This window comes from Peromyscus leucopus, chromosome 10 (assembly GCF_004664715.2).
Source record: "Peromyscus leucopus breed LL Stock chromosome 10, UCI_PerLeu_2.1, whole genome shotgun sequence".
In the NCBI taxonomy this organism is placed as follows: Eukaryota; Metazoa; Chordata; class Mammalia; order Rodentia; family Cricetidae; genus Peromyscus; species Peromyscus leucopus.
The window spans coordinates 28,432,748-28,504,836 of NC_051071.1; positions in this window are offsets into that span (position 1 = coordinate 28,432,748).

Consider the following 72,089-nt stretch of genomic DNA (forward strand, 5'->3'; position numbering starts at 1 on the left):
TATCTGAGTGCTGAGAGAAACAGCAAGAGTTCAAGGAAAGAAAGCAGGGAAGGCAGAAATGCAAGCACAAGGGTTTATTGAAGGAACATGTAAAGAATGTGGAGGATGGATAAGGACCAATAGGGATAGCCTTCAACCGTCAATGATGGCCACACCTATGAAAGCAGAGGAATAGGATGATTAAGCTAGAGTAGCCTCAGACATGGCACAGTGGTCTTGCAAAATATGAAGTACTGTAGATACTCCTGGGCTGCAAATACTATGTGAAACACTGCATACAAGAACAGAACCAGGGTCCTCGTCACACTTGATCAGTGGTTGGGCTCAGATTGAAGACAGTATGGAATGGAAATTCATGGAGCTAACTGGGTACAACTGGAGCTGAGAGGATTGTCATACTACACTCCACCAGCTGGATATTTGAGTAGAGTATCCTCATGTCCCTCACTCCATCTCTGAGTCAGGCAGCCATACTTTCCAGAAAGTTCACAAGTCCCTACCCTCAATAGTGATGTTCTGATCTTGTGCTCAACAGTTCTTGAATTCTCTGGCTGATCTCCTGTCACCACAGACTGGCCTCCCTGAGCAGGCCTGGATCCATCTGTGAAGGACTGAAGAAAGTATCACATTCCACTCCTGCCTCCCTGCTGTAGATTCTTTGCTCCTGTGAATTCTCTCTCTTCTTCAGTTCAGGAAGTCTAGACCTGATTTGAATTCCTAGAGTGGGACAAAGAGGTGAAGCTTTTTTATTTTTATTTAAAAAAAAATTCATCTGTCTGTCTATCTATCTATCTATCTATCTATTTGTCTATATTTATTTATTTTACATTCCTGCCACAATTTCCCCTCCCTCCTCTCCTTCCACTCCCTCCTCACTCATTCCTGCTTTGCTCCCACCCCTCAATCTACTCCTCCTTTATTTCTGTTTAGGAAAGAGCAGGTCTCCTGTGAGTATCAACAAAACATGGCATATCAAGTTGTAGTAAAACTAAGCACCTCCCCATGTATTAAGGCTGGGCAAGGAGACCCAGTATGAGGAGTAGGGTCCCAAACGCCTGTAAAAAAAAGTCTGAGGCAGCACTCGTTTCCATTGTTAGGAGTTCTGCAAGAGGACCAAGCTACACAACTGTAACTAACATATATGCGGAGTGTCTAGGTCAGTCCCATGCAGGCTCCTTCATTGTCGGCTGAGTCTCTGTGAGCCCCTATGAGTCCAGGTTAGTTGATTCTGTGTGTGGTTTTTTTTTTTTTTTTTTTTTTTTTTTTTTTTTTTTTTTTTTTGTGTGTGTGTGTGTGTGTCCGTCCTTGACCCTTCTGGCTCCTATAATCCATCCTTTCTCTCCACTGCAGGATTTCCCAAACTCTGCCTAATGTTTGGCTATGGTTCTGTATCTGATTCCATCAGTTGTTGGATGAAGTCTCTCTGATGACCATTGGGCTAGGCCCCAGTCTGGCCACAGGGGATGCCCAGTTCAGATTACATATCTGCTATTTCTAGGAGTCTAAGCTTGTTGATTCCTGGGAGATTACCTTGTGCCAGGTTTTTTTTCTGACCCGAAAATGTGCCCCCGCTTTCCAGTAGTCTTTTTCAGTACTCTCCCCATCACCCTCAACCTGATCACTCATGTTCCCTTTACCACCCACCCTCAGTCCACTCACAAAATCATTTCTATTTCCCATTCCCAGGAAGATCTGTGTGTGCCCCCAACCCCCATAAACCATTACCCTGTCTCTCTGGGCCTGTGGATTGTAAAAGGGTTATCCTTTATTTTACAGCTAATATCCACTTATGAGTGAGTACATACCATGTTTGACTTTCTGGGTCTGGGTTACCTCACTCAGGATGATTTTTTTTCTGATTCCATCCATTTGTCTTCAGATTTCCTGGTGTCCTTGTTTTAAATAGCTGAGTAATATTCCACTGTGTAAATGTACCAAATTTTCTTTATCCATTCCCTGGCTGATGGATATCTAGGTTGTCTCTGGGTTCTGACTATCACAAATAAAGCTGTTATGAACATAGTTGAACAAGTGTCCTTGGGTATTATTGAGCATCCTTTGGGTATATGCCCAAGAGTGACATAGCAGGGCCTTGTGGTAGGTTGATACCCAGTTTTCTGAGAAAGCTCCACATTGACTTCTAAAGAGGCTTTACAAGTTTGCACTCCCACCAGCAATGGAGGAGTTTCCCCCTTGCTGTGCATACTCTCCAGCATGAGCTGTTGTTTTTGTTTTTGATCTTAGCCATTCTGACAGGTGTAAGATAGAATCTCAGAGTCATTTTGATTTGCATTTTCCTGATGGCTAAGGATGTTGAACATTTCCTTAAGTGTTTCTCAGCCAGTTGAGATTCTTCTGTTGAGAATTTTCTGTTTATATCTGTATCCCATTTTTTAACTGGATTATTTGGTTTGTTAATATCTAGTTTCTTGAGTTCTTTATATATTTTGGAAAACAGCCTTCTGTTGGATGTGGGGTTGGTTAAGATCTTTTCCCATTCCATAGGCTGCCATTTTGTCCTATTGATGGTGTCCCTTGCCCTAGAGAAACTTTTCAGTTTCATAAGGCCCCATTTATTAATTGTCAATCTTAGTGCCTATGCTATTGGTGGTCTGTTCCTGAAGCTGTCTCCTGTGCCAATGCATTCGAGATTATTCCTCAGTTTCTCTTCTATCAGGTTCAGTATATCTGGATTTATGTTGAGGTCTTTGATCCATTTGGACTTGAGTTTTGTACAGGGTGATAGACATGGATCTATGTGCATTCTTCTACATGCCAACATCCAGTTTATACCAGCACCATTTGTTGAAGATGATTCTTTTTTCTAGTGTACAATTTTGGCTTCTTTGTCAAAAATCAGGTCTCCATGGGTGTGTGGATTTAAATCTGGGTCTTGAATTCGATTCCATTTATCCATTTGTCTCTTTTTATGCCAATATTATGTGGATGTTAGTATTCTAGCTCTGTAGTAGAGCTTGAAGTCAGGGATGGTGATGCCGCCAGAAGTTTCTTTATTGTACAGGATTGTTTTAGCTATCCTGGGTTTTTTGTTTTTTCATAAGAAGTTGAATATTGTTCTTTTAATTTCTGTAAAAAATTGTGTTGGTATTTTAATGGGGAGTTCATTGAATCTGTAGATAACTTTTGGTAAGATTGCCATTTTTACTGTGTTAATCCTAGTGATCCATGAGTATGAGGGATCTTTCCATCTTCTGATATCTTCTTCAATTTCTTTCTTCAAAGACTTGAGGTTCTTGTCATAAAGGTCTTTCACTTGCTTGGTTAGAGTTACCCCAATAAATTTAATATTATCTGAGGCTATTGTAAAGGGTGTTGTTTCTCTGATGTCTTTCTCAGCCCACTTATCATTTGTACATAGGAGAACTACTGATTTTTTTTTCTGTTAAGCTTGTATCCAGCCACTAGACTAAAGGTGTTTATCAGCTGTAGGAGTTCTCTGGTGGAGTTTTTGAAGTTGCTTACATATCCTATCATGTTATCTACAAACAATGATACTTTGCCTTCTTCCTTTCCAATTTCTATCCCCTTGATTTCCTAAGTTGTCTTAATTCTAGCAAGAACTTCAAGTACTTTATTGAATAGATATGGAGAGAGTTGACAACCTTCTCATGTTTCTGATTTTAGTGAAATTGCTTTGAGTTTCTCTCCATTTAATTTGATATTGGTTATAGGCTTGCTGTATATTGCTTTATTATGTTTAGGTATGTCCCTTGTATCCCTGGTCTCTCCCAGACTTTTATTATAAAAGGGTGTTGGATTGTGTCAAAGACTTTTTCAGCATCTAATGAGATGATCATGTGAGGTGATGCCTTTTGAATAGGGCAGCCACTCCCCTTTTTCTACCCCTCCATTCTTGATTTTTGATATGTGTGCCTAGATGTACACAGCATCTTAGTTTGGCCACTTATTTAACACTATAAAAATCAGATTCTACTGACTACAGCTGCAGATGAAATCTACTTGGTTTCCACCTTTGTCTTTGACAGTCGTTTCAGAAATCATCTTACCCTCTGTCTGCTAGCACCTGCTATCATTTCCCTCTCATTTCAGTATCTTTTCATTCCCATGGTACTGGCAAGCCCAGCTCTGAGACTGCCCCTGTGCTCTATTCTGTCCCATTCTCAGCCTACAGAGGAGAATTACCACTGGGTGTTGGAGAGAGGCTTCCAGCAGTGCATTCCTGGGGCCTTGGTGGATGCAGTGCCTTCTGGTCCCCACTGTGGAATAAAATACTCTGGAGGGTTGTGCAGCTTCATATACTATATTGAATCAGCATGTTCACTTACCCCTGCCTGATCATTTTCCCTTGTACCATCTGCTAAGACAACTCAGGCATTCTCACAATGTTTAGTTTGGGCCAACTCAATAGTTCTTTATATTATCTCCTTGAACATTTTTTGGCAGGAAGTAAAATTCAAAGTGCAGAGAATTTGCCCTCAATTAAAAAAAGTTACCTCTTTGAGTTTAATCTTGACCCTCTAATGACGTATGCTTTAAATTCATCACTGGCAGTGTGCAATAATCCTTATAGCTTCCAAGCAAGGACTCCCATTCTTTCTTTATCAGACTGAGTACATCTCTATTGAATGATGGTAGAATTCATAACTGAATCAGTCCTGCAGCAGGGCCAGGCTTATAATTAAGGTGACACAACACCATCATACCTAGGAGAATAGGTACCCACAAACTGAGAGGGTTAAGAAGGGTTCTGGACTCTAATCTATGGATATTCCAGCTTTCTTACTTTGAGTGATGGCAGTATTGTCTTTTAACAGACCACTTGTTTCTGCTATGTGAAAGGACATTTCTATTCCCAGGTCTCTATAAGAGGCAAGAAAGATGATCAGCTCCTGAGTGAATGTTTTCTTTTCACAAAGAGCTTTGAACCAATTAGTGCATCTATCTCAAGGTGGTCATTTTTTCATGCCACACAGAAGAGTCTGTGCTGTGGATGATTGATTGATAAGTAAAACGCTGATTGGCCTGTAGCCAGGCAGGAAGCATAGGTGGGACAAAGAGAGAGGAGAAGTCTGGGAAGTGGAAGGCTGAGGCAGAGAGACTGCCAGCCACTGTGATTAGAAGCAACATATTAAAATACCGGTAAGCCACGAACCATGTGGCAACTTATAGATGAATAGAAATGGGTTAATTTAAGATATAAGAACAGCTAGCTAGAAGCCTGAGCCATTAGGCCAACAGTTTAAGTAATATAAGAGTCTGTGTGTTTATTTTATAAGTAGACTGTGGGACTACAGGGGTTTGGCAGGACCCGGAGAGAAACTCCAGCTACAAAGCTATGTGTCTTTATTCTGCATTTTAGGGTTACAAAGTTTTGCAGCCCTAGCCCTGAGCTTAGCTTGACAGACCTGTCTTGATTAAGCATAGCTGTTGATTCTGACCCTCCATTGCTCTCTCTCTCTCTCTCTCTCTCTATATATATATATATATATATATATATATATATATATATCCATTACTTGAAACATCAGATTTACAAGAGTGCTCTTTTTATCAGGACCTGGTTCTAAGTAACCAGAAATGAAATAGCCCACAATAAGCTGCTTCATTGATGCACAGACTTCCTGTATCTCTAGATTACTAAGAATGGCATACTCTTAAGAATGGAAAAAGGTATGTTGAGGATGGGGGAGGCAGGAGAGCACATATAACATGAAGCTGGGAAGGAGGAACTGGGGTAGAAGGATACAGGGTCAGGGGGGTCAGGAGAATAGGGAGAAATAGAGAAAGGAGAATCAACAACATCAAACTGTGTTTCTAAGTACCCAAACTGAATTCTGATACTTTGAATTTAAAAAATTATTAACAAGGCCTGCAGTGGTGGCACATGCCTTTGATCCCAGCACTCAGGAGGCAGAGCCAGGCGGATCTCCGTGAGTTTGAGGCCAGCCTGGGCTACAGAGTGAGTTCCAGGGAAGGCACAAAGCAACACAGAGAAATCCTGTCTCGAAAAACCAAAAAAAAAAAAAAAAAAAAAAAAAAAAAAAAAAAAAAAAAAACCACTAAGAAATAAAGTTTCTTCTGTAAAGAGAGAGCCAGGGGGGTAACATATTCATGTAGGGCCATTGTTTCCTAGATTCATCTCCCAGGATCTCAGAGGTCATGGCTCCAACAGTCTAGAGAACCCTGACTACTGCTTAATCTAGTAAGATGACTTGGCATTTATCCATAGGGAACAGGTTGTGAAAACATGCTGAATGCAGCAGTTACAGAATTATGGAGATTTGTGACTATATTTTTAAAGAAAACTTCAAAAGTCAATCAAAATATAGTCCCCAAGCAGGTAACGTGAACATTTGAGGGGTATAGCCCATCTTACATTGGAGACTCCAAGATGTTGAAGATGCCAGGAGCAGGGCATCTGCCAAAGAAAGTTATGGGTGCTGAGTGGAAATATTCCAACAAAGAGGCCATAGGGATATGACTAGGAAGACAATAGGGGTGGGTCTTCCCAAGCCTGTTGGAGCTCACATGAAGTTGGATGTGGTACTACAGGATTTGGTGTTTGCCCTGCTGGGTTTCCATATTGCTTTGGTCCAATCTTTCTTTTCTAGGATTCCCATCCTCCTTATTGTGAATGGCAATGTTACTCTGTGCCACTGCATGTTGGAAGTATGTAACATGTCTTTTTATTTTACAGAGGCTCCAAGGCTAAAATTTGTCCACAAATATCAGTTCAGTGTCTAAAATTGGGTCTTTGAACAGTTATGGAACTGTCAATGCTATGGGAACTCTGACCATTAGATAAAATATACTTAGTCATGATTCTCTCTAGTCCCTAGGGGCAGTGTAACATGAATCTTAAATGGTCTTATTAATAAAAAAAACCTGGAGGCAGATATTGGGTTGAATCACAGAAGTAGAACAAGCCACAGCCAACCTTTTTTGTTTGTTTGTTTTTGTTTTGTTTGTTTTTGTTTTGTTTGTTTTTGTTTTGTTTGTTTGTTTTTTTGTTTTGTTTTTCTGTGTATCCTGAAACTTGCTCTGTAGTTACCAGGCTGGCCTCAAACTCACAGAGATCCCCTTGCCTTTGCCTCCTGAATGCTGGGATTAAAGGCATGCAATACCACATTGGGCACCAATTGTAAAACAAATTGCTAAATGGTTATATTAATAAAAAACCTCGGAGCCAGATATTGGGGTGAATGCTGAAAGATCAGAGAAGTAGGACAAGTCACAGCCAACCTCACCTCTACAACTCTTCAGCCGGTCCTGTTTCCATGAATCCTTAGACTGAAAACCTCTGAGTCCTCACCCCTGAGGGTCTTAGCTGAACTGCTTAAAAGCCTCTAATTCCTGGTCCTCATACCTTATATACATTTCTGCTTCCTGCTATCACTTCCTGGGATTAAACGCGTATGTCCTTCCCAAGCAAAGACATAAGATCATTAGTTCTAGGATTAAAGATGTGTGCCACCACGTTTGGCTCTGTTCCCAGTGTGTTATTGAACTCACAGAGATCCAAATGGATCTCTGCCTCCCAAGTGATAGGATTAAAGATGTGTGTGCCACCATTTTCTGGCCTCTATGTCTAATCTAGTGGTTGTTCTGTTCTCTGATCCCCCCAGATAAGTTTATTAGGGTACACAATATATCAACTACAGGGCAGAATATTTTAGTTGAATCTGAAATATTTGCTACAATCTTACTTTTGAACACTTGGCTCCCAAATAGTGACACTATTTTCAGAAGTTCTGGAAACTTCTGGAGTTAGGGCCTTGCTGAAGAAAGTGAGTCACTGGGGGGAGTGGGGGCAAGTCTCTGAGAGCATGTCATACCTGCCCACTTTATGTCCCACTCACTGCTTCTTGACCTGCTATGATGTACACAGACTGCTATACACCCCCACTGCCGCTGCCATGATCTGAGCTGTTTTACCATGCTTCCTCCACCTGGGTGGACAGAAACCCCCTGAAAGCAGGAATCAAATCTTACCTCTTTTTATTGTTCTTGTAAGGTATGGTGCTCACAACACTGCAAAAGTAACTCTTCTAATTGCCTATTAGAGGCATTCCACATGTCACATAGCAGCACTAGGATCCACACCAAGCCTGAGCAGCAGTTGTGAGCAGCACTTGAATAGCATACCTCTAGCACAATGTGAAGAAGGAGCCAGGCATTCACCAACTGAGGCTGTCGGTCAGCAGCATCCCACTATTCCTCTAGAAAATGACCTGAACAGCATCTTGGCTGACTGTCTCACCTACTTTTGGTAGCAATCATTCTATCTTAAATAAGCCACTGTCTCCTAAAATGGGCCATGAAGATTTTCCCTCAGGACTGTGTAGGAGGTACCTGAAGATGGTCAAATAGTTAGGTTGATGCTTCTCTTTCCTAGCAAAGCTTCCATCCAATTGATGCTTCTCAGGATGATGCTCATCCTCCACACTCCAGAGCAGCACCTGCCCCTAGTGACCAGACACTCCACAGAGCCTTTAGTTATGCAAGCAGATTGTGTTTGCCTGCTTCATGCATGGAGAGACATGGTAATGGAAGGGAGGAGGGCCGGGCATACATCAAGGTGTGGAATGTATTTATGTGGATGTCAAAGGCAAATTTGGCGAGGGATATTTAGGTTGAAGTGGTGGGAGTCTCTATTAAGATCTGTTAAGTAATAAAGACACTGTGTCCCTGCTCCACTTACAGATGGTGATTAAATTTCCCAGAAGATACAGGGGAGGACAAGGAGTATGTCACTGAAAAGCCACCGTGTGCCAGGGATCAAGTTAGATGGTCTTGTGAGCATGCAATTTTTACCCTCAAACCTCAGTATAGCCTGAAAAAAATGGGTACTCGAATTACCTTTAAAAATAATAGAGAGAAGAAATTGAGACTCCAAAAGCTGACTTGAGCCCTCTGAACTCTCTTAGTACATCATAGTGATGTAGAAAAGATGAAACAGCTTAGCTTTTCTCTGGTATTTACAAATACACATTTTTTAATTATAAATGTAGTTAATCACAATCACGAAGTGCTAGAACTTTAATGAAACATCAGGTACCATACTGTAGGTCAGGAGTTGGAAAATGTTTTGGTAAAAGGCCAGATAGTAAATATTTCGGTTTTTGTGGACCAGAAACCTCTGTGACAATTACCTAATTCTTCTGTCATCAGGTTTAAGCAGTTGAGGACAATATGCAAGTTAACAGACATAGCTAGGTTCAAATAAAAAACAAACAAATGCCCTACATTTGTAAAACCTGGCTGAGGATGTGAAGGCTCACAAGCCAGAGTTTGCTGAACTCTGGTTAAAATTAAAGAAATACCATGAGATGGTATGATGACTTGCTTGGTACAGGGTGGAAGAAGGGGTGACTTGAAAGTTGTCCTCCACCTGTGTGCTTTGGTGTGTGCCTCTCCTTTGCCCCCCCCCACAAATAAATAAATGTAAAACTAAGTAATAAAACCCATCATTGCTTTAGTGAGAGTAAGTGATTTACATGAGGTCATATTGAATGACTGGTGAGGTCAGTGTGAAAAGCATATTTCTTTCCTTCCAGTGTAAGGTAATGTCCTGAACCAATCTTTACAGACCCTTACGTTCTGCGGTAGGAACTCAGGAGAGATACTTGAGAAAGGATAAAGGAACACGATACCTCTGTGACTTGAATACCACAGAAAGTGGTTTCTGGGCAGTGGTACACTTCTGCATGAATTTGGCAGTGATGAATTGAGAATGTTAGATAAAAGACTTAAGAGACCATTGTTTAGAAGTTCTACTGGTCCTGATGGTGACCCTAAGAGTGGAGTTCTGTGATAGGCTTGATGTAGGACACTTGCTGTCACAGAGGAAGAAACCTCAGGCTGCCCACTAAGGGGGTGGGGCTTCACAGGAGGGTAGAAAGCAGCAGGGTAGCACAGTGGAATTAGGAAACTGTTCACAGTTTGTGGTCTCCATGAATGAGGTTGCTGGGCCAGAGAGCAACTGTGTCCTACAATTGCCTTATCATAGAAAGTCTGATTTCCGGGCCTGATAAACTGAGATGGATGGCTGATTCCCAGGGTGAGCCTGAAGCCATACACCTGGCTTGGGAAACATGGATGTGGCATTCGGCAGAAATGGCACATGAGAATGAGACCAGGAGTCAGAGGAAAGCTGGAGGAGAGAGTAGCAGTATGGGAAACCAGTCCAGGGTGGAGAAACCGAGGGGAGCAGTTAGCAGCAGCTCTGTGCTTCTGTCGAGGTGCTTCTTTTCAGTCAGCTGTGTGCACATCTTCAAACAGATTCCCAAGCAGGCACCACTTCTCAGCAAGTGACCTTCTGTTTTTACTCCACGCTACTGAGCTTAGATCTTTCTCCATGTTCCCCCAGTGTCTGAGGGTCTCCTCACCACTACTTGGCTGATCTGTCTGATCTTTTCCGTCTGTCATGAAGCTCTGAATTCCTGGGGTCAGAAGTTGTCCTAGAGGGCAGTTGAGATGGCTCGAAGATAAAGGAACTTGCCAAAGAAGTCTGATAATCTAAAGATCATCCTCATGTCCCATGGTGGAAGGAGACAACCCATTCCAGAAAGCTGTTTTCTGATGCCCTGCCACACATCCACACCGTGGCACTTGTACACACACACACACACACACACACACACACACACACACACACACACACTGATAATAACAATAATAGTAGTAATAATAAAAACAAATCAAAGTTAAAAGAAAGAGGTGGCTGTCTTAGTTAGGGTTTCTATTGGTGCAATGAAACACCATGACCAAATAACAAGTTGGGGAGGAAAGGATTTATTTGGTTTATACTTCCATGTTATTTTTCATTATCAAAGGAAGTCAGGGCAAGAACTCAAACAAGGCAGGAACCTGGAGGCAGGAGTTGATGCAGAGGGCATGGAGGGATGCTGCTAACTAGTTTTCTTTCCCTGGCTTTCTCAGTCAGCTTTCTTATAGAACTGAAGACCACCATCCCAGAGGTGGCACCACCCATAGGCTGGGCCCTTTCCCATCAATCACTAAATAAGAAAATGTCTTACAACTGAATCTTATGGAGACATTTTGTTAATTGAGCTTCCCTCATTTCAGATAACTCTAGCTTGCATCAAGCTGACATAAGATTAGCCAGCACAGTGGTCTAACGTATTCATTGTTCTCTGGCTCCTGGCTGCAGACAAGATATGACCAACTGCCTCACATTTTGATATTTATCCTTCTCTCCCATGCTAGACTATACCTTCAAATGGTGAGCTAAAATAATGTCAGTGAGGAAAGAATTGTGTTCTAGAATCTCTATATAATATATAAAAAGGTACATGTTAGACTAGAAAACAGGGAGTGAACACTGAGGAGAAACACCCATCATCTCTTTTGAGGATGCATGTGGCTGTGATCTCCTCTACTTTTCAGTAGCCTCCCCTCAGTTGGATTTTTATAATCTTGTCAGTTCTGAAAACAGGGGAACTGAGCTCTAGAGCGGTCAGGTCATCTTCTGAATGTAGAGCCAGGATCTCAGCACAGAGATGACATTTGATGTTTTAGCTCAAATGATTCCAAATGGAAGATTCACAGACGTAGATGGGCCAAGTGACCAATGCAAGGGCTTTGTGCTAGTTTCTAGAGGGAGACAAAATGGAAAAAGGAAATCATTGAACACTTGTGAGAGTTCTCAAATGATGTACTCTTGAGGATCAGCAAAAGGAAAGATTGCTTGGAATCACATCTATAGGATCCAGTGCCTTGGAAAAGTTCTTACAAAACATGAGCATCATGCTTCAGAGGGTTGGTCAGTCATCAAGTCCTCAGAAATTGCCCAGATCTCTCTATCAATAGCCATTGGGTAGATTAAACAAATTTCTAGTATCTTTGGCACAGTTTTCCATTAAACATCACTGGCTGGAAGCAAATGAGAGAATACTCACAATTGCCCATCTACTTATCTGTCTGATAGCTAGACAAGCCCTTAATCTTTTCAGAAATAAAGTGGCCTGGCCAGACATGATATATTGACATTTTCCCTCCCAGGAAACTGGAAAGGAATGATCAAAGCACAAACATTGTGAGAGTCACAGTTTTGAACAACATGTAACTTTACTTATCAAGGTTAATGTTAATGTGCTAATGAGTAGAGAAGCTAATCTTGTCTCTGTTGGGAGATCCGTGTAGGCTCCTGGACAGAGTTCCCCATCACCACTCTTTGATGTATCTGCAACCTGCACTTTCATCTGGACACCATTTTCATGATTTTTCCATTCGTTCGTGCTCATGAAGCAGTGTTAACAGCACATCTATGACTCAGCTATCCCGTTGCTCTTGCATCCTGTCTTCTATTCTCAACATACTCTAGGATCCCTGAGAACAGAACAAATTGTCCCAGAGTGCCACATGAGATCAACCTAACACTGTGGGGCTCAGGTGTATCAGGAGAAATTGATAGAGAAGTTTATTCTTCTTGATTTTCCCCCTCAGAACAGCTATTTGTATCCTGGGGTAGTAGATTCAAATGTTCGTCTATTTATGATGATGATTAGCTTATCCTAGTCTAAGACTCTGATCCTCTCCATTATTTATTTATTTATTTATTTATTTATTTGGTTTTTCGAGACAGGGTTTCTCTGTGTAGCTTTGTGCCTTTCCTGGAACTCACTTGGTAGCCCAGGATGGCCTCGAACTCACAGAGATCTGCCTGGCTCTGCCTCCCGAGTGCTGGGATTAAAGGCGTGCGCCACCACCGCCCGGCACCTCTCCATTATTTATTTAGTTTTGTACCAGTTTCCCACCTATAACAGTGTAGGGAGGCACTTGTCTAAAGTCTGGCTGAAGGGAGATGAGTCCCCTGTAAGACTGAAACTCCCAATTGTTCGTGGCCATACCACTTTCCTATGAAAGTCTTAAGAGAACAGAACTATGACACCTGATTTTGTAGCTCTACATATCCAGAATCTAGTACAGGGATTTTCTTATATCAATGGCTCAAAAACGATTAAATAAATGAATGAATGTCTCGTTGATTCCCCACTATACAGAATAAACTGGCTAGGATCGTAGAGGCATGCCAGGAGGTGGTAGGAAGGCTGTGTCTACTCCAGAAGGACTGATTAAGGAGGACTGTTCTTCCAGGGCAACCATGAGAATGATATTGTTTTTTATATCTCTCTAGCAACATTGAGTCTTCACTGATTAAAACTTGTATTCCCTGTGTTGGTGATTTTTGTTGCACTCTGTTCTATCAACAAGCCCATCTTGATACACGGTTATCAATCTAAGTTTGTCTGTTCTGACATACAGATTTTCCCAGCATATTTTTATACTTTGGAGATTTTAAAAAGTTTAGAGACAATGAAGGTAAAAAGGAAATGAAACTCCAGCAAGCCTTACTGTTAGAATGAGGGATGAGTCTGAAACTGAGCTCTGACATTTGCCAATTGATGGCCTTTGCAGCACAAAGGGGGCTTCTTTCTGTGATAGGGACCACACTAATTCCCAGAAAATACATGTATTGTGCCATTATTATAAGATCCAATGCTAAGTAGGTATTCAGTGTGTTTTATAGCCTCCTCTATCTGCACTTTTTCCTTTTACACAAGTTTTACAATATAGGCCATGATGGCGAAGTATACTTAATAGTCATACTTGCCCCCCCAAGGGCTGAGATCATGGTGTGAACACCACACCTGGCTTCTTTCTTTGCTTTCTAAAAGAAAGAGTGATCAGGAATCTACCTACTGAAAGCATGGGACTATTTGTGTCATCCATTAGCCAGTGGTTTTCAGTGCCTACCTTGTCCTCTATAGCTGATTAGTCACTGAGATACAGGGACACACACACACACACACACACACACACACACACACACACACGACTCTTGTACTCATAGAGACCGAAGGTTACATTCAGTTTTATATTGAATTACAACAAATAAGGACCTTTAAAGGTGAAAAACTGAGGGACACCATAGGCTTTCATGACTCTTTTCCACAAAGGACTTAGTCTAATAAAAGGAGGTGTGTTTAAGGAGAAATAAGCAGTACATGGTATTCATCAAAGGCCTTCTGTCAAAAGCACAGCCATGTGTTGGATGGAGGAACTGCCCAAAGTGGCCTCCCTGCAGCGCTCAGCATTGTAACAGCTTCCTGCGAGGAAGTGGGTGGATAAGTGCCAGGAGGCCAGGCATTTGATCTTCAACCAATGTAAATATTATCCTGCTGCTGCATAAAACGATGCTCTCTGCTTTTGATCCATTTCCTCTTGGTAATAAACAACTCAGCCCAAGGAAGGCTTGCTGCATGCATGAGCCATGCGGATGTGAAAGCATGGCTCTACTAATTAGCATTATTGAAGAGGATGATATGGAAAAGTAATCTCTCTTTCCATGGAAGAACCTGGATTATATGTGGACAGTATTGGGTGGAGCTCTGAGGTTACCCAGTTTAAATCCTCTGGACACATATTTTTCAGGCATTCACTGTACTCGAAGCAAAGATGAAAGAGCACATGAAATCATTCTACCCATCCCTGAGTTTTAGTTCCTTCTTGGCAGCATCTTTTCTGTCCTCTAATTGTAATATTCTTGACTCCAGCCTTTGCTTCTTTGTGTCTCAGAGTTCAGCTCTTTAGTATACACCACATTTTGAATGAACCAGTAATCCCTCAGACCATGCTAAGCAGTGAAAATTGATTTTAACTCTGAGTCAGGGGTGACCCATGCCTGCACAAAAATCAGACAATGTACGTGTAGGAAAATGGAGGAAGTAAGCTTGCCTTCTACAGATCTTACTAAGATTCAACATCACACTATGAAACAAGTTAAGTTATGCTTTGAGTTAGACAAAACAATAAGAAATTAGCCTTCTTGCTGTGGTGACTTGGGCCAATCACATAAATACTCTAAATCCTGAATCTTCATTTTAAGGTGAGACTATAGCAATACCCCAGCTAATGAATGCATTGAGAGATCTTAATGAAGTAATGCACACTTATCCCATTGTAGCTGCTTACACATGAGCTTCTTTCGTCCTTTGCATAGAATGTTTTTATGAACTTGCCTCTGAGCATGTTCCTATACAAGTTTTTTTTTTTTTCCTATTTCCTCATAAAACCAATGAATTAGATGAAAAGGGTGCTCCCTCAGGCAAGAGCCATTTCACTTTGTGCATAAAATTCCCCAGGGTGTAGCTCCTGTGGAGTAAATCATCACTCAGAGTTCTTGAATAGCTCTATGTGACAGGTGTGTGTGTGTGTGTGTGTGTGTGTGTGTGTGATGACTTTTAGAAATCCAGAAGCTGAGAGGTGGAAAAATGGTCCCTGCTTTCTGACTTCTGTCACTGAGCCCAAGATTCCTCATACCTGCAATTAGCACTCAGAGGCCTCTAAAACCTCACTGCCCTAGGGAGCTTTTTACCTGTCTCTCACCAGGACCTTGTTGTGTCTTGATGCTAATAAACCTGGAATTATTCCATTTTATCAAGTTTTAGGGTGACAGCAAGGATGAGAAATCACAAAAAAAAAAAAACAGCCATCACAATATCTGTTATCTTTTGCACCAGCTTGAAATATCTGACAGATTCCTGGAGCTACTTTGCAATCCGAACAAGTGCATCAAATGGACTTCTGTTTTAGTCTCTCTGTGTGTCCTTTTGCTCTGTGGGTTACTTGTTGTGTGAGCCATTATAAAGTCTTTGTCTTTGAGGGGGTGCCCATCTCATGCTGGTGTAGGTTAGGCATATTTGCTAAGGCCTTCTAGTCAGCATCCTCCAGGTTTAGAAACTATAATATATGTTTTGGAAGCATTTGTATTACTTCAGTGAATCCTTCAGTGAAATCATCATATCTACCCCTAAAAGAATGTCCACATAAAAGTATCCTTAAGTACATGCAGTCTCTTCTTTCCCTAATATGATCAACCCTGTGCTGGCTGGTTTTATTGTCAAGTTGACACAAGCTAGAGTCATTTTGGAAGAGGGAACTTCAACTGAGAAAATACCCCCACCAGAGTAGCTTGTGGGCAAGCCTGTGGTTCAATTTCTTGTTTGATGATTCATTTGGGAGAACTCAGCTCACTGTAGGCTGTGCTGGTGGTCCTGGGTTGTATAAGAAAGCAGGCTGAACAGATTGTGAGGAACAAGCCAGTAAGCAGCACTCCTCCATGACCTCTGTATCAGTTCCTGCCTTCAGATTCCTGTCTTGATTTCCTTCCTGGTTTCCTTGGATGGTGGACTATAAGCTTTGAACAGAAATAACCCTTTTTCTCCCTACATTGATGTTGGTCATAGTATTTTATCACAGCAATAGAAAGCAATTAAGACAACCCTCATCTCCCCAAGATCTGATTTCTAATTCCTTCCATCAGTATAGTACAGGGTGCCAAAGGAGAAAGATAATCTTCAAAGGTTGTTATTACAGTGTGTAACTAACCAGCTCTTCTCTCCCTGCCTCTTGTACTCTGACTTTGACTGTGAAACTACCAGTGCCATGGTGTGTAAGTTAATGGCTTGGTCTTTGCTTCTGTTTTACTCATTCAAATATGAGAACATTTGTATCTACTTCCAAAGATTGCTTCTAGGGTTTAAGAAGAGAAGCACTTTTGACATAATTTTTCCTACCATTAAAGTTTTATTATATGTGTTTGAAATTCAATGTCAAGGTTAAAATGTTGGTGAGCATAAAACGGGTCCTTGCCTGGTGGTGTGTATCAGTGGCTGGATTTTTAAACTATATTTTACAATAGCTTTGGTAACATTTTAATGAATTCCACATACAAGTACAGCAATGGAATGGTGAGATCCAGAAATTACCGTGGGTAAAAGCCTCTTTAATGATAGCTAATACTACTTCAATCACGGGTGGTGTTAACTGGCTTTACTGCTTCCTCTTGTTTAAGAAATTAAAGCAAGGCACAATATTTCTGTCTCCACAAAAATTTCTCCAGATAAATTTCCTGAGCTCAGACTGCAGTTCTTGCAATGTTTTTTGAGCACAGTGCAAGCAGAAAAGAAGTCTGTATTTAAATTCCTATTTAAATGTACAATCCAGGAGCTCCCATGAACCTTCAATTGAAATCAATTAATATGTAAAGTAACAATGTATTAAAAATCAAGCAAAGAAAAGAGTCCAATAACATTCTGTAAATGTCTTCTAAATGATGAATATACTCAAGATATGGTGTGTGTAGCTGTAATTTTTTAAATGTATGAAATGAGTAAAAACTTATCATAGATGAACATCTATAGACGAATATCTTAGGGCTGGGGAAATGGTACTTGTCCCTCAAGTGTGAGGACTCAGATCTCCAGAAACCTTAATAAATGTCAGATGGGCATTGCAGCCTGCCTGTAATTCCAGCCCTGGAAGGCTGTAGCAGGCAATCTTCAGAGAAAGCTAACAAGCAAGACTACCCATATTGGCAAGCTGTGGGTTTGATTGAGAGGTCTTTCCTTGATGAGTAAGATGGATGAGCAATAGAGGACTATTCCTGATATCAACTTCTGGTCTCCACATGCAAACATGTGCAAAAAACATACAGGCGTGCGTGTGTGTGTGTGTGTGTGTGCGCACACACACACACACACAGAGAGAGAAAACAAATGTGGAAAAAATGAAAAATTGTATTACAAATCGTATACTCAATCATCATACTATTGGTTTCATCAACATAAACAAAGTAATTTTTTTTTTCATTTTATTTTATAGGTACCTACACTATCCTCAACTTTACATCTTGGCATACAAACTCAAAAATATTACTATCTGATATAACTGCCTAAATTTTATATTTCTTAGTTATGATAATGATGTTGAGGTGCGCATAAGCATTTTACTTTTATGAGCTAAATAGTAAAATATTTAGGGAAGATGCTCCATAATGCTCACAGCTTTCCTTCAAATGTTTCAGCCAAAATGTGAATAATTGCTGAGTGTATATGAGTGACATGCATGCATTCTATGCTTAAATTTTCTTCAATTTGAAACTTTCAAAATAAAGTTGTTTTGTCAAAGAAAAAGTTAGGATGAAAAGAGAAGAGGTCTTTTTGACCACTTCATCTAAAATAACTGCAGGTTACTTCTGAAGCAGCTTGCAGATTCTATCTTCATGGTGCTTGTCATAGCACAATGTATCATTGTTTAATTCTATTCTCTTTATGTTTACTGTCTGTGCCCCTGAGATCACATGAAGTCATCTAGAGACACTGTGTCCCTTTGTCCTATTCCCAGTAGCTAGAATAGTATTGACAGAGTCTCAAGATACACAAATCTTTGTTGACTAAATGAAAGAAAATTATAAAAGTAGAAAACACATGAATAAATGGATGACTTTGTGTTGTTTTCAGATACTGGAAAGCTTTGAAGACAGCCCAGGGACCTGCCCTACTCAGCCCTCCACCTAGCAAATGGACTGGGTTTTTGTGAACAGCCCTCTGTGCTCTGGTCCTTTATTGACCTGTTCTGACCCTGCTTTTGGCTCAGTTTGAAGCTTTCAGCCTGCATGTGACTCTAGCCATGATCTTAGCGCTTACAGTGTCTCATGTTCTCACAATTCTACAGTTGGCCTCTTTTCTTGCAGTAACCAGAAATTCAAAGCTCTCAAAAACCATTCATCTGCACCTATGAGAATACTGAAATGCCATCTTTCAGCTCCTGGCTGGTCACAGTAATCATAAAGTAGCTAATATTACTCTACCAAGTCCTTTAATACAGGTGTTCTCCTAACCCTCCTGTTGAGAAGAAAGCTGAAGCAGGCGAAGACAGAAAATCTCTAAAAATATATCATGTTTATAATGTAAGCATGGCCAGAACCATTCTCTAAAGCATTGTCTCTGTGACTTTTCCTAGGAGGTGTGTGTGGTATTATTTCACCACACTTGAGTAGTAAGCAGCTGCCAAGCAAGTCCATTCCTTCACCTAACAGTACTCACTGGAATATGGACAAAAACCCTGCCTGGAAACCATATCATTAACAATTAGCCCTCTGACTCCCTCATTGAGAACTGATTGAATCCACAGGATTCAACATCTGAAATTAACAATCTATTATATTTTCTTAGAATTATATTTTCATAGAGAGTTAGTATTGATTGACATTAGTGCAGTTGTTAGTAAATTAGTCTCTTTGAAGCCCAAAGGGCACCATGACAGATATAGTACACATACAGCTGATTATAAAATCTTAAGCAATCCCAAGTTAAGTAGTGCCTCAGTTGCTCCCATGCTTTCCCATGCTGTTTTATTACGATAAATGGGTAAAGTGGCATTATAGTGCAGTTATTATAAGAACAGATCTAGGATATTCTATCTATGTTCACATGCAGTTTCTTCTGTTTACCAGCAGAAGAACGTTGGTGTTCTATCTTCACATCTTTAGGAGGGACTGTTGGAAGAATTCACTTGGATTGTCATCAGAAGTGTTTAGAATATTGCCTGTATGGAAGCATGTGTGAGAGCCAAAGTTAGCTTTTAAGTTTTAATTACTATGCCTAAGAGATTCATGAAACAAAAATGCCTCTGACCTATAAGCTTCTTTCCCAAGGACAGATAATTCCTGAAATGTTAGAGGCTGTTGTTTATGGGAGATAACAAATCACATGTTTTCACTCCCCTAAACAACTTTGGTTGATCACGGCTGTCCCACATGTGCTTGATCACATGTGGGCGGGAGGTACATGGACAAGAAATACATCCAAATGTATGCTTGTCCCTGATTGGACCTGATGGGAATTGAGATGCACTGTGGATTTTTCCTTTTTAAGCCCCTGCAAACCATGACTCAGGGCCATTTCTGGGAGCCTGGATATGGACCTGACCAGAGTTCATTCACCTGGCCAGTATTTAATTAAAGCTTGCTTCAAATTTAGCTTTAACCTGTGGGAGTGGTCTTATTCTCAGCAGGTGGGATTAACACATGCCTATCACTATTACTTATCAGTCGGTTCATTACTTCCAAACCTTACTACAATTACCAATTTGTGCTCCGTGTGTACAGTGTTGCTGCTCAGGAGACTCTCCCGCTCATGTTGATTGTCTGGTGTTTGTGAATGCACCTCACATGTCTCCTCCTCAGCCCACTCATCCGTGGAATTGTCATGTCGCTCACTTCTCAGCTCAAGCACCACTTCTGCAATCCATCTATCCTTCCTACAGACCTCACCCTCACCCCCACTTTGCCTTCTCCTGCCCGGCCTGATGCCACCTGATCATTGTTTTTATCGTGTATTACACACTTACATTGACAAGATTTTGTTTTGATTGTGTGTATATGTGTGTTTGGGTTGGGGGTGAGTGTTGTGCAATTGAGTGCGGGTGACTGCACAGTCCAGAAGAGGGTGTTAGTTCCTCTTGAACAACAGTTACCGGTTATGGTTACAGGTGCTGAGAAGTGCAGTACTCACTTTGAAGTCAAAACTGTGTCTCCAGACTCAATTCCACATCTTCTCCCTCTCCTAACCTGTAAACGTGGCATGGACTCTGTTTTGTTCAATAATACACTTCCTTATCTAGTACAATAGTAGGCCCATGCTGTTGCTCAGTAAGTAGTAAATGGATTTCCATCTATTAGATGATTATTTGCCTAATTGATAAGTGTATCCCTGTCTTTGTAACTTAGTAATAATGTGGTTTCTCAGCTATTTCTAAGCCATGTCCCATGTAATGGGCTTGGAATCTCCTAAGCTTCTTTGCCTTCTTCAACCTCTTGTGGAACTGGAGCCCCACTTGGGAACCTGTGCACCTGAATGAACCCCGACTCACAGCATAAATGACTTAACTTCTCCTTGACTGAGCAGGATGGGAAGCTTAGCCCAGTTTTGCCTGCTTCCATTTGTATTAAACATTATTTTTATCTGTGAAACTTAAAAGTGAATACCTTGTGTCAAATTGTGTGTACTTCTCCAGGAACACCTAAAAAGCACCTTTATTTTCTCTTCCCCTCCTGACCAACCCATCATAATAAATTTCTAATGGATGCTCTGAATCATTGTTTTGCAAATTTATAATGAGGACAATAAATGCCCTGGTGAAATTGTTGTGCGAGTTCGGAAAAATATTACTGAAAGGCTTGGCACAGAGTAAACATCAACCCAGAGCTCCTGGCTGCCCTGTTTTCCAAATGACTACCATTACCCTTGGAATTATATTGGCCCCACTAACCTGCTCTGGAAATATAGAATTTCTCTCCTAAGGACATATTTTAATAGCAAAGCAGAGAGAATTGCAACAAAGAGCTTGTGTATATCTTTTCTAAGGTTGCTTGGCCAGATTGCCTTCATTAGCAGATCCCTCGGACTTCAGGTCAATGTGCATATTTTCACACCTGCTGGTCCCCACCCCCTCATCTCTGTAGGCTGCAAAGGAATGAGGCAGCCCTCATTTGTTTGATTTCGTATTGCATCCAGGCCTCCTGCTTTCAATATTGGGACTGCTCATAATTGAATGTTTTGCTACCTGGGCTCGAGTTATCAAACAATGAAGGATGCAAGGCCCAGGCAAGATTGCGGGAAATTATAGGAGGCATCTTCTTGGGTTGATTGCTTTTATATTTAATCATATGCTAATTGTTAGTTCTGCAAGGGAGTTTCCCAAGGAGATAGCAAAGTAACAGGGGGGAAAAAGATATCACATAAATATATGTCACTCTCATGAGGCAATTTACTGAATTAATGATATAAAAAAACTCTATTAATACCTTCAGGGAACATAGTTGACACCATCAGTTAGATGCACAGGCATGTAGTGTACTATTTCTCCTTGTTTCAGTAGAAATAGATCCCAACTATGGGTCCCCAGCCCAGTTGCAAACAGGTGGAGACAGGGCTGGCAATTAGCCTTCCCTGTTCTGCTGTCAATCATCTGCTTAAGGTACCCAGATATCCAAATATTCTTTTTCAAACTCTCAAAAAGACAATATTTAAATGCACCCATTAAGAGATGACAAGTACTGGAAGTAACAAACACGTTAGCTGTTCTGATTTCATCATTACATAATGCACACGTGTTGCAGCTGTGCAACCCTTACAAATGTGCCATTATGTGAGAAAAAATAAAATGAGCCTTGTGAAAACATGCATTGACTCACTGTATCATAATAATGAAAGTTCAAAGACATTAGCATGGACACATTTCCAATTTCTTGTCCCTTGGATCACAATTAGCATGTACTTTAGCGTCTTTGGGACCATTTTGGAGCATAGATCTTGCCTACATCTTGAACTGTTGACTAGATCTGGGTGTCCTTTCACCTGACCCTTTACTCTGCAAGTAAAATAACCACTAGAGATTCAGCCTACTTGTCACTCCTAGGGGAGTAGAAGTTTCTCAGAGCCTTGAGGCAGTTAACCACCATTTCTTTGAAGCCCATGGCTGATAGCCCCTGCTGTTTTGCATGTATCTGAGCCTGGGGAATACAAAAGGATCCTAACAAATGGCAGGCACATTAGGTGCTCAGTAAGAAGATTCTAGATGGCAGACCAGTCCTTCCCCTGTGCTGTGGAACTGGAGGAAGGAGATAGAGTGAGAAGATACTCCTCTAATCTTCTCCAATCCTATCTTACACCACCACCCCACCCCCCCCCCCCCCCCCCCCCCCCACTTACCTCAGAAGACTTCACTTCAGTGAATTTACTTCACTGCTGTGGCTGATTTCTCATCAGAACAGAATCTCCTTGAGGGTGTTCATTGTACCTTCACTTTAACCAGGGGTGTCATCATCTTTCTCTTGGAAACTTTTTATTTTTGGTTCCTGGACCCTGCTGATTTCTTCTTTGACATTTCCTCTTATTGACTTAGTCATTTAAAGTTATTAACAAAAGCATATAATTTAGGTGCTATCCTCAAAAGTCTATTCTGAAGTGAAGATGTATTTACAAATCATTTACTAAGGAACATCTGTTACAGAAAATTGCAGAAAAGACAGAAAGATGGAAATTGTCAAAAAAGACCCAGAGCTCAATGAAGGTCTCATAGAGGGTTGGCCTCAATCTGCTCTCCAAGGAAAGCTCTTAAGTGTGAAATGGACCTCTGACTTTTTTTTCTGCTAAGGAAAGAGAGTGAGTCCTACGTATTGCTGCCCTTAGTCAAGTGATACCCAGTTGAGTGTGATATCCAGTTGAATGAGTTTCTAGATTTTTTTTTCCGGTAATCCAGCTATCTGGGAGCTTGAGGACAGCCTTGCCAAAAAGAGCTTTATGTATCTGTTCCATGAGCCAAGATGACTTGGAGCATGTTCAGAGTTGCTAAGGAAACATATACCTTAATAAACAAACAGCAAACAAACATAGAAAGAATTTGAGAGGATCTGGATGCAGCATCCACACTGTCAGTTACAGGTTCCCATGTTTCTTCTCTAACATTTGACTGACAGGAGGCTGTAGGTGCATGGCAGTCCAGGGGCAACACAGAGCTACATGGAGTACTTGCTGTGCAGCTATTCTATGTCTGCTTTGATGTCATCCCCTCTGACCCTCTTAAAGACAGTATTCTGTCAACTACTGTTTTCTCTAATTCCTCCTGTCAGTGTAGGAATGTGTTCAAGGTAACTCTCCACAAATTAAAAGCAAGGGACATGAAGGAGGGACAGGATGTTCCTTGGGTCCTCCTTCCTCTCTTGCTAATTGTGTGCAGAGATGAATCTCTACTTTCTTACATCCTGCTTCGTTGTTTTCTTCACTTTACTTCTTATTGTTCTCTTGTCAACCTCCTGAAATCAAGGTCATTCCAACCTTGAAGACATGAAAACACTGGTCCCTCTTTATTTAAGGTCAGTCACCTCCCAGAAAATTCTAGGGCAGCTTTTTTATGTTCTGTCACAGATGACAAGTGTTTACTGCCTCCATTTCATTCTTAAAGCTGTTTGGGGACCTGTTTGCCTAGTACCTCATTTCCTTGTTTGTTCTTCCTCTCTCTCCATCATTCTTCACTGTGTCAGGGTTGAACTTCATGATGGGCAAAAATTCCGGAGCATCAGTAGAAATGATCTGATTCACTGTTTTCATATTCTGGGCTTCAAAGACTTCAAATGGCCCCAGGGAATAGAAGTCCACATGGCACAGAGTCATAGGCACATGTGGGTCTCTTCTCATAAACATCTTTGAGGGAAAGGGAAGACTCCTCCTGCTTTTAACAGCACTAACTATCAAGATGTTACAAAGTTCTGGCATTGCCTCTGAATCAAACCTCCTTACCCTACAACCATCTTCACTTTCTTACCATTTTTCTACAATGCACCAAGATGTAAGGGAGCCAATTTATGAGCAGCCGGACTTTGGAGTTATGTTTGAGATAGAGAGTGATTGCAGTGATTGTTCTATTGAGAGAGAGCCACATGCTCCAAATGTCATGTCTTGGTCTATGTTGTTTTCCATAGGAAAATGCTATGTAGTTCTGAGTTATATTGATAAAGAGATAAGAAAGAGGAGTAGGTAACATGATATGGTAGTTTGAATGTATTTGGCCCCCCACAAGCTCATAGAGAGTGGCACTTTTAGGAGGTGCAATCTTGTTGGAGGAAATGTGATCTTGTTGAAGGAAGCTGGATGACACATGCCTTTAATCCAGACCTTGAGGCTGGAGGGCACACCTTTAATCTAGGCCACACCTTTTGTTGGAAGTGTGTCACTGTAAGGGGTGGGCTTTGAGGTCTTTTTCTCAAGCTTCATTCAGTGTGACAGTCGACTTCTTATTTTCTGCAAGATATTGGACACTCAGCTCTTCCTCTGGCACCATGCTTGCCTGCAATGCCTCCATGTTCCCTGCCATGATGTACTGAACCTCTGAACTGTAAGGGAGCCACCACAATTAAATATTTTCTTTGTAAGAGTTGCCATGGTCATAGTGCCTCTTCACAGCAATAGTAAACCCTAACTAAGACACATGATTATGGGATACTAGGTAAGTTAAAAACTGGTAAGGCAAACGAGCAGGTTGCAACTTCAGAAAGATACTATCTAAGACTAAAGGTGAATAGAAGGGTAAAATCAGAGCTGTTTTTCACTTTGTTTTGTTTAGTTGAGATGGGGTCCTGTGTGACCCAAGGTGGCTTCCAAGTCTCTTATCAGTCCAAGGATGATCTTGAACTCTTTGTTCTCCTGCCTTCACCTCACAAAGGCTTAATTTTCAGAGCAGAAATGCCATGCCTGGGCTAAGACTTAGTTCTAGTTCAGTCTTTATTCTGAGTCAGTAGTCTGTTCTAGAAAGGCCTTAACTGATCACACAAGACCCACCATTCTGCAGGGCAATCTTCGGTGAATAAATAGCAGTTTCAATGTAAGTTTCACCTAAAACACCCTAATATAATCACAAAAAGTAATGTTTGACCAAATGTTGGTATACAAGGACCCACTGAAATTGACTTATAAAATTAACCCTTATACACCCAAGATGTATTCACTTAGCTCCATCATACCAAGAGGGTTTGGAAGTCATGGATTCCTTTTATCATCTCCACGGTAACATTCTGAATCCAAATATGTGTTATACTCCTTTGATATTTGTTACCCATAACTCCTGAGAACATGGCTGGGCAAATAAACAAAACACATCCAGAAGGAACAAGAGTCAGAGAGAGAAAACTGGCTGCTTGGACCATGATTGGAAAAGCAGCACAAATCAACTGTATAATAGGGGATCCTAATGACATGTGCCAAACACAATGCTTACTCCTTCACCAGAAAGATGTAACCACACCCTTGGACAAGTCATTTAACTCTGCATGCTTCGATTCCCTGTTTAGAAAAATGAGGATAATAGAGCATTAGGTAGAGTTAGCCTGGGAATTAGATGGATTGAATATGGAAGATTTCAAAATATAGTTTTGTCAATAGTTGGTATAGTTTACTTTCTAGTGCTTTGACAAACATTATGACCAAAAGCAACTCAGAAAAGAAAGGGTTCATTTAATCATATGGTTTATATAGTTTATAGTCCATCACTAAGGGAACTTGGAGGTAGGGAATAAGTAAAGATCATGGAAGAATGCTTCTTGCTGACTTTCTCCCAATGATTTGCTCAGTCTCCTATAGCATCTAGGACCATCTGCCCAGGAGTGTCTCCCACTACAGTGGGCCAAACACTTCCACATCAATCGTTAATCAAGAAAGTGCACAATAGACTTCTTACAGGCCAATTTGATTTAGTCATTTTCTCAATTTAGGTTCCCCCTTCCCAGATGACCCTAGCTTGTTATTTGACAATAAACTAACCATTATGGTATATGGTGATATTTTATTTGTGCTGAAATGTGATTTTATTTGTATGCTAATAAATAAAGTTGCCTGGGGATCAGAGCTAAAAGCGAGCCACTTAGCAGAAGTTTAGCAGTGGTGGCACTTGCCCTTAATCCGATCACATGGCAGGCAGAGTCTCTGTGTGGTCAAGGACAGAGCCAAATGGTGACAAGAACTTTTAATCCCAGTACCAACCATAAAGACCTGGAGGTCTGTATAGACAGGCAGTGATGAAGAAATCATGTGGTTGGGATTAGAGCCAATAAAACGGCAGAACAGAAAGGAAATAAAAAGACAGTCACACAGGAAGAAGGTCTCTCTATATGGGGAAGTGATGGCAGCAAGTGTTAAGGTAAAGGCTATTTGCTAGTGCTCTGATCTCTTGGGCTCTTAACTCTGTATTTGGCTCTGTGTTTCTTATTTAATAAGACCGTTTAGAATTTTGTCTACAATGGTATGAATATTTCATATTGTTTTATTTAGCCTGAAGGAGTTAGTTATTGTCATCAACATCACTTACACCATCATCTGTATTTACTCTTAGCCAAGGATTAATTACCTTTATCTGCCATATTCATTTAATTCTGACAAAGACTTTATAATATAACCCTTCATCTTATCAACTTGGGTAGCTAAAATACCAGGACTTGACTCATGACATACCTATAGATTCTCAGTATTTTCTCCTAATTATGTCAGTCTTTGATGCTGCTGTTCAATGGCAGTACTGTCCCAGCATCTTATCACTGTAACACATTCTGGATGTGAGGATTATGGAGTTCTGTCCAAAAGGACAGTCAGTAGTTTGGGCAGTTTAGCCCATCCCATGTTGTCAGCTTGAATGCTAATCATCAAGAATCAAATCCTGCTGACCAATCACTCAGTAAGTTTGGGTTGTACTTGGGCCTTCTCATCTTCCTCTCTCCTCAGGAGTTCATCTTTGTTCTCTAACAGGTAGCAAAGCCTGTGTGCATCTTTGGGAGAGCCATGCTCAACTTGAAGAGACGTTTTTTATGCAGGCATCCCATCCAGCTTGGAGAGTTACTTCATCCATATCCTCTCCATACTGGAGTGACTATTACACATTAATTCCAGATTTAGGCCAAGAGGTAAGGAGACATAGCCAAGAGTGAACTATGAAATGGCTTGATTATGAATCCTCTCCCCACAGCTGCTCAAATGCTCAGAACAGACCATGGTACAGGGTGTTACCATTTATCTGTTGACACAATCATTCTATTTCCTTCCATGTCTCTTTTTGTTCCATTTGCTTCTAGAAAATTCTACATACTGGTCTGACCTAACACCAATTATATCTTCTTCAAGAACCACAATCTCGAATAATATCATATTTATTTATTTCCATTTAATTATACTATGATTTACATTTAAGCCTCTACTCACAGACTTACAAAAGGGTTTAACCTCTTGGTTGTTGGACTCCTCTGAAATCCTCATCATCTGGAAGACAAAAGTTTTGCTTATAAAATAACATTAGGGATTCAAGTATGGATGTTGCTAAAGCTTTCAGTCTCATCTTACAGTATGATTAATGGGAGAGAGGCCATTCTGGATCTGGTCCAGTGGGTCAGAGGGGTTCTCACTGGATCTCAATGTGAATGCCAGTGTCCCTTACATTCACTTCTGCGGTTAAGATCTTACCGCAGGCTAAGGCATTCATGTCCTAAGGCTGGGAGCTATTCAGGAGCGGCTTGCTCTACTGCCTTCTCAGTCTCAGAGAAAACCCAATTAGCAGTTTCCCCTGCTCTCTCTTTCCCTCTGGCTTTCTCCTGAAGAATCTAGGAAGCTCTTAGGAAAAACAAGCATGAAAGTGAGGCTGCTGATGATAACATCTGCCTACGTGTCACCACACATCCTCTATGATTCTGCTCAAATGTCATAACAAATACCACAGACTGTGGGGTTTAAACAGTAGAAATTTATTTTCTCTCAGTGTTGGAGGGTGGGCATCTAGGATCAAGGTTCCGGCCAATTCTGTTTCCAGTGAGGGCTCGATTTGTGAATGACAGATGACCACCCCCTCTCTGTGTCCTCATGTGGTATTTCCTTAGAGTCTGTGTTCTGAGAGGGATCAACTGGGTGGTATCTCTTCCTATAAGGAGTCTAACTCTACACATCCAGTTCTTACTTTTACAGAATTGTTCTACTTTTTTGTTTCCTTATAGGGGCCTACTTCCAAATATAGTCACTAGGGGTAAGGTATTAGCATAAATTGGGAGGGAACCCAGACACTCAATCCACAATCTATTGTTTTCTGTTGTATTTGTATCTGAATGTTCACCTCCTAAATTCATATGTTTAAATCCTAATCAACAGTGCAGTGGCATTTGGAGGTGAGATCTTTAGGTATGATTAGATTTCTGAGCCAAATTCTCATGATAACATTAGCAGTCTTACAAAAGAGATGTTAGGACTGGGGTAAGCATTTGCCTTGCAAAGATGAAAATCTGTGTATAGATTCATAGAACCCATATAACAAGGTAGGTGCTGTAGTTCTAATGATGGTAAGATAGGCAGCTGAGAGAGGCAAGTCCCTGGGAATTGCTGGCCAACTTCCTAGCAAATTTGGAGAGGTTTCCATACAGTGGAAGACCCTGTCTCAAACAACAGGCTGAAAGTGCCTGAGAAAAGACACCTGACATTATTCTCTGACCTTCACCTGCATATACAACTCCAACACATGTACATATGTGCAGTCTTCCACTCAAACACATGCATGTGTACATCCCCCATCTAGGAGAGATTCTAGAGAGTTTCCTCACTTCTTTTCCCCAAAGTGATGACATAGCATTTGTGAGGTGTCTCTGAGCCAGGTAGCAAGTCCTTATCACATTCCATCTCTGCTAGCATCTTGATTTGGGACTTGCTGTTTCCAGAATTGCAAGAGATAAATTTGTGCTGTTGATAAGCCTCTAGCTTATGGGATTCTAAAATAGCAGCTGAAACAAACTAACACACTGGCCATTTATTCAGCATGCCCGAGCAGACTAAAACGGAGTGAGGAACACAGTGATTAATAGCTTACAAATGTGTTGTCCTCTAAATTCACTTTTTGTATTTCTGCATCTCAAGTGTTCTTTTATCCAAACTCCAATTTTTAAAATCTTACCATGAATGACTTTTCATACTCATGATGTATTACCTCATAAGTACAACCTGAGACAGAGACTTGAGCTCAACTAGATGAAGTTGGAGGTGAACAAGAAGTACAGAGGAAAGTGAGATGACAGGAATTGACATTGGTCACCTGAGCTAGATCCTACAAAGAAACTTCTAGAAGCAGTTAGGGGACATTCTTTAGGGCTGCCTGTTTGAAGGGAAAGGCAGCTAGAGTTCTTGTCCAAAAATTCTCTTTAGTCATTGGCAGACCACTCCTTCCAGAAAGGTGGACTTGCTGACATCTCCACCCTCCTCGTGTGTAAGCTGAGCACTATCTCAGGTATAGTATAAAAGCATAGCAAGGAAAGTCAGGGCATTTGCAATAGGAAGTGACTGGGTAGGCAAAGTAAGTACTGAGAGGACTGTGTGAAGACCCAACAGCTTGGCCTGCATGGGCTCTACTCAGCCCAGCTAGTGGTTTACTCTGATTCCTATCTTTCATGATGATGATTGAGATTTACTGAGTTCTCAGCTCAGGCCAAAGAAGTATACTCAACACTTACATCTGGAACTTCATTTGACCTTCACAATAATTCCACATGTCTACTACTATTCTTTATGTTGCATTTTAGGCATAGAAGATCAAAGCTCATGGACTTTAAACATCTTGTACTTGTCCATAGGTTTTTTTTTTTTGTTTGTTTTTGTTTTTTAACTCAGATCCACTGGACCTGAGGCAGGACTATCTGACCCTGAACAGGCACATAGACCATTCTTGACTATTTTTTTCTGTAATAATAACTGTGACCTCTTTCTGGAGGCTTCTTGTTTGTGTGGACCAAGCATCTTCTCAGAGGCCCTTGACTCACAGACACTGGATGGAGGGTGCTGTAGACCCTTTGCTGTAACTTGTGACTGTGCTGGTCTCAGGCCACCTTCCTCCTTTGCCTTTAGAGACGTTTCTCCTCATTTCTCTTTCTATGGATGACAGGTTCATCCCCTCGATTTTCTCATCATATTTTAGATGGTTTGATTGCCTTACAGAGTCATTATTGTCTCTGATACATGAAATAGTTCTGAGACAGGGAAAGCAACCAAAGAATGAGCACAATTATCTGGTGGTGTGAAGACCCATTGGAGACATTTAAACCCATTGTGATAGTGGGGACCTTCTCCATGTGCTAGTGAGGCAGAGTTCTCTGTGTCAAAAAAGCATCTGGTAACAGATGAACCAAGGTTTGCATCAAGATGTTCTGATCATGGATCACATGTGTTCCTCCTCTAAGAAAACTGTGCCCATGAATCTTTACCAGACAAAATAAGAACTGCAAGAACTACAAACAATGCCTATATCCACTGGTTAAGTAAGCACCTACGGAGAAATAGTGTTGTACAGATTGGAACCATAGGGGACAAGGAATATCTATTAGGATATTTCATTAGTCTTTGTGAAAGATGATAGCATGAATTGACATTAAAGCAGTGAGGAAAGAAAGATGTGGTTGCTAAATTTAGAACGATTTAGCTGTCAACTTGATAAAGCCTAGAGTCACCTGAAAAAAAAAATCTCAGTAAGTAATTGTCTTTAACAGATTGGTCTGTGGCATGTCTGTGAAAAAAATTTTTTTGACTATTAATTGATGTAGGAGACTCAGCCACTGTGGGCAGCACCATTCCCTAGACAGATGGTCCTAGGCTATATAAGAAAGTAGGCTAAGCATCAACCTGTGCATGATTCAGCAAACAGCTTTCCTCTATAGTTTCTGCTTTGGATTTCTGCTTGAGTTTCTGTCCTGGCTTCTCTCAATGATGGATTGTGACCAGGAAGAAGAAATAAGCCCTTTCCTCTCATAAGCTGTTTTTGGTAAGATTGTTTTATCATGGCAACTGAGAGGAAACTAGAATAGTTAGGTAACCTGAGTTAAACTGCATTTCAGCTATAATCTGTGGCTATAAAATGAAGCCTGTGTGTATGATGGTAAAATGTAGGAAAAGAAATATTCTGTATAAGATTAGCTGTCACTAGTGTAGTGAGCCTATGTCTCTGAGCTATGGTCTTCAAACCTATTTACCAGCAAAAACCCATATAGATAAAAGGAAAAGTGGAAAGAAAATAGAACTGTGGGTTTCTCTTGCCATGTTGTGAGTGTGAGGGAATTTGTCACTAATGTTAACACTAAAATCCTAATGTGGCTACCACATGTAAGACTAAAAAAGCACAGGGCCCTCCCAAACCTTGGGCCCCCACAAATTTTTTGTCTCTTAAATTGCTGTATGTGCTGTCTCCAGAAATTTCCCAACTATAATTGAGGTTTTCCTAGGCAAAGTGATCACAGTACTTGAGAGGCTAAGGTAGGAAAAATGCAAATGTGAAGCCATTCTGAACTATATGGCTACCTGTTATAGATGTAACTGACCGTCTTATTAAATAAGAAACACAGAAACAATGTAAAAGAGAAAGCCGAGAGGTCAGAGCTCAGAGCTAAAATCTCACCCTTCCTCCTGCTGTCCCAGCTTCGCGAAAAGAGACCTACTTCCTGTCGGTTCGTTTTTTTTATAGTATGTTGTTCTGCCTTCTCATTGGTTGTAAACCCAAACACATGACTGCCTCGTCACTGTCTGAATGTACAGCCCCCTAGGTCTTAAAGGCATATGTCTCCAATGCTGACTGTATCCCTGAACACACAGAGATCTTATGGGATTAAAGGCGTGTGCCACCACGCCACACTCTTGCTATGGCTCTAATAGCTCTGACCCTGAACACACAGATATCTATGGGATTAAAGGCGTGTGCCACCACCGCCACACTCTTGCTATGGCTCTAATAGCTCTGACCCCCAGACAACTTTATTTATTAACATACAATCAAAATAATAATTCAGTACAATTAGATTACCACCACATTTCCCCTTTTCTATTTTAATAAAAAGAAAAAAAAAAGCAAAAGGTTATAACTAACAAAAGAAAAACTATATACAAAAGTACAATAACTATATACAATATATACAAGTAATAAATACCTAAACAGGTATTTGACAAATCAGAGAAAACAATTCCATTATCTATCCTATTTTGGTAAATCCAAGATGTATCTAATGCACTTTCTATCCTAATTAATTTTCAACTATAACTAACTAATCTTCAACCATAACTAACTAATCTTCAACTCCCTCAGAGACCCAAGAAGGGAATAATATTAGCTAACAAAAATAAAAACAGGAAGTGCATGCAAGCAACTTCCAAAAAATTTTGTGAGTTGACAGAAACAGCCAGCTGCCTGGGCAGTCACCTGAGGTTTCTCCGCAGTGTTCTTCAGATTCCTTAACCTTCATTCTCCTAAAAGACAAAAACAAAAACCTTTCCCCAAGACTAATTTTGGGGATGTTTCCTTTTGACAAGTTATTATCTGATTAAACGAAAAGGCATGTGTTATTGATACAAGTTAGTTTAAATTGGATGTTCATGCTGGTTGATGAACTATCACCTCCTCAATTAAGAGGTCTCTCTTGTTCAAATCGAACCTTTATCAATTTTGATGGTACCCACAGCTTATCTTCTCCTGTAGAAACAAAAGCAAAACCTCGTCCCCAATGTAATACATACCCTGGTTTCCATTCTGAGGTCAGCACATCCTTAAAGTATATAGGCTGATTTAATTCTGTAGTTTTTTCTATTATCCAATGTCTCTCTGCAGCTGTTGTTCCTTTCTCATTGGCATTCAGAAAATTCAAAGTTAGAAGAGCATTATGCAGTCTATTTCTGGGGGGTTTGTTACCCATTTCTGTTTGTTTAGCATATCCTTTAGAGTTCTGTTTGATCTTTCTATAACTGCTTGACCTGTAGGATTATGTGGTATGCCTGTAATATGCTTTATATTGTAATAAGCAAAAAACTGTTTCATTTTAACAGAGACATATGATGGAGCATTGTCAGTTTTGATTTGTGCAGGTATACCCATGATGGCCATAACTTCTAGCAAATGAGTGATTACAGAATCAGCCTTTTCAGAACTGAAAGCAGTTGCCCATTGAAATCCTGAAAAAGTATCAATAGTGTGGTGTACATATTTCAATTTTCCAAATTCTGCAAAGTGAAACACGTCCATCTGCCAGATTTCATTTCTCTGAGTACCCTTTGGGTTACATCCTGCTGGTAATGGCGTTTGATTGTAGAAGGAACAAGTAGGACATTTCTTTACTATTTCTTTGGCTTGTTGCCAGGTTATGGAAAAATCCTTTTTTAAACCTTTACTATTGACGTGATGTTTTTTATGAAATTCTGAGGCCTCCAGCACATTTCCTATCAATAATTTATCAATCTCATCATTGCCTTGTGCTAGAGGGCCTGGCAGACCAGTATGGGATCGAATGTGAGTTATATATAAAGGATGATTCCTTTTCCTGATTGTATCTTGTAATTGAATAAATAGTGAAGTTAATTCTGAAGCATCAGGGATAAATTATGCAGTCTCAATATGTAACACCACTCTTTCAGCATACTGAGAGTCAGTTACTATGTTGAGAGGTTCTGAAAAATCCATTAATACCAACAGAATAGCATACAATTCTGATTTTTGAACTGAATTATACGGACTTTGAACCACTTTACTTAAATTTTCTGATTTGTAACCTGCCTTTCCTTCTTTGTTGGCATCTGTATAAAATGTACGAACTCCAGATATGGGTTTTTGCCGTACAATTCGAGGCAAGATCCAATCAGCTCTCTTTATAAGATCAATTCTATTGCTTTTGGGATATTTGCTGTTAATTTCTCCCAAAAAATTACTGCAAGCTCTTTGCCAAGGTTCACTTTCTGTCCATAATTTTTCAATGTCCTCCTTAGTTAATGGTACGACAATTTCTGCTGGGTCTATGCCTGCTAATTGACGAAGTCTCAGTTTTCCTTTGTAAATCAAGTCAGAGATTTTTTCCACATAAGTTTTTAATTTTTTATTTGGTTTATTTGGTAAAAATATCCATTCCAATATAATATCTTCCCTCTGCATTAATATTCCAGTAGGAGAACGCCTAGAAGGTAAAATAACCAAAATGCAATCCAGCTTTGGATCAATACGATCCACGTGTCCTTCATGCACTTTCTTTTCTACCAAGGCCAATTCTTTCTCAGCTTCAGGTGATAATTCTCTTGGACTATTTAAGTCCTTGTCACCTTCTAAGGTTCTGAACAAATTAGTCAGTTCATCATTTTTTACCCCAACAATAGTTCATAGATGAGAAATATCTCCAAATAATCTTTGAAAGTCATTAAGAGTCTGTAGTCTATCTCTCCAAATTTGCACCTTTTGGGGTCTAATTTTTTGTAGCTCTATTTTATATCCTACATAATTAATAGAATCTCCTCTTTGTATCTTTTCAGGAGCAATTTGTAATCCCCAGCAAGGCAAAATTTTCTTTACTTCTTCAAATATTATTTCTAAAGTATCTGCATTTGAGTCAGCTAGTAAAATATCATCCATATAATGATAAATTATAGATTTAGGAAATTTTTTACGTATCACTTCCAATGGCTGTTGCACAAAATATTGGCACAGAGTTGGGCTATTCAACATTCCCTGTGGGAGGACCCTCCATTGAAATCTTTTAACCGGTTGAGAATTATTATAAGTAGGCACTGTAAAAGCAAATCTTTCTTTGTCTTTTTCTTGTAAGGGTATTGAAAAGAAACAGTCTTTTAAATCAATAACTATGAGAGGCCATCCTTTTGGTAACAGAGTAGGCAAAGGCACCCCAGATTGTAGAGAGCCCATTGGCTGAATTACTTTGTTAATTGCTCTGAGGTCTGTTACCATTCTCCATTTACCAGATTTCTTTTTAATAACAAATACAGGAGAATTCCAAGGGCTGGTTGATTCTTCAATATGCTGAGCATTTAATTGTTCTTCTACCAGCTCTTCTAAAGCCTGGAGTTTCTCTGTTGTTAAAGGCCATTGCTGGACCCATACAGGCTTGTCTGTTAACCATTTTAAAGGAAGAGCTGTTGGTGTCTTTGGAAGATCATCAGTTATTGTGCCCTGTTCTTGTATAATATGGATGGCTGGTGACCACTCATTAGAACAATATCTTCTAATATTTCTCTCAGTAACATGTGCTAGTTTATGATTTGTTTCTGAGATTGGAGGGATGTTAATCTGAGTATTCCATTGTTGCAACAAGTCTCGACCCCACAGGTTCATAGTTATGTTAGCCACATATGGTTTTAATTTTCCTCTCTGTCCTTCTGGACCTATACATTCGAGCCATCTTGCACTCTGTTTCACCTGAGATAATGTCCCAATTCCTAACAGTTGAACATTTACCTCCTGAAGAGGCCAAGTTGGATGCCAAAATTCTGGTGCAATTATGGTAACGTCCGCACCTGTGTCTACCAGACCAGACAACAAAACACCATTTATTTTTATCGTTAATTTTGGTCTTTGTTCATTAATAGAAGTTTGCCAAAAAATTTTCTTTATGTTTTCTCCTGAATTTTCTATTCTCTCTGTTTCATCAACCTGACCAGCATGATTTATTCCAATAGGCATTTGGTTATTTAATCGCTCTCCAGAGCAGGCATTTCCTCTATGGCTGCAGGAAAGGTTTGAACTGGATTTTCACTGGGGCGTGCGCGAGGCCCCTCTGGAGTTTCCCGAAGACTGAGGCAAAGGATTACCCTGTCTGTCCTTTGTTGATCTACATTCGTTGGTCCAGTGTTTTCCCTTACCACACCTTCTGCATACTCCAGAAGGAAGGGGCATTCTGTTGCCATTGTTCCTTGAAGAAACATTGTTTCTGGGAATGACCTGTCTACAGTCCCTTTTCAAATGTCCTTGCTTTCCACATCCAAAACATCTAACACTCCTCAAACCTTTTGAAATTACTTCTCCTACCCATGTATCATCATGCTCATCAGCTTCAACATTAATTGTTTCTCTAATCCAATCTTCCATAGGTGCAGATCTTGCCCTTAATAGCCTGATTATTCTTTTGCATGCTGCATTCACATTCTCAAAGGCCAAAGATTCAATTATTGCCTTACCAGCTTCTGAATCCGAGACCATTCTCTTTACTGCTGAAGCCAGTCTTTGTAAAAAATCTGTAAAAGACTCTTTTGGGCCTTGCTTCACCTTTGTAAATGACTCAGATTTTTTTCCTGGTTCCTCAACTTTGTCCCATGCATTCAAGGCTGCCGTTCGACATAAAATTAGGGTTTGGACATCATATAAACATTGTGTTTGTGCTGAAGCATATTGGCCTTCGCCCATAAGCTGATCCTGGCAAACTTGTATTCCTTTATCCCTCCATTGTTTTTCTATGTTTTTAGCCTCCTCCTTAAACCAAGTCAGAAATTGAAGTCTCTGGCTGGGTTCCAGAACACCTTGTGCAAGGTCCCGCCAGTCCTGTGGTACTATCCTATTATATGTTGACCAAGAGTTTAACATTTGCTTTACATATGGGGAATGCATGCCATAAGATACTATTGCCTCCTTAAACCTTTTTAAATCCAACATTTCAATTGGAGCCCAAGTATTTTGTGTAGCCATTTGATCAGGCATCTGCTGTACGGTTACAGGATAAATTAAGGGTGACTGTGTGAAAACAGGCTTTCTTTCTGCAACCTTATGATCCCGACTTGAAACAACTTCACTGTTAATTTCTTCTGTCTGAATTTTTACAGGTTTAACAAGTTCTTCTAAAGCTGTTATCCTGGCACTTAAATTGACTATCTTTTTAAATATTAAAATGTGGATTATTATAGTGATAAGGTGCATAATTCCACCAATACTAATATTATATAGTTGTTCCATTGCCAGACTGCCTAAAATTTCGAACAAAAACCAATTTTCTTCCAATGTACACATAAAACCCATTTGTTTTTTAATGTGGAAAAAATTCTCTTTTAGATAGTTTCCTTTAAAATATCTGATATGTTATGACTTACCAAATCTGCGTAGAACAGTAGAAATCCGAGGGGATTTTCAAAGCAGCCACCTAGTGTCCCAGGTGTAAATCCAAAGAGAAAGAGAGAGAGAGAGAGAGAGAGAGAGAGAGAGAGAGAGAGAGAACAAGAAAGCGTAGCTGGCTAAAGTTTAAATGCAGCCACGTGTTCCCTCTTGTGCCGAGTCAAGGCTTGGGTCTGACTTCCTTAAGCTCCGACCACGTGCGTTGGCTTTACAGGCAGGGTCCTGTTCGGCAGGGCAGGTCTGAGTTGTTTGTAGCACCGGCTTTAAGCAAGCAGGATTTAAGCAAGCAGCTCACCGATAGTCCAGCCTGCTAAGAAGCTGATCGCCGCCGGCCGCCGCGTGCCGCCGCGTGCCGCCGCCGCCGCGGGCCGCCTGCCGCCCTTGCGGGAAAGCAGACCTGCCGCCAAGCCAAGCAGTTTTTAATGGATTCTTGTCACGTGAACCGACAGGAAGTAGGTCTCTTTTCATGAAGCTGGGACAGCAGGAGGAAGGGTGAGATTTTAGCTCTGAGCTCTGACCTCTCGGCTTTCTCTTTTACATTGTTTCTGTGTTTCTTATTTAATAAGACGGTCGGTTACATCTATATCTGGCGCCCAACGTGTTGGCAAAAGTTTCTACCTAAAACCTGAGAAAAGATTCTAAAACGGAGCTAAAAACAGCTTCCTAATTGTCTCTCTCAAATGAGCGGCAGCCTGCCGGTTTGAGTTACTGGCGGGTTCCTAGCATTCGAGCGTCTGCAGTATGGCGGGAATGAGGCCTCTGCAAGTGGCACATTGAACTGCGTGGTGGATTTAGCCTTTGCTAGTACAAAACAAAAAAAGAGGTTTCTGGGCTACACGCTGCTTTGATAAAAGCTTAGACCCACTATTTCTGAGACTTGATGGCTCCCAGAGCTGGCGGAAAACGTACTACCGCCATGTTGGGAAGCTGAAGTGGGCGGAGCCAGCAGCCACAGTGCTAAGAAGGCTGCAGTTTAAAGCAATAGGCTCAAGGTAATATAAAACATAAGCCACATAAAGATGGCTACCACACAGAGAATCTGGATTATGTTCTCTTTGATATTCGTAACTGAAGAAAAACATTTGATTGCAAAAGCTGTTGAGTTATGCCAAGATGTATATTTTAAAGGTACCTTGACTTCAAAATTTGGCTATAAGGATATGTTGCTTTGGAAAAGAGGTTCTGCTTTTGTTTCCACAGAAAGCCAGAGGCTATGGATTTGTTCCAGATTAAGATTCATCAGGTTTGACCAGCCAAGACCACCTGAAAGGTCTCCGATGACACCATTGCCCAGATGATCCAACATCCAGAATCGTTTCAAGGCAACTGGCTCAGACGATACAGTCTCATGGACTACTCCATGATCCTAAAATTTTCTTTGTGTCCCCATAAGATACAGCGCCCCCCTCCAGCAGGAAGTAGTTAAGAGAAGCTACGCCCAAATTCCCAAATATACCAAGCTGACTTTGGAGATGTGTAAAAGTTAAAACCTTCCTTTAAAAAAAAAGAAAGGGGAAGTGCTGTGGGATGGTCTATATGTCAAATTGCTCTGATTGGTCAATAAATAAAACACTGGTTGGCCAGTGGCCAGGCAGGAAGTAGGTGGGACAAGGAGAGAGGAGAATTCTGGGAAGCAGAAGGCTGAGGCAGGGAGACACTGCCAGCTGCCGCCATGACCAGCAGCATGGGAAGACGCCGGTAAGCCACCAGCCACGTGGCAGGTATAGATTTATGGAAATGGATTAATTTAAGCTATAAGAACAGTTAGCAAGAAGCCTGCCACAGCCATACAGTTTGTAAGCAATATAAGTCTCTGTGTTTACTTGGTTGGGTCTGAGCGGCTGTGGGATTGGCGGGTGACAAAGATTTGTCCTGACTGTGGGCAAGGCAGGAAAACTCTAGCTACAACCTGTCTCAAGCAAACAACTGTTAAGAGTTCCAACCCAGCTTCATCAGGAACCTCTGCTCCTGTAAAGTTGGGATTCTTCTCATGTTTCCTGGATTCCCTGTATTACCTTAGACATCTACTGGGTGTATGCGTGTTTCCTTCCTTCTTCCTTCCTTCCTTCCTTCCTTCCTTCCTTCCTTCCTTCCTTCCTCCCTCCCTCCTTCCCTCCCTCCTTCCCTTCCTCCTTCCCTCCCTCCCTCCCTCCCTCCCTCCATCCCTTCTTCCTTCATTCTTTCTTTCCTTCCCTCCCACCCTCTTTCCCACCCTCCCTCTATTCCTTTCTTCCCTACCTTCCTTCCCTCCTTCCTTCTTTCTCTTTCTCTTCCTTTCTTCCTTTTTCTAACTTCTTTCTTTTTTTTACATTCTGTGCACAGTTTCCCCTCCCTCTTCTCCTCCCAGCCCTTCCCCCCACTTCCATTCATTCCTTCTCTGTTTCAATTCAGAAAAGGGCAGGCTGCCCATGGATATCAACCATACATGGCATATCAAATTGCAGAAAGTCTAAACACCTCCCCTCCTATTAAGGCTTGACAAGGCAACCTAGTATAAGAAACAGGGTTCCAAAAGCTAACAAAAGAGTCAGACAACCACTATTTCCACTGTTAGGAGTCCCACAAGAAGATAAACCTACACAACTGTAATATATATGTGGAGTGACTAGGTCAGTCCCATGTAGGCTCCCTGGTTGTCAGTTCAGTTTCTGCGAGTCCCCATGAGCCCAGGATAGTTGATTCTGTGGGTCTTGTTGTCCTTGACCCATCTGGCTCCTATAATCCTTCTTTCCCTTCTTTTTAGGACTCCCTGAACTGGGCCTAATGTTTGACTGTGGGTCTGCATCAGTTTCCATCAGTTGCTGGATGAAACTTCTCTGATGACAATTTGGCTAGATACCAATCTATGTGCATAGCAGAATATCATTAGGCATCATTACATTGATTTTCTTCCCCTCAGTTGTATTTGATTCTATCCTAGGTCTCTGGACCTTCCAGCCTCTGGGTCCTGGCACTCCAGGCAATGTCAAGGGCAGGCTCCTTCTCATGGCAGTCAACCAATGACTGGGCCAGTCTGAGACCCATGCTACAAGAATTGTTATTTTATTTGTTCAGCTTTCTTGGAAGAAGTGGTGTCAAGCAAGTGTCATATGTTTTATGCCACAAACCAGAAGTCTTTCATTATGTTTTTAAAACTGGAATGGGCACAGCAACAAAAGTGGGATTTTGTTTATGATATAACATCTTCTCAGGGGTTGTAGTATATGCAACAGCATATTGTAAGTGTCCTTGCTCTCACATTCTCACATTCAGTAAACCACAGTGTTTCTGTCTGCATGCATGAGTCCATGCTTGTACAGTGGAATGAGTCAATGCACTTTGTAGTCAGGAAAAACACAGCTTGATTTCTGACACCATGCACAGGCATTTTGCATTTGTAACCTAACTTTCCAATGTTCCCTTCTCTCATCAATATAACCTACCCTAACCTTTGCCTCATGAGGTAGCTATCCTTCAGAAAGATAACCAATATTGATTTTTGTTTTGCCACTGAATTACAAATAGTTCTTATGCATCCTGGAGATTAACCTTGACATATATATTATTTACAAGTGTTTTCTGCATTATATGGTTTGTTTTTTTACTGTGATAGTTTCTTTGAAATGCATAAAACTTTAAATTTGTCTTTTTTTCTTGAGAATGCCAGGTATGTATACAATGAAGTATGATTATACCATGCTGTGGAATAATGCATTTGTATACTGGTTTAATAAAACACTGATTGGCCAGTAAGCAGGCAGGAAGTATAGGTGGGATAAGCAGACAAGGAGAATTTTGGGAGGAGTAAAGCTAAGTCAGGTGATGCCAGCCCACCATCCAGGGAGCAGCATATAATGGCACACAGGTAAAGCCACGGAAAACATGGCAACATACAGATTCACGGAAATGGGCTGAGTTTAAGTATACGAGCTAGTCAGTAGTAAGCCTGAACCAATGGCCAAATAGTTTTAATTAATATAAGCCTCTGTGTGTTTACTTAGGGGATGTGAGAGGGAGAGATTTGTCCCAACCACCGGCCAGCCGGGACACAGGAAAACTTCCAAGTACAATACTACCTCCCCATTTTCACTCTTAAGTTCTCTCATGTCCCTTCCAACACATCTTTCTCCAAATTCATGTCTTTGTTGGTACCCACCCAAGTTCAGTCAGTGCTGCCCATATGTGCATGGGCGGGTATAAGCCTATCCTCTTGAATATGGGAATCCTATCAGTAACCACATCCTCCACAAAGAATGGTTCTCCCTCTTCCAGCAACTATCAACTACAAAGAGATCCACATCAATGGCTGGGGCCTGGAGATCATCTACCCTATCTATGCCAAAATATGATCTGGACTGATTGTATGCTGGTAGCCCCAGCTGCTGTTAGCTTGTGGGTATGATTAGTTTAATACAATCTTTCTCATTTTGCCTTTGTTACTTGAGAATTTGGTGCTGTAATCAAGAAACCATTGCATGAACCAAGGCATAGTATTTTCCCTTTTGTTTACATCTAGTTTTACAGCTTCAAAGGATTTAACTATGTAGCTCTCAATGCACATGTAAACAATTGGTAGGTAAATTCCTTTACAATATAGAGTCTACACTATCAATCAACAGGAAATGCAGATATGGAAAAATTGTATGGAGATTCCTCAAAACTTTAAAGAAAAAGGGCTATTTAAGACCTAGTAATATCACTTCTCTATATTTTTAAAAGAATTGAAAGTAAGATATCAACTGTATACTATAATTACATCTTCACTGTAGCCATAACAACAACCAATATATGAAAACATTATGAGGTAAGTGCCCATCAAAAGATGAATGGTTAAAGAAAATGTGGTGATACATGTATAATAAAATTTTATTTCTCCTTTAAAAAAAGGAAAACATTGCTATCTTCAGTAAGATAGGTAAGCCTTTAAGAAACCTAGAGTGAAGCTAATGGGAAAAAAGGTGAATGATCTCACTTGTACGTATAACAAAAAGATTCACATTCAGAAATACGGTAGTTACCAGGACCAGGGGACAGGACCAAGGAGTTGAGTTGTTTTTTGATATGCTTCAGTTATGAAAGTTGAAAACATTATGGAAAATTTTTATACATCACTATGCCTACAGAAAATAACAAATATTGTGTACTTTAAAAAGTGTTCAGAGGGTGTTTCTTACATTGTCTTCTTGACACAATTTTTAAAAACATAAGCTCAAGACTAGCACGATGGCTCAGCATATAAAAGTTCTATCATCAAGACATGACCTAAAGTCAGTCCCTGGGATCCACATGTTAGAAGGGGAAAAATCAAACTGACTTCCATATGTGTACCTGGGCATGCATACCCTTTCCTCCCTGACAATAAGTGGATAAACAAACATAAAAACATTTTTAGAGCACATATGCTTAAATGTTGAACTGATGTGAATAAAGTGGATCCACTGCCTGGTTGTAGATAAATTTTCATAAACACACACATAAGATAACCTGAAGAATCCATATTATAAAAATTACTGATATATAGCAGATTTCCAATAAATGCCAGTCCCCTTGCCTTGATTCTTCTATATTTAATTCTAACCTCTGGCAAACTGGCTTTAGACTGAAATTTACACTAGAATTACAAATGACTTCATTGCTTCATAACATGTTTTCCCAGTTTGGAGAAAGAAGGCCAGAACTGAGTTTATAATGATTTCCAAGGTCATGCAGAGGTTTGCAATTATCTCCTGATTCTTATTTCAATAAGGGCAATTGACTCAAATCCAGAAAGGCAGATCTATGCTGCTAACTAGCCTGGCATTGGTGGTCTATCAAACCTTAGTTTGAGTTGCAAATAATGAGGCTTTTTAATCATGTTTTTGGTCAACGTATTTCTTTGCTTATTTTACTCTCTGCATTATTTTGGACACAGTGAATAACTGAGGAACAGTTTCAACATTCTCTGATTTAGCTTTCATTCACAACATGTGTCTGGTGAGGAAGGGGTTGCCCACTGATATGCACAGAAGGTGAATGATGTCCAAACAATCAGGATGATGCTCAAATACCTCCTGAGGGTCTGAGAGAGCTTGTAAAATCACCTCCCTGGCCCCAAAAGAAGACTGGCACCAACAGGAATCAAATGGTACTGATAAAGGAGCCAACCTAGAAAACTGACAGGTAATGAAACACTCTCATCCGCCAAGGTGAACAGATGGCCATCTTCAGAGGACACAGCACAATTGTCACTAAAAACAGAGCCTGAGATTGTGTGAAATGAAGGCAGCTTTCCAACCTCAGACCCTGGGAAAACAGGATGGGCTTACATGTGAGATGAGAGGAAGGGAGGAGAAACTTGAGAAGGAGCTGTTGTTTGTAGAAATGGATAGCAGGGGAGAAGGCTCTCTCTTTGGTCTAAGATTTCTAAGAAGTGGTGTCATTGTGTATTCATTGCTGAAATAAAAGGTACTGTCACACCTGGCAGAAATACAGGGTTTAGAGATTTAAAGAAAGAACATCAGAATAATCTGTGTTTGTTTTGTTCCTAATGTGAAGTGTCTCAATTCTTTCTGGGAATTGACAGGTACTTTGAAGACTATATATATATATATATATATATATATATATATATATATATATATATATGTGTGTATATATATAGTCTTCAATCAAATGACTAAAATTGTAGTTAAATTTGCATTATACCTTAATCTGTACCCCCTTGAATTGGATTTTATACTGGCAGACTGTTTATGTCTAGTAGGTAACGTTTTGAAGAAGTCAGTGTTGAACAGACAACCTACATGACCTTAACTAAAGCTGTGCTGGAGGGACAAAAATCCCCATTTAAGATTCCAGATTCAAGAGCACATAAGATGTGATGTCTTCATTTTTTATGACAGCTTTACATGTCTCTTCCAGCAGGAGGCAAACAGGCTATGACTTAGCGAAAAGTTATAAGTATTGATTCACTCCTAAAACTCTCAGAGGAGTGATGAGACATGGAACATCCTGATATACAAGTTTTTCCATGTGTGCATATGTATGTGTAAGCATGTGTGCGCTACATATAGAAGCCATAGAAAGGTGCAAGATGCCTGGTTCTGTCACATTCTATCTTATTTCCTGGAGATACTGTCTGTCACTGAAGATGGAGTTTGCCCTACCCCCCTTTACTTTCTGCCTCTCAGTACTGAGGTTATAGTCATATATAATGTGTCCAGCTTTCATGGGTATAGAGGAGAATTGAATTCTTGTACTCATGATTGCAAAGCAAGTACTCTTACACACTGAACTCTTTCCCCAGACCAAGCATACTGATTTGGGATTTTTGTTAACATTATTTTAGTTAATCAATACAACTATTTGCATATGGGATGCTACGCCTTGCTTTGATGTGTATACAATGTTGTATGGTTAAATCCAACATATCCGCCACTTTGCTTACTTGCAATGGGTATCATTCTAATGTGTTCGTGGATAACTGCTGTAGTGTGGAAATCTTCCTTTTCAGTCTGTTCCTGTGAGGGGACTGCCACTAAGCAAACATGTAGCTAATTGTGTGGTCTTTCCTCTCCCTTCTCGCATGGTTACCAGGCCCAACCTCTGCTTTCTTCTTAGGACTCAGCCATGCACTGGGACCTAGTCTTCCTTTTGCTCTGCTTGCTGAAATTCTTGCCTGGCCAACCTGGTTCCCTCTTCAAGAACAGACAACCTGCTAGCCAGAACAGAGGTAACATCTGCTTGTCTTTAGAGTTTATATTCTCCATTTGAATCCAGCAGTTCATAAAGATAAAAACTGAGACTCTTTTTTAATACATATACACATTATATGCATATATCTTTAATTTTATTAAATTATGTGTATGGGTGTTTTGTCTGCCCATATATGTATGCCCACATGTGTACAGTGCTTGAGGAGGCCAGAAGAGGGCAAGATACACCTTGTAATTGGGGTACAGGTAGTTGGGAACTGTTATGTGCCATGTAGGTGTTGGGAATTAAACTTATGTGCCCTAGAAGAGCAGCCAGTGCTTTTAACCACTGAGCCATCTCATTAGCCCCATATGTCCCATTTAAGTTTATGTTCCACATATGAGGGGAAATGTGCAGTATTTGTCTTTTTCAGTTAAGTTTATGTCACTGAACATAATCATTTCCGGTTATATCTGTTTTCCTGCTAATGTCATGATTTCTTTTTCCCAGAGCGGAATAAAATTTCATGTGTATGTGTCACATTTTATTTATCTCAAAACAGTTTTTATTTAAATTTACCTGATGGCTAAAGATGGTGAAAACCTTTTTACATATTTATTGGCCATTATTATTTTTTGTTGTTGTTGTTTTGTTTTTCGAGACAGGGTTTCTCTGTGTAGCTTTGCGCCTTTCCTGGGACTCACTTGGTAGCCCAGGCTGGCCTCGAACTCACAGAGATCCACCTGGCTCTGCCTCCCAAGTGCTGGGATTAAAGGTGTGCACCACCACTGCCTGGCCGCCATTACTATTTTTTCTTGTGAGAAATTTGTGCTCAGTTCATTGGTTCATTTATTGATTAGATAGGTTGGTTTGATGTTTAATTTTTGCAGTTCTTCATATATCATGGATATTAATAGCCTGCCTGTTGTTTAGTTGGTAAAGATTGTTTTCCTAATTCTGTAGCTGTCCTTTTGGTAATTGGGTCCTTTGCTGTGCAGAAGCATCATAATTTCATGGAATCCCATTTGTCAGTTTTGGGGTTATTTTCCATGCTATCAAAGTCTTTGCCTATACCTGATTTTTGAAGTGGAATTTTGTTGTTGTTTGCTTGCTTTTGTGTGGTTGTGTTCTGGAGATTGTATTCAGTGCCTTGTGCACCCTAGGCAAGCATACTATGACTAAACTATACACCCAGTCCTTTGAAGTAGTCTCCTTTGGCAGTTTCAAAATTCATGTCTTCCAATAAGGTCCTTGATCCATTTGTGTTTGTGTGTGTGTGTGTGTGCACAGTTTCTGTGGTTTTTCATGTTATGAATTTTGTGTTATTGTAGTTTATTCTGATAAAATACAAGAAATTATTTGGATTCTTTTTAGTAAGAACGACTTGATTTGGGGTCTATAATCGAGTCTCTTTTAGAGAAGTTTCTATGAGCTGCTGAGAAGAATGTGTATCACTTTTCTGTTGGATGGAGTATTTTGTGTATATGCATTATACCATTTTATCTGGGTAATAATTTAACTCTCCAGTAATATTTTGTTTAGATGACCTATCTAGTGATAAGAGAGAGTTATCAATATCACCCATTATATTGCAATAGGATCTACTTCATCTTTTGTGTCCATCAGTGTTTGATGAAGTGTGGAGGCCCAATAGTTGTTGCATATATGTGTATGACTGTTATATTTGATAGAGAATGTTCTTGTTATATATAGTAGGATTTTTATTTTTCCTGACTGCATTTTTTAAGTCTTCTCTATGAGATTTTTAGAGTAGCTGTGTCAGCTTGCTTTCAACTTCTGTTCACTTTACAGAGTGTTTCCTATCCTTTGAATTTTTAGAGTCATGAGATTCTCCCTGATTCTTCCTCATAATTTCATGGTCAACAATAGAAGTCAGTGGAAAACTATAGTAGCAAAAATACAAAAACAAAACAAAAAAACCCTAAAAATGGCAGGAGTCACTGAGATTCAGTCTCTCATCTCCATTGTCATACTAAAATCCTCTTATTTATAGACACACACATTTAAATATGCCTTATTTGTAGACACTTGCTTCTGTATAACCAAATCTTTCTTCTTTTCCGCCTGCAGCATGAGTCTTAGAAGGTCTTTTTAATAAAATCAAACCTGAGGCCAGTTACTGGGGTGAATGCTGAAAGAACAGAGAAGCAGAACAAGCCACAGCTACCTCATCGCTTCTGTATATCCCAATCTTTCTTCTTTTCTCCCTTTCAACTAATTTGTATAGACAGTTTTATTGCAGGTTCTATTTATTTACTTATTTATTTATTTAGAATATTATTTATACGCTAACACAATGAACTCTTCTGAAAATATAAGATGAGTCTGTACGTTTGGAAGAGGAATTAAGATAAGGCAAAAATGGAGACTTGCCTTCTTGAGATGGGAACAATTGTTATTAGAAATTTCTGTATCTTCATTTTGGAAAGAAGTTGAAAAACTTTTTTTTTAAATGTAGCATAATTTTAATAAAATTGTAGTAGCATTTTTGTTACCTTTTGTAATTAAAATATGTGTGTAAGTGTGTGCATTCATGCTTAGTGGGCCAATGGACAGACTGGGCAGAATTATTGTTATTAGCTGTCAAAATCAAATCTGTCCTCCTATGTTCTGGTCTATGAGAGGGCCATAGGACTCTTCAACTCACATTTCTATTTTGGCAGCTACAAAGGGTTGGCCACTCCCACTGTGGGTATTAGGGGGAAAAGGTGGAGTGGGGAGAGGTTTACTGTTAGGGGCTTTCTGTTTCAGTTAATAGGTCTTGAACAAAACTCTGGAAGTAAGAGTGTCCCAGTGTGTATTATGGCAGCAACAGTTGGTTCTAGGCTGCATTGATGTTAAAAAAAAAAAAAAAAAAAAGTAAAATCGTCCTCTAAGCATTTCTCCTACATGAAGATCTGAATCTTGAACCTTCAGATACAGCACATGTGCACACATACACACACCAGTCTCCAGAGACTCCAGCTCCAGCCAATTTTCCTCCCAAGGGACTTGAGGTTTTCTATGTGCAACTGCCACAGTGTAAGCTTCTGTCTGAATAATTACAAACTTCTCCTTTTGACCCCCCACTTCCATCACTTACTGTTCTGCTTTCTGTGTTTCATGTGTTTAATATTAAGCTAGCAATTTTATTAACTACTCACTGTTAAAATGACTGGTGTGGCTTCTGACTCCTGCTTGAACTGTGACCAATAAAAAATAGGTTTTATTGTTGCAATATTTCAATGAAGAAATGGAGGCTCACAGGCCCAAAGTCAGAGTCCCGATAGCAGCAGTATTTGAGCTACATCTCCATGCCAGTAAGGATCTTTAGTTTCTTTGTTTTTTTCTCTCCTTCAGTGTTGCACACGACAATCCTTCCCTCCTAGAAGAGGGCCTGGCCTCATTGTTCTGGAGTCTTTGGTCCAGCATCTTCTTCAGATATTTATATTTTCCCTGCCACTCTTTATCTCCCTTTTGTATCTACAGTAATTTCCCTTGAAGGCCCAGGATTACAGCTGCAACACTACCTAAGAATAAGATAGTTAAGGAGCATTGGCAACTGGTAAGGAAAGGGGGAAAACAATTACTTTGTGCACATGCTCAGAACATCTACAATTTATTCAGTGAATTGCCAAGATGTGGCACTCTTATTAACCATTATTATCATGTATTGGATTATATTTAAGTTTAGTTCAGCCCACTTAACTTCATTTTTTTAAATTTCCTTAACATCTTTCTAAACTCCATGTCAGCACCTCATTTCCACTCTCTTTAGCTACCATTCTACTCTGCTTCATCTGATCAACTTTTACTTATTTATTTTTATTTTTAAGAGTATATGTATAAATAAGATAAAACTGTGTATCATTCTGTGTCTGGCTGTTTTACTTCACATCATGTTTCTCAGGACAACACTTGTCTGGGACCCAGGTTTAGTTTTTACTCCAAAGTTAAAGAGAGTATATGAATTTCACCTTTAAACATACATACAATTTTTGTCAATTTCACACAAACCTAAGCATATGTAGGATGAGGGAATCTTAAATTATCAAAGTCCCTCTTTCGAATTGGCCTGAAATGATTGATGTGGAAGGACACAACCTACTGTGGTCAGTGCTATCCATCGGCAGGTGGGCCTGGATTGTATAAGAAAGCAAGCTGAGCAAACCAGAACGAACAAGCCAGTGAGTAGCACTCTTACATGGCTTCTCTTTCAGATCCTGTCCCCAGGTTCCTGCCCTGACTTCCTTCGATGATGGATTATGATGTGTAAGTGTGAGTCAAATAATCCTTTTCCTCCCTAGGTTGCTTTTGGTCATGGTGCTTTATTATAGCAATAGAAACCTTAACTAAGACAAGAAGAAATATGACATAATACCTCAGGAGGGATATTTCTATCTATATAGGACCTGAGGTAAGGCAAAACTTGCACAAAGCCATTTGTGGTACCTAGCTTTATGGTTAGTAATCTATCCCATGATCCCTAGTTGCTGAGATCCCAAAATCAACTCTACCCTAGACAGAAAACTCACAAATGCCATAATAGGATTTTAATTTCCTCTGTGTGCTACAGCCTTGATTTACTTAAGAGCTAAATTATGTGTTTAAATGCTGCTTGTTGTGATGTGTGCATCTTTCTAACTGATATGCAACAGGGATCCCTGCTTATCTGTGTCATATTTCTCGGCTTATAAAGTCCATCAAGTGTCTTTTCATTTAACACTTTAGTGGTTCTGTAGCTTGTTTTCGCCAGAGTTATGCATAGCAGGCTGATGAAGACAAAAGAATGTATTTGTCCCCAACTCCAAAGTTAATAATTTTGTCTGTTTTAGCTGATTATTGTGGCATTTCTCTACATATTTCTAAGCATAGATATTTCTGCTTTACTGTCAAATGTGTTATCTACAAAGCCTACACTACTCTTATTGATGACCACAGTAATAGATTTATGAAAAAGATGGGCTTGAGAGCAGATAATACAAAAGTTACAGATCTTGGAAATGTGGAGTTTCAAGTAAAAAAAATAAAAAGTCTATAAAAAAAAGAGCCACACAAACAAATCCTCAAGGGCCTTCTCACCAGTGATTCAGGTAATGCATCCTTTTGCAGCCTGATCCTCTATGCAGTTTTGCCTTTGCATTGGTAGTGGCTGAGGGCACCTGCTTCTAATAGAACCCAATTTCATAAAAATCAAGTCTCTTTTCAAGCTGTGGCCTCCATCAGCAATCTGCTCATGATATAAAAGAGATGCCTCTGTAGTTTCTTCATTCATTTTCCTCAGCATCCCCCACATTTTAAACTAATCAGAAATTGTAATGATCCTTACAGCCACTAAAACACCATGTCCGTGCCCCCCCCCCCACAAAGGAAGGCATACATGTGTGACTTTTCAGCTTTTTAATTTTTTTTGTTCTTAACATTCTCAGAAGTAGCTCACATGTTTCTCTTAAATTCTGTAAAAGTTCGCCTTTGACAGCTTCCCAACAGCTACTGAAAAGATTAACTCACAGTCCTAGAAGACCTCTTACATAGGTACAGAAAAACTTGCACAAAGCAATTCTCAGTTAAATGACATATTCTGACTATAATTTAATTTATGGTCTTTGATAGTATTTATTGGTATTCTTCCCTCAGAGGCGAAATGTTGTGTCCTTCCCCAACTTTGAACATAAATGTCTATTGTCTCTCTTAACAATGTGGATCCAAATATATTAGGACTTGTGTTGAATGAATTCCACTCAAATTTACAATACATTGTTTATGTGTTATCCTTAATGCTTTGGTTTTATTTGTTCTCCATATAATTCCCTGTTTAAGAAAAAAATTCAACACCCAACATTATGGTAGCGTACAAAGCTTTTCAGGGCTCAGTTAGACTAGGTAACTGTTGGATAAGGTCATTTGTATTGTGACTAATCTAGACTGGCATTTATTTACTTGTCCTCTGTAGCTCTTGATGGTTTTCCATGGTGTTCTCAGTTATTCTGTTTGTGCTGTGTGAACCGTAGTCCATGAAGCCTATGCAAAACCAATACGTTGGTTTTCTCTTCATGGTTCTGTGGGACTATCTTAATTTTTAGGCAGCATTAGATTTTTTTTCATTTATTTTCTTTAATGGATCCATGAGTAAGTAATCTCCAAGAGGTTCATCATCCTACAATGATAGGCTAGCTAAGTAGAAAATGCAGTTCAACGATAGGTGAGCTAGATACAGAAGGCTCTTCCTGTTAAAATGTTGAAGTCACTGTGCTACTGCTCCCCACATTGATTTGGTGAAGTCTAATATTATTCTGTTTTCTAATATTTGTGAGTGTTTCTCTTGCATTCTTTGTGAAAACTTTTATGATCTGATCTGATGGTTCCTATTGATTGTGAGTCTTGACAGGTTCCTAGAGTAGTCACCTTAGGGACAAATTTCTGAGCATGTCTATGAGAGATTATCTAGATTACATGAACTAAATTGGAAAGGCCTACCCCACTGCTTGACTGAATAAAAAAGGGAAAGCAAGCTGAGTGCCAGCATTCCTCTCTCTGGTTCTTGATGACGGATGCAATGTGATCAACCACCTCCATTCCTGCCACCCTGGCTTCCCTGCCATGATGGACTATCTTCTCCAGCTGTGCACAAACTCAGCCCTTCCTTCATCATGTTGCTTTTGTTATATATTTTGTTCTAGCAACACAGACAGGGTCTGAACTCATTGCCATCTGGAAATTTCATAGCATCTTGCTTTATTGTATTCTTTGGTTCCATTGTTAGGAGGTAGGCAGCATGTTCTTTCCAGCACTACAATACATATGTGCGGAGTGCAGCAAATTTTTATTTTTCTCCCTTAGAATACACCCTCCTGTGGTCTGTTTTTTCCTGGCAGCATCTTTATAGAGCACTAATCAGTTACGGGAGCTGCTCTGGTCCTCTAAAACTCTAATCTTTTTTCTGCCATTTTTCATCCTACTGTCATTTTGTTCTACTTTGGGAAGACTGTCTTTAACTTTATTTCCTCTTTGCCAACATTTTCAATCACTGCTATAATATTTCAATTTTCTACAGACTTTTTCTCTGCATGTTTGTATTTTTACAATTTCCCGACCTTGTTCCAAATGCAAAACTTCTACTTTTCCCTTAATAGTGGCATCATTCTCCAAGATAGGGACTTCCTTTAAACATCTGCTACCCTGTATATAGCTGCCCATTATGTAGTGTTTTAAGTTCTCCTGTGGTAACCCACCAGAGTGTAGCATGAAACATACCTGTTGCCTGAAGTTTATGACACAGCCCTGGGCTCATCTGGTCTCTTTCTGGGCATGTCTTTGATTCTTTCCCACCACTCTCTGCCAAGATGATCTGAGGTTCTCAGTTCTGTGAGTCAGCCGCTTCTAACACATATGACTTACAACTTCCGGGACTCTGCTTGCAGCCTTGACTGACATTGCTCCTATTGTAAGCACTTAACTTGGGGCTTATATTTCTCTGCCATGGTGACCAAGCTGGAGAGAGGACACATGATTCCGCATGTTCAATTTTTCCTGAGCTATCTGAAGTTTTGTTTTGAACAATGAGAATGAAAAGAGACCAGAAAAAGGGAAAACAATCAAAAGAAAGAAAAATTCCCTGGGTCAGTCAATAGTAGTGCAAGAGATGTGGGGACTAAAAAATGATAATAAAATAAAAATGTGATGAAGCTCTGCCCTGACAGTTATGCAGTTATGTAGACTTAATATTTATGTAGCTTCTTCTTCTTCTTCTTCTTCTTCTTCTTCTTCTTCTTCTTCTTCTTCTTCTTCTTCTTCTTCTTCTTCTTCTTCTTCTTCCTCTAGGATTTCATGTCTCTAGAACCTTCACAATCCCTGCGAGTCCTCAGGACATTTAATTGTCTCTCTCTTTTTTTTTTTTTTTTTTTTTTTTTTTTTTTGGTTTTTCGAGACAGGGTTTCTCTGCGTAGCTTTGCGCCTTTCCTGGCGCTCACTTGGTAGCCCAGGCTGGCCTCGAACTCACGGAGATCCACCTGCCTCTGCCTCCCGAGTGCTGGGATTAAAGGCGTGCGCCACCACCGCCCGGCTTGTCTCTCTTTTTAAATTAAAATGTAATTACATCACTATCCCTCTTCCCTTTCATCCCCCCAACTCCTATGCTCTCCTTACTCTCTTAAATTGAGGGCCTCTATTTCATTAATTGCTATTTTCACATGCACACATATAAATGCATATGAATATATAAATCAAGCAGACTGATTCCCCTTTAATTGCTTGTATGTGTATGGTTTCAGGCCTAAACACTTTGTATTGGATAACCAACTAGATTAGTTAGGCAGCAACCCTAGGAGAGGTTAATTTTCCCTCTCTCAGAAGTCATTAGTTTCCTGTAGTTCTTTGTCTAGAGGTAGGACTCCTTGAGATGTCCCCATTCCACATTAGCAAATGTATTGATATTATACTATTCAGTTCTTGCTTAGGCAGCCATATTGTTGAAGTGTTATAGCTATAGCTTCCCTGTCATTTATAGGAGACATCACATCAAACATCCTGGTCCTCTGGCTCTTACAATTTTTCTACCCCCCTCTTCCTTAAATAGAAGAGTTGTGGTTTAGATCTGTCTGCTGGGTCTGGGTTCCTTGTGATCTGTTGATCTTTGCATTATGACCAGTTACAGTTCTCTGTCTCCTGTGGTGGTATTGTGTTCCCCAAAATATTGGGTAGCCTATTAAACTTATCTGGGGTCAGAGAACAGAAAGACCACTAGATACTTAGGATAGGCAGTGGAAGCACACGCCTTTAATCCTAGCATTCCAGAGGCAGAAGTCCATGTGTTCAAGGATACAGCCAAGCATGGTGACTCACACCTTTAATCCCAGAAAGCGAGCCTTTAATCCCAGGGAGTGATGGTAGAAGGCAGAAAGATATATAAGGCGTGAGGACCAGAAACTAGAAGCATTTGGCTGATTAAGGATTTGGCTGGTTAAGCTTTCAGGCTTTCGAGCAGTAGTTCAGCTGAGAGCCATTGGGATGAGGACACAGAAGCTTCCAGTCTGAGGAAACAAGACCAGCTGAGAAGTTGGCCAGGTGAGGTTAGCTGTGGCTTGTTCTGATTCTCTGATCTTCCAACGTTCATCCCAATACCTGGCTTTTGATTTTATTAATAAAAACTTAAGATTCCTGCTACAGTCTCCTTTTGCTATAAAGAGATGCTTCTTTTAGGGGTGAAAAGCTACATTTATCTGTGGATATAAAGATATGTTTTAAAATGCAGTTAGGAAAAATTCTGGTCTGGTAAAGTGGTGGTCCTGGACTTTTCTAATATTACCCAGCTATCCCTAGGTAGTTGATGTCTTCAGCAATAGAGACTTATCTTCAACTTCCATGACAACAGCCTATTTTGTTTTGGGATTCACTTGTCTTATGTTGGCCAACAACTTGAACAGAAGTTTCTCATGCCTGGTGCTGGAGTTTGTGTTAAGTCGTCTCTTGCTCTTGTGGGGAACATTGCCAGCCCAAGCATCATAACTTCATTTAAGCTATTTATATATGTATACACTTACATGTATTGCATAATTTTAGGCAAATGTGAAATAATATGATTCCTTGGGGCTCTTTAACACATCCTTATCTTTATTTGTGCCTTTTTCATTAATCTGAGTGACAAAATCTCAGCGCCTATACAAGGATAGGCTTTACCACAATGCACCTCTTCACACAGGAGTCATTGATTGGTTCTCCCTGTCTTGCTTACATCTCACATCCCATCTTGCTTCTAGCTCTCCTGGTAATATCATAGAAAACTTTGCTCTTTCACATTTAAGTGATTTGATTCTATGGAACTATTTTTCTTTCTCCATCGAATTTGCTTTCACACAATCACTGTTTTCCTTTATTGACTCAGCATCCTGGATTTACATTTACTATATGCATAACCATGCCACTCAATGACTCCATGAAAGTGGTACCTTCTCTAGGTGTTTTCTGGCCTACTGATGGATCTTCCAGAAGATCCTTAGTTGTACTTCTCGATTTTGCATCTCTTTTCAACTTTGGGAAGAGTTTTTTTCTTGCTTGGACAATATAGTAACTTCATGACAATTAGGCAAAATATCACTTTCCAAAGATATTTTTTTCCAGTTTACTAAAAAGGTGCTTTATGGGTCAGTACATCAATTCTGATTGGCAGGTGCATGATGCTCACAGGGAGCTCACAATGCACAATTAGCATCACTCAGATTGACCACTCTTAATAGATTCTATAGATGGAATTGGAACTTTTTTATTTTTCAGTCCTCTGCTTCTGAAGAGTGTAGAATAATGGGTTAGAGCAGATTTTTTTTTTTTTTTTTTTTTTTTTTTTTTTAAGACAGAGTTTTTCTGTGTAGTTTTCGGGCCTGTCCTGGATCTCGCTCTGTAGACCAGGCTGGCCTCCAACTCAGAGATCCGCCTGGCTCTGCCTCTCGAGTGCTGGGATTAAAGGCATGCATTGCCACTGCCCAGCTAGAGCAGATTTTTGTTGCTGTTGTTTTTCGGTTTTTCAAGACAGGGATCTCTGTGTAACTTTGTGCCTTTCGTAGAACTCACTCTGTAGCCCAGGCTGGCCTTGAACTCACAGGGATCCACCTGGCTCTGCCTCCCAAGTGCTGGGATTAAAGGTATATCACCACTGCCTGGTTTAGAGAAGTTTTTAATTTGCTTTTGCTGATAATAGATAAGGGTGTGGCATAAGCACAAGGTATGTCATTTACTCTCTTACAGTAAGTTGGCATTTGGCTGACTATGGCACTGGCCAATGCTTTTAGCAAACCTCGTGTAATATGAGATGCTAACCTCATGCTTAAATTAAAAAAAAAAAAGTATGTTAGTCTGCAAATAGGTTCAAATAATTATGAGGGTCTAAAGCTCTGCTCCATATCATAACATCTGTTTTTCTAAAGAAGCTGCAATTTTATGGGGTGAATCTACTCTAAATGTTTTTATTTATACTTTCCATTTGTGTGTGTTTCTATGTGAGTTTATGGCACATGTGTGGAGACATCCATGGAGGCCAGAAGATGGAGTTGGCTTTTCTGGACCTTGAATTAAAGGCCCTTGTGAGCCATCTAATGTGGTGCTGGGAACTGACCCTGAATCTACTGGAAGGGCAACAAACAATCTTAACCACTGAGCCATTCATCTCACCAGCCCCACCAAATCCAGTTTAAAAATATATATCAAATATTGATTATTCTCTCTGCTCCCACTCTTCAATGTAAACTTGAGATTCCATTTTACTCACAGCAGCCAGGGTCAACTGAAAATGATGCTTATAGTCTTTTACCCCAGAGAGATAATGCAGTTTTATCCAAATTCATCCTACTTAGGTACCATCTTCAGACTGGTTTTCCCAGGGGTAGCCACTGATCAAAACCAGACCAAACTATTTGATTTTCTATTTTACTTCTGCTTCTCTCAGCTACCAAGAGAATATCTCACACTCTTGAGTATTTTTTGATTTTTTTAAACAATTATGAAGTACCTAAAACAAACAAGGCTTCACATAGGTGGTGTTGTTAGGTTTGTGATATCCTTTATTTTTCAAAACCAATTAACAAAATGGAGGGAATAGCCAAGTTTCCATCTCATCAAGTAACTAAGACCAATGCTTCTCACTCTGCTGCCTAACTAATAAGCAGTAGTCTTGAGACCTGTCCTCTGCAATTTCCTTTTGAACAAGACCTTTCCCAAGCCCCAGTTCACTCTCTCATACAATGGGAAGTATGACTTGGATCATAATAAAGCTCAGTGATAATAATAGAAAATAACAATGTGGAGCACTGATTGACACCAAAGGTTTTGTTTGTTTGTTTGTTTTGAAAACATTCCTTCTAACCTAAACAAGAGTGTTTTTAATAAGGCAGCAATAGAGTTCATAGAGTGGGCACCCCTGTATTTGAAAGTTTTCTCTAGCCCTGCCTGGCTCTGTGGTCCTTCAGATGCTTATAAAACAATCACTCAGAGGCTTAATAATATTTACAAACTGTATGGCCTATGGCAGGCCTCTTGCTAGCTAGCTCTTATATCTTATATTAACCAATTTCTACTCATCTATTTTTTTCTACGTGTTCCATGGCTTTACTGATCTGCTGGCATGTTGCTCCTTGGGTGGCAGGCTGGTGCCTCTCTAGACTTTGTCTTTCTCTTTCCTGTCTCTCTCCTTAGATTTCCCACCTGCCTCTAAGCTGCCTTGTCATAGGCCAAAGCAGCTTATTCATTAACCAATCATAGCAACACATATTCATAGCATGCAGAAAGACATCCCAGAGCATACCTCCTCTAATTCTTCACATCTCCAGTTTATTTAATAATTCATAAAGGAAAAGCTATAAGCCGTACCCTCCAGAAATTATCCAGCAGGTCTCTTCTAAGAAACCACCAGAATAGGCTGCTAATAGGACGGCATAAGCATAAGAAGTGGCAGATGTTATAATTCCCCATTTTTCCTAAAGTTCAATCCATCTCACCTTCAAATCCCATCAGCCACTTGGCTGATGATAAAGTACTGTAGATGTAACCAACCGTCTTATTAAATAAGAAACACAGAGCCAATACAGAGATGAAAGCCAAGAGGTCAGAGCAATAGCTAAGAGCTAAAAACCTTACCCTTCACTCTCGCGGTGGTCCTACCTTTCCAAAAGAGACCTACTTCCTGTGTCTGTCTTTTTTTATAGAGTTTTTGTTCTGTCTTCTCATTGGCTTTAAACCCAACCACATGACTTCCTAGTCACTGCCTATCTGTACAGACCTCCAGGTCTTCTATGGTTGGTATTGAGATTAAAGGCGTGTGTCTCCAATGCTGGCTATATCCTTGAACACACAGAGATCTACCTAGCTCTGTCTACCAAATGCTGGGATTAAAGGCATGTACCACCACCGCCCAGCTTTTGTTATGGCTTGCTAATAGCTCTGACCCCCAGGCAACTTTTTTATTAACATAAAAATAAAATCATATTTCAGTACAAATAAAATATCACCATAAAGTACCACCTCTGGACAACTGGGAAGCATGCTTCACCTCACCTGAGTGTAGTCTCTGTGCCTTGGTTTAAAGCCTTTATCAATGTTCTCATTCTTAGAACAAATAAGAAAATACTACTCAGTGTTGGAGAGATGGCTTGATGGTTAAGAGCACCAGCTACCCTTCCAGTACTCTAATTAGATGGCTCCCAATGCCAGTAACTCCAGCTTCATGGGAGCATACACCCCAATCTGGTCTCAGAGAGTACCCTTACACACATGCACATACAGAGAAACTCATGCACATAAACATAAATAAAAAAAATAAATCTTTAAAGCATATTTCCGAGGATATCTTATGTGAAACATTGTATTCTCCTCCTTCAGTTTCTGTTCCCTGGTTAAGTTTCCCTGTAGTGACTACAAAGTCAATTCATCTGTTTTTCTAAGTGCTTTTTTGGTGATCTGTTACCTGAACCTTGCCTCTTATATTTCCCAAGAGACCTCACTTCTCTATCCATGCTCAGGCAGGGAGCGGAACTTCTGTAAAATGGAGAACATGTCTCTATTAGTTACCTTGTGTTGTACAACAGAATACCAATCATGGTGGCTGAACAAAGACTTATTTTCTCACTGTTTTGTAGTCTAGGAGTCAAGATCAAGATGCCAGCATGGTCCCCTAAGACCTCTCTCCTTGACTTACGGCTGACCCCCAGCCCCCTGTCTCATCATAGTTTTCCCTTTCTGTGTGTCTGCATCCTAGGCACAAAAGCTGTAAGCACAGTATTTGTGTTGATTTAGGGCCCTGATCATCAGACCTCAGTTTACCCTAATAACCTTTTCAGGAGCTCTATTCTCATGCCACATTTTGGGCAACTGAGTTTGGGATTTCAGTATGAAAATTTGGGGGGAACACAATGCAGCCACTAACACCCTAGCATGCTGTTCCTGAACATCTCATAATGTGCAATAATGTATTAAACCATGGGATTACCTCAGCAAAAATACTTTGCTTAGTTTTGTCTTTAATAATTTTTTATGGACTTTTTGTTATAACATTCATTCAATTTGGGAAAGTGCTATAAGAAACAAACTGTGAGAAATACTGCTCTCCTGTCCATATGTCAGACAGAAAGCCCTGAAAGTCATGGCATGGTCATTGTTATTGAGAGGGATATGAAGGAGATTCACAAAGGTTTTTGATAACCACAATCCAAAGAGATTATCTTTGAAATGAAAAGTGCCCATGGGCATATCACATATGAAGCTCATAAAATGGCTGTCCCCAAATTTGCATTTTCACCCTGGCGCCCTCACGGACTGTTTCATGTCATGCCTGCGTGTTATCTGCTAGTGGGTTAGTTCCAAATCTGATCACTTGCGTCACTACTGCCATTTTTCCCACCCTGATCCCCATCAGGTCACCTGGCATTTCAGCTTGTGCACTTGAAATCTACTCTTCTCAAAGCTGTGCTTCTACCAGTGGGCTCCTTGAAAGGTTTCTTTCTGAGCCACAGTAGAAGTCAAGCCTTTTTCATGGTCCTGGTAGTTTAACACATCTGGTCCTCACTGTCCTCAGTTTCTGCCACTGTCCCACATCATCTTCTAGCAGAGCTAGCTGAGTGCCTATCTGCCACTTAGTCATTAGGTATCTCTCACCTCAGGACCATCGCACACATTTTCTTTGTATCAGGAATATTGTTTCCAAGATATTTACTCAGTTTACTCCTTCACTTCCTATTAAAGTTTTCTTTAATGTCATCTTGTCAATGAGGTCATTGGTGAAAAATCTATATAAAATCCCAAGGCACCACACAAGTTATTTCCTTTAGTATTTTTCTTAATATAAACATTGTTGAGGTGTGCTTGCTTTGCTCTCTGTAGTTTCCACATTGCCTATAATAGCGGCACACAGTTGGTGATCAATAAATGCATGTTTGAGTAAACAAATTAATTTGACTTAAATAGAACTTTTCTATTCTATTACATTTTAGGTTATACATTCATTCATTTATCTGTGAGTCTGTGTTCTACACCTAAGAATTTATTCTGTAATATTAACAAATGTTCATAACTCTAAATGGAGTGAACTTACATCAAATAAATTGAAATACCTTGGGCATTATTAGTTTTTCTTTTATATTTTTCAGTTCCCTACCCTAACAACACCAATAATTTCATTTCAAATAAAATTGCAAATAATACCGATAGGGTATAACCTCTTTGCTATGCAATTTGCTGAGCACTTTATACAAATTTTCTAATTTAATCCTCTCAAATCCTATGAAATATGCACAATTATGATCACCATTTAACAGATAACAAAGCAGAGATATGTGAGCACGGTAATTCCCCTCAGTCTCCCAGAGCTGCTAAGTGCTGGAGACTGTATTTCATTCATTTAGGATGCATTCTCCAATCAAAATGCTGCCTTTGTCTCTTCTTAACTTATAATGTAGATAATTTTGAAAACATAGCAATTTGTGTCAACTATTTCTAAATATATAGTCATAAATATCTTTACATCTCTGTCATTTTCTTAGGTAGAAGAGGAATGAGAATATTGGCCTTCTAGGCTCTGTGTTACAGTTAGACTCATAAAGATCAAAATAAACAAGTATATATGCAATCAGACAAAAGAATACACAACAAACTAAATAAGAGGGTCACATGATAGAAAGTGCACCAGCAGCAATTTAAGAAGGCATGCCCTGAATAGCATCTTTTAGTGGTTTTGTTCATTTCTTTGTTTTAATTTGAAATCAACCAATTGAAAGGAGGGCCATGGAGAGATTCAAAAGTTAAGAGTAGTTGCTGTTCTTAAAGAGGACAGGAATTCAGATCCCAGCACTCACATCAAGAGCTTCACAACTGTCTGTAACTCCAAGTCCAGGGGATTTAGTGCCTCCTTCTGGCCTTTGTGAGCACCTGTACTCACATACACATATCCATACAGACACACACAGATACAGACAAACACACACACACACACACACACACACACATACGCGCGCGCGCGCGCACACACACACACACACACATACACGCGCGCACACACACACACACATACACACACACACATACACACACACACACACACACACACAAAAGTGATTCTTCAATAAAGAGAACAAGATTTTATGGTCCCAGGAAGGGCTTTGCAAGCAAAAGAAATAGTTATAGCATGGGTCCTAAGACAATAAGTATGGTCTGCTTACAAGGAGAGCTTGAGCTCTTCTAGGAAAGGAAACAGGTAGCTAATGCTGTAAATGTTACAATGGTAAGAAGATGGGCAGGGTCTAGATGATACAGACCTTTGTAATGACAATGGGGACTTGGGTTGCATTCTATGTGTCAGCAATGTATTTTCTAGGAGTAAGGGGAAGAGAAAACTTGGAGATCTTTTCAGTCACCCATCAGAGAGATCTCCATGGCCTGGTCAAGAATGGATGCAGGAGACGTGTGTAGGTGAGGGTGCATTCTGGAGGCTGAAAAGAAGAGTTGCTGAGAATGCAGGTCTGTAATGAAAGGTAGACTCAAGATGACCTCAGATTGATGTGGACTCTCTAGGTCGAAAAGAGAAGGCTTGGAACAGAGAACTCAGAGCTCAGTGTGGGGCTTGGTGGGTCTGAGGAATGTGCTAACCAGCTGTGTGAAAGTTCCAGTCATTCCATGGTAGTCACAGGATTGTTTACAGGACCACTGTGGACACCACCATCTGAGATGATTTCAGTTCTTTTACCCACACTGCAATCCCTTTACAGCCTTGGTTCTTGATGAACCCCGGTATCAGTGTCACAGCTTTATTAGGAGGAAGTGGGGCGAGCAAGAGAACCAGGCCTGGGGAAGGAGCATGTGTGTAGAGAGAAAGATGGTGAGGGAAGAGAGAACAGAATAGAGAGAGTGGGTGGGGTCTGAGTCATGGCTCTTTAAGGCACAGGTGGGCTTACAGAGCTATGCAATGCATGTGCAGATTGTGTGACCATGCCGTGCGCATATGTAATCACCAGCACACATTGATGACATGACGTAAGACATAAGCTCCTGAACTCCGCATGTGCTGTCATGCAGCTGGAGAGGGGTAAAATCCTAACACTTAGTGCTTTCTATTGAACAAAACCAAACTGGATACCCCAAATGCCAAGTTGAGAAGATGGCAGGTGTAGCTATGGATACAGGCTGGAGTTCTGTAGTGGAAGATCACAGTTTGTAAATACCAGTCAGGATTATATTAGCTTTGATCATTTAAGAATCATGCAAGGTATCGTGCTTAAGAGAATGGGGAGACAGGTTACTCAGTAAAGTCCTTGCCTTGGCAAACTCAATGGCTTGATTGCGATTAACCTAAAAAAATTGAGCATGTTGGCATGCACTTATGATTTCAGCATTGGGAAAGTCGAGACAGATAGGTTCCTGGGTTCATTGCCTAGTCAGTCTACCTACTTGTCAAGTTCAAGGACAGTGAGACCTTGTCAAATAAAGAAAAAAAAAATGGGTAGAATCTGAAGAATATTATCCAAGGTTGTCATATGGCTATATATATATATATATATATATATATATATATATATATATATATATATATATATATAGAGAGAGAGAGAGAGAGAGAGAGAGAAGCAGATCTCCTTAACAGATATCTCAGACTTTCTATGCCAGTCAAGGAGCACCTTGGCTGACTTACTCTCCTATCTCCTCCAACTGCTTCCTCAGACAAAGGGTGTGTGTGAGGGGGGAGTTGCTAGCAGTCCTTCCCTTACAGACTTTAACTTCCAGCTGAGCTTTATACCAAAGCCATTATCTCTTTATTTTGCTCCCCAGGAAGCTGGCTCACAAACAAGGAGCACCCACAAGTGAGACAGTGCCCTGCTTTTGTCTGCTTTCTGCTGTCGTGTAATGTGTTTTTCTTCTTGAGGGTGATCGTGATATTGATGAATCTCCTGTATATGATGAAGAGTGCAGGGCAGAGCAGTCACAGATTCCATTAGATACCACCCGTGAGGTCAGCCACCAAGCAAAGCATGCTGATGGATTTAGCTCCAACAGTCAGGTATTCAGAATCAGGTGTGAGCTGGCAGGCAGGCAATTAATGTTTTACACAGAGGTATTTTGGGTATTAATAACACACTGAACATAAAAAGCACCTAGAAAGTATCAGCATTCCATTGAAAGGAGAATGGCTGAGAGCTATTTCCAAGGGGTGAAGGCAGCTCCTGGGGGCTTGGGATTAATTACAGGAGATCTATCACTCTCATTACCACAGGAAGTGGTAGCTGCTATTATTTAATTGGAGAGGTTGTTATTTAATTTCTTTTATATTCTGAAGAGCAATTAACAGAGTCAAGAGAGGTAGGCTTTAACACTAAAGCTTTCTCTCAGTGCTCCAGAGCTCAGGCTTACAAGATGCTTAAGGCATAAATTTTTACCTGGCTTCCTCCAGGTGGGACCTGGATTCTTACTGCAGGTTCTCATGTCTCAGTTTCTACAGTTTCTCCTTAGAACCACAGCACCTAGTTTCTGGTTTCCACGTGTTGCACAGTGTCTTGGAGTTCTAGAGGGTTCTGGGTGAAACCCTCCAGTTCTTAATGAAGTTAGAAGGCCTTGTGTAAAAACTTACAAATTAACATCAGCAAAAAAAGCAGTTGATCAAAAAGAAGGCTGGAAAGCCCTTGGTTGACGGCAACTAAAGCCTCCCACTGGTGCATGCAAGCACGCCCAGAGATTGCAGCCTCTCGGAATCCTTAGCCTTGTTAATGAAAGTGTTTAAGAACAGACTCAAAAGGAAACCTGAGGGCAATCTTTTTGGAATGTAAAAGACAGCCCCCAGGACAAGAATGTTATGAATCCTGGCAGCTGCCTTAAAGAGGAAGATGGAGAAGAGAGCTAGGAGTGGAGGTCAGCCATGGGACATACAAGGAGCCACATGGTGGGAAGGAGAGCTTGAGAGAAAGAGTGAGGCCCAAAGGGTTAGGAACTGAGTGCTTAGAAAACAGACAGAAGAAAAAAATTCTGCTTTCCTGAATCCCGACTTAAAGAAGTAGGCAGCCCCAACAGAATGATGTCTCCAGAGTGACTGTGCTAGAGGACAGGGATTCTGGGAAGGAAAAGTACATGATCTCCTAAAGGGATCATTATTCTGACTAACAGCTCTAGCATGGTTATGGTGCTCCCAACTTTCTGAGGAGTGATCCCTTAGCAAGGTCTGCCCAGCTGGAATGTTAGGTGCGCATCCAGGCTAGAGAAAGAGTTTTCTGCAAAGAGCCCTAAATAACACCACTGTAGTACAGTGACTCATTCTAATTCTAAAACGCACCCTCCTGAGCAGGAATTTAAGCTACAATGAGACATGCCAAGCATGAAGTTGTGTATAGAGTCACATGTAAAAGGGCAAGTGCAGAATATCTGTAATTCTGTGCTATGCAAATGAACCCAAGTCCTCTGTGTCATAAGAACCCTGATTCTTTGTGCATTAGGGCCCTTTGAGTTACTGAGCTTTCTCCCTGATCTAGTAATCATTCTCTCTTGGAAGCATATTCTTTCTTAGAATGTTTGCTCACTTTGCTTGCTATTATGAACATCTCGCTCCAGTTCCTTGTTTTGGGACACAAGGTTCTGGTGTTCCAGGAGGACACACATCGAACCCTCATTTCAATTAGTATTGTTTGACCCACCTTGTAAAAACAGAAGTGCTCAGACCCTAAACTGCGTGTCTGAATCTTTTGTCTTTGATAGTTACAGAACACCCATTATTGTGCTCCTTATGGTTCCCAAATTATCACTCATTTTGATTCTTGGAAAATACAGAACTTTGAAAAATCAGAAAATGACAGAGAATGTGTGTGTGTGTGTGTGTGTGTGTGTGTATGTGTGTGTATGTGTGTGCTTGCCTATGATGTCATATGTGGAGGACAGAGGTTAATGTCAAGGTATCTTAGCCTTCCTCAATTACCTTTCCATTGTTTTTGAAACAGGATCTCTCACTGAACCTGGAGCTAGTTGTCTTACCTAAACTGACTGTCCAGTAACCCCCAGTGATCCATGAAACTGTCCCACAGAGCAGCAATTACAGATGTGTGCTGCTCTACCTGGCTTCTCACAGGGTGCTGGAGATCCACACTCAGGTCCTCAGGCTTGCACAGCAAGCTTCTCACCTATTGAGCCATCATCTGACCTTAGAATTCTTCTAATTCAAATCATTTTCACTCTTGATAACAAAATCAGAAACCTGCTGCATTGCCTTGCCCAGCCTTCATGCAGGGGTAGGAGCTTCATCCTGTCTCAACTTGATGTGCCATGCTTTGTTCATTCCCATGGGAGGCCTACCCCTTTCTACATGGAGACAGGGAGGAGGAGTGGATGGGGGGTTAGATTAGAGGCAGGGTGGGGGAGGGAGAGGAGGGAAGGAAAACTGTGGTTGATATGTAAAATGAATGAAAAAAATAATTAGTAAAAAAAAACACCAGAAACAAAGACACAAAGCAAAAAGTGACCAGCCCAGAATTGTTGATCTTGGTAACTGATGCTGGAATCCACATTCAAATTTTTCTCATCCCCAAAATGCAGTTCATTGTTTGACTGGAGGAGTGCATCCGGAAACAGTGCTGAGCAACTTTAGATCCCAGAATCTTAAGCTCTGATGTTCACATAACTCTCAGAGGGACCTTATTAAAATGCAATTGCTGGTTCAGTGGGTCTGAGTAAAAAGTCTGAGATGCTACATTTATAACAAGCTCAGGGTGATCTGGGTGCTTCTGGGTCACAGTGGCTCTTTGAATTTAGGAATTTAGGAAAAGATTGATGTAGATTAAAATAGCGTGATCCTAAAGGGGATGCTCATTTATTATTCTACATTTTTCCAGAATTCATTCTACCTTTTCTGACACTACCACCTTTTCATTAAATAAGCAACCCCATCCATCATTTTACACTACCTCAAAGGGGTCCTTAATTTTATCCTGTTCTTCTTTATCCCAACACCCTGCATGTGAGCTATAAATCCAAGTATTGGCTTTTGATCTAGATATGAGATTGGGACAAGATGTAGGCCTATGGTCCAAATGTGGGCTTGTGATGACAAGCAGCATTTTATGATAAAGATGGTGACTTTTTCTCCAGATGAACGTTGTAAATAGGTGTGGGCCTGTGGTACAGATGTGGCCTTGTGATACAGGTGTGAACTTTGTGGTCTAGGTGGGTGTGGGCTTCTAATCCAGTTCTTGGATTTTGTTCTAGGGGGTCTGGAGAAATAGCTGAATGGTTAAGAACACTGACTGTTTTTCCAGAGGGCCTGGTTTCAAATCCCAGCACCCATATGGCAGCTTACAACTGTCTGTAACTCTAGTTCCATGGAACAAGACAGCCATGGCAAAACACCAATGCACATAAAATAATAATAAATTCGGTCTTTCAATGAGTTTTGGATAATTGTCATTGTTTAAGATGGTTGGTTACAAGTTGTTATTGTTAATGGTCAGGAAAAAGGAGGCTAAAAAAGGAGATTAGATTTAAGGTTTTTGTTTGAAAAAAAGAAAGAAAAAGAAAAAAGAGGATGTAGATAAAGGATAGATTATTGAATCTGCTCTAAAAAAGAAATGATGGATAAAGGAAAAAAGAGAGAATATAGTACAATAAGATAAAAAGGTAGATTATTTAATCTATTTTTAAAAAGCAGCTACTATTTTCAAATATTTTACTTTGGACTGGATTTTTGTACATTGCATACAAATTATGTATATTGATACAAATTTGAGATTGATTTTGTTAGAAAATATTATATATATATATAATCTTCTATACAGTTCATTTAACAATGTAATATAAATTGCTAGTCCTTGAAAGTTATTATTACTGACTAATTAGGATATAAAGAAATATAAGTTAGTAGTTAGGCATTACAATTGAACTTGTAGTCATATTAGGTATATTTTTAAGGTCAAGCAGAGATATGTTTTAGAAAGACAGGTAATCTTCAAATACATCAGAGAGCTAGAGAATATGGCATTTAAGGTGTTTTAATACCAGTTTTTTTTCCTGCTTTTTATGACTATGAAACATGTCTGCTCCTGGTAGCACCAATCTACTTCAGAGAAGATGGTGGGCATTGAAAAAACTCCATATGGAGTTTACTTTCATTGTGGCAAAAGTTAGCCACTGGGCAAGAAAGTGCCCTTGCATCGACTGCTGACAGTATGCTGTCCCAAATGGACAAGCAGTACACAAAGGAAAGGACTGCTAATCCTTACTAAGACAAGCGGGGAAGGCTCTTTAGAAAATCCTGCTTCACAAATGAGTCTGTCGGATATACTAAGCCTATAGGCCAAAGAATGGATGCCCTAGTGTTGCAGAGGGATCTCAGATGACTGTCCAGGAAGATAGCTCTTTCTGTCATAACTCATATTTTTTGGAAGTTGCTTGTTTGCACTTCCTCCTTACTCAGTTAATATTATTTCCTTCTCGAGTCTCTGAGGGAGTTGAAGATTAGATAGTTATAGTTATAGTTTTCCTTATTAAGAAATTCAGAAAAGAAACTCACTAAGAGCTGTGAAGTGTGTAAGTTTGAAAGACATCAAAAGATAGTTTTCAGTTGGTAATACAAGTTAGGATAGAAAGTGAATTAGGTATGTTTTGGACTTACCACAATAGGATAGCTAATGAAATATTTTCTCTGAATTTGTCAAATGTAAATGAACTAGACATTGTTGATGTATTTACTGACAGTATATATTGTATATAGTTATTGTACTTATTGTATATAGTTTTTGTTATATTATTACTTTTTTATTTTAGAAAAAAAGGGAAATGTGGTGATATTTTATTTGTGTATCCCAATAAAACTTATCTGAGGATCAGAGGAAAAAGCCAGGCACTAGATTAAACATAGAGGTCAGGCAGTGGTAGCACACTCCCTTAATTCTAGCATTCATCTGGATCTCTGTGAGTTCAAGGCCACACTGGAAACAGAGCCAGGCGTGGTGGCACATGCCCTTAATCCCGAAAGTACTTAACCATAGAGATCTGGAGGTCTGTACAGACAGACAGGAAGTGATAGAGCTTGGCAGAAAGAGGAAGTGAAATGGCAGGGCACAGAAAGGATATAGGCATGAGTACACAAGAATTAGCTCTCTCTGGAGGCTGAGTAGCTGGTAAGGTGAGGTTGGCTGTGGTTTGTCCTATTCCTCTGATCTCTCAGTTTTCACCCCAATATCTGGCTCTGGATTTTTTGTTAATAAGACTGTTTAGCAATTCATCTTACATCCTTCTGATGTAAGTATGGGCTTATGGACCAGGCTCAACCAGTCTGTTCATTCTAACCTCCTGGATATATGAGTTATTTTCATAATCAACATCTGGCACCAGCTGTACAGATCAGAGGCATGCCAAAATTTGCTGTTATCATTGAGGGCCATTCATTTGTTGTCTTATTGGACACATAGAAAGGTAAACATATGTCTGAAGCCTGAAGATCCACAACATTCTTCCAAAAGTACATCCTAAGAACTGTTTGTCTTACTGGCAGGTCCGTTCCTTCACTAGAGTCTGCTTCTTTGGGATTTTGTCAAAGACTAAAGACTAGCTTAGGCATTCAGCCCTGTGAATTGTACAACTACTGGATTCTTGGACCTTCCATTGGTAGGCAGCCATTGCTGAACTAGCTGAACTACAGTCTGTAAGCCATTCTAATAAACCCCTGTATTTATATATTCATGCTATAAATTCTGCTCCTCTAAAGAATCTTGACTAATACATGAATTCTGTTATATACAGTGAGAAGAGTGATGGTTATTGTAGTACCTTACCTATCTATCATGAAAGGATTGGTTTCAATAGACATTATCCTCTGAGACAGAGAAATTGGCTAGTAAGCTAGTCACAATCTTTGGAATCCTGTAAGTTAGACATTTTCAGGCCTCCAGGAAAAGCTCACTAATTCCAGCTACCTCTGTAGAATCTCTCATCTCTGAGCTTTTGTCTCTCTAGTTCAATATGTAGAGTCCCAGGGATAGTCTCCACTGCTTAAGAGACCCACCACAGAGGTATATTGCATTGTATCTTTGTAATTCTTTCTATATCATAACACTTTCTTAGAGAAGGGTCACCTTACTTAGAAAACCGGGGTTCAGATCCTGCCTTTGCATGACCCAAATACATAACTTCTGCTTTCAGACCCTCTCCTGCTACATCTTTAGAATAGTCAAGGAAACTATCATTAGCCTGTTCTTGCACAGATCAATTAAGGAGCTTGAGCAGGTTTAGAGGCTGTTGAGCATAGTTTCTTTCTCTTCACATTTTCTTATCTAGATTTTCACCTTTCTCTCTTTTGCCTTTCTGGCACACTCCACTTGCATCTTTGGAGGTTTGTGAAGACTTTGGTGCCTATCAGGTAGTGAGGTATGCATAGCCCTGTTCTTCTGCACAGATTGTCTATTTGTCCTTCATTGTGCTCAGATATAAATTCAGTCAATCCAAACCTTATGCTGCAGTGTGTGTGTGTGTGTGTGTGTGTGTGTGTGTGTGTGTGTGTGTGTGGTGTGTGTGTATGAGAGAGAGAGAGAGAGAGAGAGAGAGAGAGAGGAATACAAACCAGGAAGCCACTGAATTTGTTTCTGAGAAGTAGGTTATGATATTACCCATGATTCTGTCCTTGGAGTCAACTACAACCTCTGCCTGGAATGTGTCTGCTGGCATCTGAGGCCTTTCCTCATGAATTCATAACTTCTCACTCCTGCATATGAACAGTGATGAACAAGCTGTGGGAAAATACTGAACAGTCATTTGGAAGGGGGAGGGAGCTTATCAGCTAATATGGATGAGACAGAGGACACATTAATCTTACTTTGCTGTCTGCTGTTCCCTAAACATTGTACTGCCAAGGACAGTCGGACAAAGGAGCTGCAGAAGGGTACGTTTTGGGCTCTCTTCATTATTTTATTTTATTTGAGAAGATAGCATCTCAGTATGTAGCTGTGTGTTTAAGGGTGGTGGTTAGGGGGCATGAATCTCCTATGCTGTAGTACTATTGCATAAGCTTGTGGGTTTACAGTGCTTAATCAGAAAGGCATTCCAACCATGCATCCCAACCCCAATCCATGTCACATGTCCTGGGAGAGTCATCTCACCTTCTTCCTCACTAGAGTCATCCCTGAAATGAAATACAGAATTCATGAGAGAAAGCTTGAGCTGTACGTATTTTAAGATAAAAGACAAACCAAAAGGGTTAGCAAGAAGCCACAACTGAAGGCAGACAGAGAATGAATGAGGAACCCAAAGGACTAAGCCACAACCCTCACTCTATTAATAATGAAACACTCTCCCTATTGGCCTCTGCTCACTCCTGTCTCTCTATAATTAGATGTAAAATGTAAATTAGACTCTATAGCTCCCCTGCTTAAAAATCTCAAAAACTTTCCCCTTATATTGGTGTCAATTCCCAACTCTGTAGCTTCCTGTACTTCAAACCGAATGCATTTCTTCTACTCCTTGAGCCTGGCAGCCTTTTGTGCACCACAGGTCTCCAGGTCTTTGTATCTTCTTTCTCAGAACTCTGCATGATCACATCTCTTCTCACACAGGTACTCAACACTTCTATTACTTCTTTCAAAATGGCTTCTCTGAATAGCCCAGTATAACACAGGACTGTCCTCAACTCTGTTAGATCATTTTGCATTCCTCTTCTCCTCACATGGGTTTTTTTTTATCCTTAAAGTTTCTTGTTTATTCACTCACTGTTCATTCTCAGTTTGCCTATTTCCCTCCTGATGTGCTTGGTATGTAAGAGATTCTTAGTAAATAATGTCTATAGAGGGTTGAGCTTCTTGGGTGGTCTTGTATGAGTTACTCAATCCCTTTGGGTCTCAGCTCCCACATTTAAAACTGAAGAGATTAGACAAGAACATACTTGAATATGCGAATTCTCTACACTGTAGCTGGATTTGTGAGTTAGAATTGGGATAGAGGAAACTATAGTTCATGGGTGAGACGAAGGATGAGCTCTTGTGGTGACAAAGATCTGGTTAGTGATGTAAAGCTGAATAAGAAAAAAATATAGCTGGTAACTCTAATCAAGTCCACAGTTATTGCCGGTCAACATATTCAGATTTCACAAGAGGGAAATGCCATTCTGGCAGGTGATGGCTAAGAGGACAACATAGAAGAGCAGGTACATAGCATGGACCTTGAAAGGTGAGCTAATTCAAGGGAATCCCATTATTTTAAATGCCAAAATACAATAAAATAATTTTATCTTTATTAATTTAAGAATATCCTCCCTTATATATGGATTTGGGGTGAAGGTATTATGAAGAACTGGAGATTCAGTTGCAGACAGGAAGGGTGATTGATCAGACAGAGTTATGATATCCATGTCAACTTCAATTATATACACTATATTGGAATGTATTAGAAACAGTTGCACTAAAATAATCACTGTTTGGCTGCAATTAAAGTTAATCTGTGCATACTACATTTTTATTCACAAAAGCTGACAGTCCTAACCACAGAACATCAGGTGACAATATTTGTCCTGTTAAGGCACTGTGTTCCCCCATGAGATTCAGAGTACAGTCTCAAGTTCATACTCAGAATATGGAAACTGCATTTTTGAACTCAGATTTGCTGATCTCTAACCTACCAGGGTTAAGCATTAATGAGAGATATATATCTTCCTGTGCTGAAAGAGAGCTTACACACTACCTACTGTTTCCCTATTAGTTCCCTTTCTACTCTCATAAGAATCTCACTTTTGTTTGAGATTTTATGTGGTCACCTTTCCACTAAGTGACTCATTGCCACTTAATATCTGTTCCCAATGAGTGGACCAAATTTGTATCATAGCTGAAATAACACATGTCTAGGTGTTACCAGCACCAGTCATCAGTTACCTTAAATTGTGATTTCAGATTACTAAATACCAAGAGCCTGCCACTCTACTGCAGTTCAGTGTTCTTACACTCTGACCTCCTTATTGTCTCCATCTGTTAAATGAGAAAGTGAGATAGGCAACATCCAAACCCCTGGCCTGAGTGGCTGGTATCACCTAATCCTGTGCCATTCAGCCTCCTCCTGGAGGCTTTCCAGCTCTTTCCTCAGCCCTGTTCTGCTCCAACCTATGTTCCTGCCCCCTTGTCTTGCAACTGACATGGTCCTTCCTGCTCTGTTGGCTATTTTCTCTTCTCTAAGTATCATGAGAATGATGA